The sequence below is a fragment of the Mercenaria mercenaria genome, chromosome 13 (assembly GCF_021730395.1).
Source record: "Mercenaria mercenaria strain notata chromosome 13, MADL_Memer_1, whole genome shotgun sequence".
In the NCBI taxonomy this organism is placed as follows: Eukaryota; Metazoa; Mollusca; class Bivalvia; order Venerida; family Veneridae; genus Mercenaria; species Mercenaria mercenaria.
Window position 1 is genome coordinate 3948457 of NC_069373.1, and position 72089 is coordinate 4020545.

Here is a 72089-nt window from a genome sequence, read left to right on the forward strand (position 1 = left end):
ATGCCCATATTGACGTAAAGTTTTGTAAGAAGGGAAAAGAGAAAAAAGGGAAGAAAAGGGAGGAAAGAAAGAGAGGAAAAAAAAGGGGGGGGGGAAAAGAGGGGAGGGGATACAATCCAGGAGGGGAAAGGGGGGAAAGAAGGGAGGGGGGAGGAAGAAAGGGACTAGCACTAAACAATGCGTTCAGGAATCAATCAGTGGTTACCAAGTACCCGAATCTATACTAAACTCTAGCGCTGGACCACTGGTGCCACCTAAGTCATGATGCTGTACTGCCCCCCGATGTTTACACAAACTGAGTTTCAGACTTCGGGCAACAGTGTTCCAGGCTAGAAGTTTAAGTTGAGGTACTTGTAACCACATGATCTGTAACGCATTTGTTCTAGTATCGTCAATTCTGCTCACACCTCCAAGGATAAACATACAGCCATCCTGTAATGGAACAAGAGGGCCATGGTGACCCTAGACCGCTCACCTGATTTATGCTGCTCACTTGAACAGTTTTGGTAGATGGTTATGAAAGGAAATGTTGTGAAATTATTTTGAAGTAATTAATGCAAGCATATTTCAGAAGTTTCCACTAAATAAACACAGGCAGGTGGGGGAATGATGATAAAGGATAATAAAAGACAATATCAAAAAGCTTCCACTACATACATAATTATAGGAAAGAGTGACCACACTCCCTGCTGGCCATGTTCTTTGATGAAACAGAATAATTTGTACAATCTTCATAAAGGGTCACCAAAGAAACATTTGTCAAGTGTTTTTTTTAAATAAGGCCTGTTGTTTCTGACAAGATTTTTAAAGATATAAGAAAAAAAGAACACACACCCTAGCTTCCATGATTTTTGACAAATTGAAATATTTTGAACAATCTTGGCAGGGGGTCACACAGTAAGACCATCAAAATCTGTCCTGCAGTTTCATACAAGAGGATTTTTGAAGTTGCATCTATATACATAATAGTAAAAATTGAATGATCCCCCTGATGGCAACGTTTTTGACGAATTAGAATAATTTGAATAATCTTGGTAGAGTGTAACAAAAAGAAAATATGTGTGAAATTATTTCAATATTGGACTGGCTGTTTATCTGAAAATCCATTTGAAGATTTTTCTATTTTAAGCTATGGCATCCATTACTGTGAAATCATTAATATTTGTTGGGGACTAATGTTTGTGATTGAGTCAATTCACTAAATTTATTACAAGGCAACAATTAAATTCCAATTCATTTTGTGTTCAGATGTTGCATCCACTAATTCCATATCCCCACAAATATCCTTTTTACCAAACCACGAAATTTTATTCCCACGAAATTAAATGATTTTACAGTATGTGCAATCAAGTTGAACGGTTTGAACACTTTTAGAAGAAAACTATTTAAGGAACATCTAGGCCAAGTTCCATCACAGGAGATGTTGTTCAAAGAAAAGTGTGGACTGCTTGATGTTGGACGGTGAATGATCACAATAGCCCACCCCGAGCACTTTGTGCTCAGGTGAGCTAAAACAAGGGTTAACAATTAAAATGGTACAATGTCTTTCTTTCCTGAAATTTGTGGTTGCATAGATTCACAAACTTAAACCCAAACAAACAGCAAAATGCTCATGAAAGTTGAAATCCACAGTTCACTTTCCCCACAAAATGGCAGTTCTTTTCAAAAACTGTCAAAGTCATGGCAACAAAATTAAATAATATCACACGACCCTATGAACCTTCAAAATAACTTGTTTAAAATTTTGTTAAAGAAAAATGAAATCCTCTAAAAATTTGTTAAAAGTTTTAAAGTTGACCTTGGTTTATAAACTTTATACCATTATGTGATTGAAAACCTATATACTTCGAAATATCGTCAATCTGCACTGAACATGAGGTAAACTGTTATCTAATTTTAGTGCATTTTCGACATATCTGATTTTCCAGCTATGTTTTACTTTCACCCCTGACTGGGAGTTTTGCAAATGTCCATTTAATGGGGCAAAATGGAATGAAATAAACAGGCTGCGTTGGCCAGGTGAACTTTCAATTGAGGGCAAATAAAAAATGGTTTTTGTCAGGAAGGAAACTGAATATTAAAGGAAGGTGACCGTAAGGTAAGTTTGGACTGAATGTATTTTTGTTAAGTACAAAACATTTATAAATGTCTTGAAAAGAGTAAACCACCTGAGATGCTCTTGAAATAACAACCAACAAGGAGTTGCATTTTCAAAATGCAAAATTATGCCCCTGCATGTATGACCAAAATGTTTTTTTTTTTAGGTTTTAAGTTTAAAGGTGAAAATCATATGAAGATCAAGATCCCCAATATATAGGTCAGTTTTGCCACAAGGTTTGTTGAGTGAAAATATGAACTAAATTAAGTCAGTCACGTGGGCTGTAGGACCAAAAATGTTATCAAGGTTTAAAGTTAGAAGGTGAAGGTCATATGAGGGTCAAGGTCAATTATATATAGGTCAGTTTGTAGGTCTTGCAAACAAAAATTGATGAATGTGATTATGAACTAAAGTGGGTAATTAATGTGGGCTGTAGGACGAAAAATGTTGTTTATTAAGGATTTAAGTTTGAAGGGGAAGGTCATACAAGGGTCAAGGTCACTTATAAGTAAGTCAGTTTGTAGGTCTTGCCACAAGGTTTGTTGTGATTATGAACTAAAATCATCAATGTGGGCTGGTGGCAATCTGGTATGGAGGGATGACTGGGCGCACATGAAAATATATTCGATATGAGAATTTGAAAGATTTCAGTACAGCCTTTACTTCTGTTATGTTTCTGTATCAGATACAGTGAAAAATACTACACCCAAATATGGTAAAAGTTCTGTTATAAATTCTATTCATACTGACCATAGCATACAAAAATAATAACAAACGCAGCGATGTAATGTCTGGAAACATAACTGAAGACTATACTGTTCATTATTTAGTAGAAAAAAAGCATGCATTATTAAGGGTAGTATTCAAAAATTGTACAAACAATTCAATGTACAACAATTTATCAAATATGATATAAATCTCCCAAAGGAAGGATAGAAAACCAGTAATAGGAGAAATTCAATGTGAACATTTATTATTTTGCAGTAAATTTTTTAAACAGAGCTAAGAAAAATATTAATAAATATACAAAATTAAGATTCACCCTATTGAAAAACATAAAAAAAATTTGTTTTATATACAAATGTATATTATTTACAAGATAAAAACAGTGCACTCAAGAGAGGTCATCTGCTGGTGATGACCAACCTCCCTATCAACTTTCATGATCCTAGGCCAAAGCGTTCTTGAGTTATCATCTGGAAACAGGTTGGTCTACATATACCCCTCCTTCTTCAAAGGGGGGCATAATAAGAGTTGTTTACAACACACATATGCCCCCATGATGGTTTGTCCTATTTTCAGTCCCCTGATCACTATGACCTTGACCTTTCACCTACTAATAACCTAAACAATAGGGGTCATCAACTTAAAAAAAAACAAATTATGCTATCAAGTTTGAAGATACTTGGTCAAGTTGTTCCCAAGTTATTGATCAGAAAATGTTTTCAAGGTTCAGACCACTGTGACCTTTGACCTATTGACCATAAAAATATTAGTGGTCATCTACTTCATAAACCCAATTATGCCACAAAGTTTGAAGGCCCTAGGTCAAGTAGTTCTCCAGTTCTTTTGTGGAAACCTCTTGAAGGTTCAGGCTCCTATGACCTTTACCTTTGACTTACTGACCCCAAAGGGGTCAACCATGCTATCAAGTTTGATAGTTCTTGATGAAGTGAAGTTATCATGCAGAAATAGCTTTCAATATTTGACCATTGATTTACTCACCCAAAAAACAAGAGGAAATGTACTTCATAAGTCCAATAATGCTACCGAGTTTGAAGGTTCTTGGTCAAATGGTTTTCAAGTTTTTGAGTGGAAACTGTTTTCAAAGTTCAGAACCCTGTGACCTCCTTGACCTTTCCCTTGTTACCCCGAAAAACAAAATGGGTTTTCTACTTCATAAGCCCGATCATGCTATCAAGTTCGAAGCCTCTGGATCAAACGGTCCTCAAGCTATTGGGTGTGTGTATGTGTGTGTGTTGGGCGGGGGGGACCAATTTTTAGGGTTCAGACCCCTGTGACCTTGACTTTTGACCCTATCAACTACATGGGCCATTTACATCAAAGACCTAATCAAGCTACCAAGTTTAAAGATTCTGAGCCAAGTAGTTCTCTAGTTATTGGGCAGAAACTGTTTTCAAGGTTCAGGCCACTGTGACCTTGACCTTTGCTCTACTAACATCAAAGACTATAAGGGTCATCTACCTCATAACCCAATCATGCTACCAAGTTTGAATGTTCCTGTCAAGTGCCTTTCAACGTATTGGGTGGAAACTGTTTTCAGGGTTCAGACCCCTGCCTGTCGAGAATGTCCAGGCATTTCCATGGAAAAGTACATGGAATTATTCCATAGAGTATTGGAACAGATTTCCATGGAAAATTTGAAAGGTTTTGTCGGTTAATGTTTCTGGAAATATATGTATAGATCTAGATTAGTTGTTACAGTGCGATTTCCACCCCCCCCAACCCACCCCTCCAACTAAATAGGCCCTGCCACCATTCCCCCATCACTGAATAAAAACAATGGTAAATCATTTCAGACAAATTAACAACTTACATTTGTTACTGCTGCAGAATGAAAATAGACTGGTTTAGGAAAAGGCACTTCTAAAGCTGTCCACTGGTATGTGGGAAGGTGAAATCTCCAAATATCTCCCTGAATACCATCTGGTGCTAATCCTCCAGCTACATATACATCTAACAAACAGAAAAGATGCAATGAAACCTTTACTTAAATGCCATTGAGTCATATTTCAATTACACCAGCAGTTAAAGCTTAATCTGGATGGCCTTTAATCATAGGCATGTATCTCAACATTAAGCATATGAGCTTACACATTTTATACAATGATATGACAGAAAATAGATAAATTTACAATTCTGAGATGTTTCATTATAAGCTCCGTTATAGGAATTTTTTAGGTTAAAATTGTCACAAAAATGTGTAGGATTCTGGTTTTAGTGGGGTTTCCGGTTAACAAGGGAGTTTGGTTAAGACGCGTTTCTACTTTAAAAGGTCTTGTTTAGAGAAGCTTTAACTTTACGAGGTGGTCTTGTTAAAAGGTGTTTTCACTTTATAAGAGGATCTGGCTTAGAGGTGTTTCCAGTTTACAAAAGGATCTGGTTTAGAGGGATTTTCACTTTACAAGGGGGATTTACACTTTACAAGAGGGTCTCATTAAGAGGGATTTCCACTTTATAAGGGCGTCTGGTTTAGAAGGGTTTCAACTTTACAAGGTCTTGTTTTAGAGAGGTTTCCATCTTACAAAGGGAGTTGCCACTTACAGGAATTTTTTAGGCTAAAATGTCATCAAAATGTGTGAGGGGATCTGGTGTAGCAGGGTTTCCGGTTAACAAGGGTCCAGTCTGGTTAAGAGGGGTTTCCACTTTAAAAGGTCTTGTTTAGAGAGGTTTTAACTTTACAAGAGGATCTGACTTAGAGGTGTTTCCACTTACAAGGGGATCTGTTTAGAGGGATTTCCACTTTGAGCTGTTCATTAAAACAAAAGTTATCTAAAGGCTTTTTCTATATTTTACTGTCACACCCAAAAATCCTACCATCAGAAGAATCATTTAAGGTAATTCTATTTTAACTTAGTGACACTAAAATGGCCCAGTGCACCAATTGAAACCAATTTGCATAAAACCTTATGAATCCTACAAACTAAAGAGGACGCTTAATGTTTGTTCGACAAGTCTTATGAAGATCCATTGAGGCATTCATAAGAAAGGTTTTTTATTTTTAGCCCTAGCAGCCCCATCAATGGGCTGACTGTCCTGATTTGAACAAATTTGGTAGAGGACATTATAATGATGCTACAATCCATGTTTGATAAAGACCCATCCAACAATTCCTGAGAAGTCATTTAAAGGTATTTATAATGTTAGCTCTATTGGCCCCTAAAAGGGCCAAGTGCCCCCATTTGTATAAAATACAATGATGCTACAGATCAAGTTTGATGAAGATCCATCTAGCAGTTCATGAGAAGAAGTTGTTTAAAGTTATTTCTAATTTTAGCTCAGGCAGCCCTTAAAAGGGGCCAAATGCCCCCATTTGAATAAAATTTGGAGAGAACCTTATAAGGATGCTACAGATCAAGTTTGATAAAGATCCATCAAGCGGTTCATGAGTAGAAGTTCTTTACAAGGCTTTTCTATTTTAAACTCTGGTGGCCCATTTGAATAAATATGACAGAGGGCCATGCCAGGATGCTACTGACCAAGTAGTTTCAAAGGAGAAGATTTTTAAGTAAAAATGTTGATGCAGGATACTGGACAATCCACCTATATCGTAATAATAGCTCACCCAGAACTAAGTTCAGTTGAGCTAAAAAAAATTGTTCATACAATTTATTTATTTATGTAATATTTCTTGATATGAATTCCCCTTAAATACTCAAAATCTCTCAAATACTCCCTATAATGGATTAGATTTACGAAAATTTCGAAAACCTTGAGTGTCTCGGAGACTTTTAGTTTTACCATTCTGGTACATTAAAAGCTAAATTTATAACAGATTTATTTTTACCATCTTTCAATTTCACACAACTATGACATCGTCTACTTCCTGGATATTCTGTAAATAACAAGAGGACCCATGATGGTCCTGAACTCGCTCACCTGTCCCACACATGACCCAGTTTTTGAACTGAGTATACGGGTCTTTTTTTTCTATTATTTGACTAGTGACCTAGTTTTTGAGCTATGTGACCCGTTTTGAATCTGACCTGATATCATCAAATGAACATCAGACCAACTTTCATACAGATCCATGAAAATATGGCCTCTATAGAGGTCACAAGGTTTTTTTCATTATTGGACCTACTGACCTAGTTATTGATGGCACTGACCCCGTTTCAACTTGCCCTAGATTCATCATATGACCATTCTGACCAATTTTCATGAAGATCCACTCAAAGTATGGCATCTATAGAGGTCACAAGCTGTCTATTTTTAGACCTAATGACCTAGTTTTGACCGCAGCTGACCCAGTTTTTCGAATTGATCTAGATATCATCAAGATGAACATGCATACCAACTTCCTACAGACCCCACGAAAAATAATGGCCTCTAGAGAGGTCACAATGTTTTTTCATTATTTTTGACCTACTGACCTAGTTGTGGATGTCACGTGAACCCGTTTCGAACCTGACCTAACACATCAAGATGAACATTCTGACCAATTTTCATGCAACCATTCAAATTGCCTCTAGAGAGGCACAGGTTTTTCTATATATTGACCTACTGACCTAGTTTTTGAGCACTTACCCATTTCGAACTTGACCTAGCTATCATCAAGATGACATTCTGACCATTTTCCAATGAAGAGCATGTGAACAATATGGCCCTAGCGAGGTCACAAGGTTTTTCTATTTTTAGACCTACTGACCTAGTTTGACCGCACGTGACCCCTTTTCGAATCTACCTAATATCAGCAAGATGGAACATTCTGACCAACTTTCATAAAGATCCCATGAAAATATGGCTTCTAGAGGCACAAGGTTTTTTATTATTGCCACTGACCTAGTTTTATGACTGGCACGTGACCCAGTTTAAACTGACCTAGATATCTCAAGGTGAACATTCTGACCATTTTCATGAAGACCATTCAAAAGTATGACCTCTACAGAGGTCACAAGGTTGTTCTATGTGTTAGACCTAATGACCTATTTTTTGCCCGCACGACCCCAGTTTCGAACTTGACTAGATATCCTCAAGATGATATTCAGACCAACTTTCATATACAGATCCATGAAAATATGGCCTCTTAGAGAGGTCCCAAGGTTGTTCTATTATTGACCTATTCTGACCTAGTTTTTGAAGGCACGTGACCAAAGTTTTCGAACCTGACCTAGATTATCATCAATCATGAACCATTCTGACCAATTTTCATGAAGATCTGTTGAAAATATGGCCTCTAGAGCGGACACAAGGTTTTTTTCTATTTTTAGACCTACTGACCTAGTTGTTGACGCATGTGACCCAGTTTTCGAACTTGTGCCTAGATATCAGCAATATGAACATTCTACCAATTTTCATAAATATCCCATGAAAACAATTGACCCTCTAGAGAGGTCACAGCAAAAGTTTACGCATGGACGCACGGACGGACGAGGACGACGGACGCTGCACGATCACAAAAGCTCACACTGTCACTTTGTGACATGTGAGCTAAAAAAATATATATTTTCTCATTTGAACTATAATTGACAAATGGATACAACTCATGTCACATCTCATAGTTTTGAAATCATGTACAGAAATAGTAATAAAGACAGATGTTGCTTGCCAAAGAAGGCAATTATCAGAAAGGCAAATCTATAAAATGTAGAATATTTGTTCCTGGATAAACAATGCAGCAGTTTAAAAACGCAAATGCAGTACAAGTAAAATGTAAATAACTTAAAAAAGATCTAAAGTTACATGCGGATGTCAGCTTGGGCTGAGTGACCCTCAGGCAACGAAGTTGAAAAAAGTGAAGTTGAACGTGAATACACAATCAGACATATAATGTGCTAAATACATTTACCAGTTGAGACCCGAGGACAGTTAAACAGTCCAACCTGTGCTAAACACCAACTGAGACCGGAGGACAGTTAAACAGTCCAACCTATGCTAAACACCAACTGAGACCGGAGTACAGTTAAACTGTCCAATCTGTGCTAAACACCAACTGAGATCCGGGGAGACAGTTTAACAGTCCAACCTGTGCTAAATACCAACTCAGACCCGAGGTCAGTTAAACAGTCCAACCTGTTCTAAACACCAACTGAGATTCAAGGGCAGTTAAATAGTCCAACCTGTGCTAAATACAGACTGAGACCCAAGGACAGTTAAACAGTCCAACCTGTGCTAAACACTGACTGAGACCACAGGACACTGAAACAAAGACAAACCTGTGCTAAATACAGACTGAGACCAAAGGACACTGATACAAAGTCAAACCTGTGCTAAATACAGACTGAGACCCAAGGACAGTTAAACAGTCCAACCTGTGCTAAATACAAACTGAGTCCCAAGGACAGTTAAACAGTCCAACCTTTGCTAAAATCTGTACTGCACCAAGGACCCTGATAAAGTCAAACCTGTGCTACTACAGACTGAGACCAAAGGGACCTGATCAAAGTCAACCTGAGCTAAATACCAACTGAGATTAGAGGACAGTTAAACTGTCCAACCTGTGCTAATTACCAACTGAGACCCGAGGACAGTTAAACAGTCCAATCTGTGCTAAACACCAACTAAGATCCGAGGAGACAGTTTAACAGTCCAACCTGTGCTAAATACCAAATCAGACCCGAGGACATTAAACAGTCAACCTGTTCTAAACCCACTGAGATTCAAGGGCAGTTAACAGTCAACCTGTGCTAAACACTGACTGAACTATGACACTGTACAAAGTCAACCTGTACTAACTCAGACTGAGACCCAAGGACACTGATACAAAGTCCACGTGCTAATACAGACTGAGACCAAAGGACACTGATACAAAGTCAAACCTGTGCTAAATACAGACTGAGACCCATGACACTGATACAAAGTCAAACCTGTGCTAATTACTGACTGAGACCCATGGACACTGATACAAAGACAAACCTGTGCTAATTACTGACTGAGACCCATGACACTGATACAAAGTCAAACCTGTGCTAAATACAGACTGAGACCAAAGGACACTGATACAAAGTCAAACCTGTGCTAAATACAGACTGAGACCAAAGGACACTGATACAAAATCAAACCTGTGCAAATACAGACTGAGACCAAGACACTGATACAAAGTCCACCTGTGTCTCAATACAGACTGAGACCCTGGACACGATCCAAAGACAAACCTGTTCTAAATACAGACTGATACCAAGAACACTTGATACAAAGACCAACCTGTGCTAAATACGCTGAGATCCACTAGGACACTGATACAAAGACAAACCTGTGCTAAACACTGACTGAGACCGTAGGACACTGATACAAAGTCAAACCTGTGCTAAATACAGACTGAGACCAAAGGACACTGATACAAAGTCAAACCTGTGCTAAATGCAGACTGAGACCCAAGGACACTGATACAAAGCCAAACCTGTGGTAAATACAGACTGAGACCCAAGGACAGTTAAACAGTCCAACCTGTGCTAAATACAGACTGAGACCCAAGGACATTGATACAAAGACGAACCTGTGCTAAATACAGACTGAGACCAAAGGAACACTGATACAAAGTCAAACCTGTGCTAAATGCAGACTGAGACCCGAGAACACTGATACAAAGACAAACCTGTGCTAAACACTGACTGAGACAATAGGACACTGAAACAAAGACAAATCTGTGCTAAATACAGACTGAGACCAAAGGACACTGACACAAAGTCAAACCTGTGCTAAATACAGACTGAGACCAAAGGACACTGATACAAAGTCAAAACTGTGCTAAATACAGACTGAGACCCAAGGACACTGGTACAAAGCCAAACCTGTGCTAAATACAGACTGAGACCCAAGGACACTGATACAAAGCCAAATCTGTGCTAAATACAGACTGAGACCATAGGACACTGGTACAAAGTCAAACCTGTGCTAAATACAGACTGAGACCCAAGGACACTGACACAAAGTCAAACCTGTGCTAAATACAGACTGAGACCCAAGGACAGTTAAACAGTCCAACCTGTGCTAAATACAGACTGAGACCCAAGGACACTGATACAAAGACAAACCTGTGCTAAATACAGACTGAGACCAAAGGACACTGGTACAAAGTCAAACCTTTGCTAAATACAGACTGAGACCCAAGGACAGTTATACAGTCCGACCTGTGCTAAATATAGACTGAGACCAAAGGACACTGATACAAAGTCAAACCTGTTGTCTATGCTCGGAGTACATACTGAACCAAATGACAGTTAACAGTCCAATCTGTGCTTATACAGACTGATACCCAAGGACCGTTTAAACGTCCAACCTGTGCTAAATCAGACGAGAAACAAGAGGACATCGTACAAAGTCAAACCTGTGGCTAAATGCGAGACTGAGACCTGAGAACACTGTTATACAGTAAAACCTGTGCCAAATGCCAACTGAGACCCGTGGACACTGTTGAACCGTAAGAACTGTGCCAAATACCAACTGAAACCTGAGGACACTGTCATAGTGAAACCTGTGCTTAATACTAAATGAGACCAAAGGGCACTGTTATACAGTCAAAACTGTGCTAAATACTGACCGAGACCAAAGGGCACTGTTATACAGTCAAAACTGTACTGAATACTGACGGGGACCAAAGGGCACTGTTATACAATCAAAGCTGTGCTGAATACACACCGGGACCAAAGGGCACTGTTATACAGTCAAAGCTGTGCTAAATACTGACCGAGACCAAAGGGCACTGTTATACAGTCAAAGCTGTGCTAAATACTGACCGGGACCAAAGAGCACTGTTATACTGTCAAAGCTGTGCTAAAACCTGACAGAGACCAAAGGGCACTGTTAACAGTCAAACCTTTGATTATATCACTAATGTCTCATTTTAAAAATGCCAGAATCCATCTTTTGTGATCGACAGATAGACAGATAGATAAATAAATGTGCACTTAAACAGACTAAATACAATTATGTTCATATTTCTATACTGCCTTCTACTGATGTATTATATTCAGGTAGAGACTTACCCTAAGCCCTCTTTACACAAGGGAAACAATCAGTTTATAAAGTGAAATTGTTTAGTGGACACTGTTTGTTAATCATAATCCTGTCCAGTTATACCAGTGCAATTGAAAAGTATCTATCTATGTTAATGCTATGCATGATAAGACAGTCATGCATCGAACCGTCCTGAAAATTGATTTCTTTGATTTTCTCATATTTCTAGATGTTTCCCTACTTTGACGCATATATATGGATGTAAGAGATTGTTCTCTTTCCGCATGACCCGTTTCACATTTTTACCTTGTAAATTCTGTGGTTTTTGTCACTCAAATACATCGTCTGTTTGTGACTAATTTCACCACAGAAAATGTCACACTGTCCCCGGGCATTACTTATTTGATCTTTACCCAGTTTTCCATTCAGATTGTTTAATCCGTATGGCAATTATGTCATAAATATTCTGCGTTTTCCCTGCGTAGGGGTAAAATTGGCATAGTTTGCATGGGTACTAGATCAATAGCCACCTAAGCCTACAGTAAAGTCAAGCGGAGTTTGTCTCCATTTTTTCCAAATATTTTACTCCGAGATCATTTTTTTCAGCTCAAATAACTCTTTTTTCTGAAATGATATCTAATTTAAATAGTTTTTCAGTCTACATACTTTTGGTGGCAGTTAGCTACATCTTATCTAAATAGATAGTTCCTACTTGAAGTTTGTATTTTTAGTTACACTGCCTAATTCATGAAAAAATCTCACATAATTCTAAAGTAAACAGATTTTTTTTGACAAAGCAACAAAACAAAAAGGTGTGCATATTCTCAAATACAGCCAGACTGGAGGACAAATCTATAGTTCCCCTGGTTTTTAACTGTCAGGGCAATAAAATCTGCATTATTCATAAGTATCTGTAATGTAAAATTGGCTTAACATCTAAACAAGAGGCCCAGATGGCCTAGGTCGCTCACCTAAGAACACACCATAACGGTCAACATGTTTGCCCTAGTGATTTCATGGAAACAATATCTGACCGAATTTTCATAAGATTGGACCAAAACATGGTCTCTTGAGATAAAACACGCATTTTTCTAGATATGACCTAGTTTTTGACCCTAGATGACCCATGTTTCAAACTCGACCTAGATTTTTATCAAGGCAATCATTCTGACGCAAAATTCTGAAGATCAATTTGAAAATACAGCCTCTATCCATACACAAGTTTTTTCTTTGATTTGACCAAGTGACCTAGTTTTTGACCTCATGTGACCCATATTCAAATTCGACCTAGATTTCATGAAGGCAATCATCCTGACCAATTCATAAAAATCAATTGAAAAACAGTCTCTATCGCATAGCACAAGATATGTCTTAATTTGACTTATGACCTGTTTTTTTGACCTCAGATTAACCCATATTCAAACTTGACCTAGATTTCATCAAGGCAATCACTCTGACCAATTTCATAGATCCATTAAAACTACAACCTCTATTCATACACAATGTTTTTCTTCGATCTGACCTAGTGAACCTAGTTTTTGACCCCCAGATGACCCATTTCGAACTCGGGCCTAATTTTATCAAGGTAATCATCTGGCTAATTTCATGAAGATCAGTTGAAAAATTACAGCCTCTATCGCATACACAAGGTTTTTTCCCTGATTTGACCTAGTGAACCTATTTTTTGATCCCAGATGACCCATTTTCGAACTCGGCCTAGATTCATCATGTATCTTCGACGCAAAATTCATGAAGTCAATTGAACAATACAGCCTCTTCGTTACACAAGGTTTTCTTTTGATTTGACCTAGAGACTGTTTTTGAGCCAAGGGACCCCATTTTCGAACTCGGCCTAGACTTCATCAGGCAACATTCTGCCAATATTCATGAATCATTGAAAAATACGCCTCTATCGCATACACAAGGTTTTTCTTTGATTTGCCTAGTTTTTGACCCAAGATGGACCCATTATCAACTCGGCCTAGATTTCATCAAGGTTATCATTCTGACCAATATTCATGAAGATCAGTTGAAAAATAAAGCTCTATCGCATACACAAGCTAAATGTGACGGACCAGGCAGAGACAGACGACAGACAGCCGCCGAAATTGAGCGATCAGAAAAACTCACTTAACTTTCTCATGTGAGCCAAAACCAAGAAAGTACTAACAGCTGAATACCTTCCATTGAAGCTTGCTGAAAATTTCTTTCACTTGGACCTGTCATCACATTTTCCCATGTCTGTTCATTTAGGTCAAATACATCTACCTAATATATGATTGTTTAATGAAGAAAACACAGTTTTATTCTGAATAACTAGAGATGATTTTGAGAAAAGCGCATGTCTCCCACAACTGCCACTATGAAAATGTTCTAGTTTCTCTAGATGGTATAGACGATTGGATCCAATTAGATTGTCTGGCTGAGTGGGATCCATCAGTAATCAAGGGCCATAAATCAGAAGTGCCTGGGTGGATTTGGCAGTTAATCAAACCTTGGCTAAGTTCTTCTGGCCAAAAACAATTTTGTGTCCAGTTTGTGAAGATCGGAATTTATAACTCTTCGACTTAGGTGTGACAAGAGTACCAAGGCAATTTTTCGGTAATTCAAGGGCAGAACAACCAAATGCCTAGACCGATTTGACTAGTTATCGAAACTTGGCCAATGTCTCATGGTCGAACACATTTGTTAAGTTTGGTGAAGATCGGATGAGAATGTTTCGACTTAGAGTGCGGACAAGAGTAAAAGGCCGATTTTTGGTATTCAAGGGCCATAACTCCAATTAGCTTGACCGATTTGGCTAGTTATCGACTTGGCCGAGGTACATTAATGGTCAAACAATTTTTGTTCAGTTTTGGTGAAATCGAATGATAAATTTTCGACTTAGAGTGCGGACAAGCTTTGTACTAGCATGACTATTTCTTACCCTGGAAGACTTTAAAAACATTTAAAACCAATCTCATTAGATTCTGCCGAGGTATATTCATTTACATGAAATAAAGGGAGGTAATTTGTCATATATTCAGTCAAAAGTTATCTACCCTGATTGTCCGAGACAATCTGATGGCATAAATGACATTTCAAATCAGAACCTTCATTGGTTACTGAGATACATCCATTTTAATTTGAAATAAAGGGAGGTAATTTGACATAAAACCAGTCCATAGTTTTCTACCCTTATTGTTTCAGTCCAACTAATGACAATAATGAAATTTCAAATGAGTCCTATAAATACTTACCGAGATAAATCCATTTTTATTGAAATCAGGGGAGGTAATTAACAATATATTAGAAAAGTATTCATATTGATAAACATTCAATCAATAGTTATCTAACATGACTATTTCTTACCACGGAAGACATAAATAATATTTCAAACCAATCTCATTAGAAGCTGCTAGGTATATTCATTTACATAAAAAATAAAGGGAGGTAACTTGACAAGGTCAAAATAGCTAATTTTGGCCCTTTCAGGGGCCATAACTCTGGAACCCATTAAGGGATCTGGCCGGTTCAAGAATGAAACCAAGATCTTATGGTAATACAAGTTGTATGCAAGTCTGGTTAAAATCAAATCGTAAATGAAGCTGCTATTGTGCAGACAAGGTCAAAATAGCTAATTTTGGCCCTTTCAGGGGCCATAACTCTGGAACCAATAACAGAATCTGGCCAGTTCAAGACAGGAAACAAGATCTAATGGTGATACAAGTTGTGTGCAAGTTTGGTAAAAATTAAATCATAAATAAAGCTGATATTGTGCAGACAAGGTCAAAATAGCTAATTTTGGCCCTTCAGCGGCCATAACTCTGGAACCCATAATGGGATCTGGCCAGTTCCAGAAAGGAACTGAGATCTTATGGTGATACAAGTTGTGTGCAAGTTTGATTAAAATAAAATCATAAATGAAACTACTATTGTGCAGACAAGAAATTGTTGACGGACGGACGGATGCACGCACGCACGGACGGACTGAAGATGGACGAAGGGTGATCACAAAAGCTCACCTTGTCTCTATGTGACAGGTGAGCTAACAATAAAATTGAAAGTAATTTGATACATCTCCATTGTAACATCTTTAAACTATGGATACATACAAAAGTCCAAAACTCCTCCATGCATAATTTTGGCTTAAAATGATGCATTAGAAACACGGACATTTTTCATGCCAGCCGAAAAGCTTCCTCAACAAAAAGAATTTATCTCATAGCACCAAGATGAGAGATGCAGTAAGCAGTCTGTTTCTTTAAGCCCTTGGTTAATTATCACAGATATTACCTCCAATAGCAATACTTTGCACATGCATTCAATAAAAATTTGAATAAGCCAAGATATGCTGCCATGTGCTAGAAAATCCATTGTGTTAATGACAGATCTACAACTTTCCCAAATCAACTTCTGTGAGGTGACAGTTTTACCTCTTTTTGAGATGTGTATAAAAATTTCAAAGTTCTGGCATTGCCTATAACTGAATATATGAATTAACATTGAAATAACGTAATTTACACAATAAAATTTTTGATAATGTTACCTTGCTGAGTCTAAATGCCGAGTAGCCAGCTCCTGCCCCACCACCAAACATGAGTAACTTCTCTTTGTAATATATAACTTCATGGCGATACCTGCAAATTTATACAGTTTCATGGCGATACCTGCAAATTTATACAGTTTCATGGCGATACCTGCAAATTTATACAGTTTCAATGCTTTAGAACGAATGATACTCATAAAAAAATCATTAGATATTTCTTAAGTTTTACTGAAGTCTTTCTATCATAAACTTGGAATATTTCAAGAACAAAAAGAATAATATTTCAAAAAGATTGATTCTAGAGTTATTGCTCTTGTGTCAAATGATGTTGGTAATAAAGTCATACAAGTATTTTAAGTTTGAATCAAGTCCCCTAAAGTTTAAGTAACAAGAGCTGTCCGTAAGACAGCACTCTTGACTTTTCTCAGTGCTTGACTCTGAATTAGAGCTCTGACAGTAAAAACTTTATAAAACTTTAACCAAAAAATCTAAGTTAAAAAGACACATAACTCTGTCAAAATTCAAAACAGAGTTATAGGGTTTATTTCTCCTGGTGTAGACTTTGATAGTAAATAACTATTTTAAGTTTCAAGTCAATAGCTTTGATAGTAACATAGATATTTGACTTAAACAAAAACTTTTACCGAAAATTCTAAGTTAAAAGGGACATAACTCCATCAAAATTCAAATCAGAGTTATGTGGGTTAATTCTCCTGGTGTAGACTTTGATAGTAAATAACTGTTTTAAGTTTCAAGTCAATAGCTTTGATAGTAACAGAGATATTTGACTTTATCAAAAACTTTAACGAACGGAAATGCCGATGTCGACGCCAGGGCGAGTGCAATAGCTCTACTTTTTCTTCGAAAAGCCGAGCTAAAAAGGGAACCTAATCCATCAACAAGAGCTTCACAGAAGACAGCACGCTTGACTATTTCGATGCTGGATAGTGAAAATGGGCACATCTTAGGAAACTATCACTGGAGTATTTAATGACTCCAATGGTGGATGAACCTATTGCACGATAGTCTGTGTCAAAAATATTAACTAACTAGAAAATGCTTTTGTAAAAAAGCGCATGTCTCCCCCAATGCAAAGTCCTATAGGTAAGAAGTCAATTGGGGTCAGGAGCAAAAATCAAAGAGACACTGATGGTTGGCTGCAATAGGGATCATCTACTTGGCATGTCCAGTCATCCCGCTAAATTTCAACACTCTTGGCCTAGTGGTTCTCAAGTCACTGTTCAGGTTCCTGTGACCTTGACCTTTGATCAAGTGACCTCAAAATAAATAGGGGTCATCTACTCTGCATGTCCAATCATCCTATTAAGTTTCAACATTGTAGGTCAAGTGGTTCTCAAGTTATTTCCAAAAAATGATTTTACATGAACAGGCCACTGTGACCTTGACCTTTAACAGACTGACCACAAAATCAATAGGGGTCATCTACTCTGCATGTTCAATTCTATGAAGTTTCAACATTCTGGGTCAAGTGGTTCTCAAGTTATTGATCAGAACTGGTTATCAATGTTCAGGCCCCTGTGACCTTGACCTTTAACGGAGTGGCCCCAAAAACAATAGGGGTCATTTACTCTGCATGAACAATCATCCTATGAAGTTTCAACATTCTGGGTCGAGAGGTTCTCAAGTTATTGATTGGAAATGGTTTTCCATGTTCAGGCCCCTGTGGCCTTGACCTTTAACAGAGTGACCCTAAAATTGTTAGGGGTCATCTACTCTTCATAACCAATCATCCTATGAAGTTTCATCATTCTGGGTCAAGTGGTTCTCAAGTTACTGACCGGAAATGGTTTTCAATGTTCGGGCCCCTGTGACCTTGACCTTTCACAGAGTGACCCCAAAATCATTAGGGGTCATCTACTCTGCATGACCAATCAATCATATTAAGTTTCAACATTCTGGGTCAAGTGGTTATCAAGTTATTGACCGGAAATGTTTTCACATGAACATGGCCCACTGTGGACTCTTGACCTTTGAGTGGTTAGTTTGATCCCAACAGCCTACGACTTGAGGGTGACCAAATTATCTTCTTTATGACCAATCATCCTATGAAGTTTCAACATTCGGGGTCAAGTGGTTCTCTAGTTATTAATCGGAAATGGTTTTCAATGTTCAGGCCCCTGTGACCTTGACCTTTGACGGAGTGACCTCAAAATCAATACGGGTCATTTACTCTTCATGATCAATCATCCTATGAAGTTTCAACATTCTAGGTCAAGAGGTTCTCTAGTTATTGATCGGAAATGGTTTTCAATGTTCAGGCCCCTGTGACCTTGACCTTTGACGGAGTGACTCCAAAATCAATAGGGGTCATCTACTCTTCATGATCAATCATCCTATGAAGTTTCAACATTCTGGGTCAAGTGGTTCTCTAGTTATTGATCGGAAATGGTTTTCAATGTTCAGGCCCCTGTGACCTTGACCTTTGACGGAGTGACCCCAAAAACAATAGGGGTCATCTACTCCAGCAGCCCTACAAGTTTGAAGGTTCTAGGTCAAATCGTTCTCCAGTTATTGCTCGGAAATAAAGTGTGATGTACGGACGGACGGACAGGGCAAAAACAATATGTCTCCTGGGGGAGACATAATAAGAGAGATAAAGTGTATCAAAACAATAAATAAGTAATAGAAAGTGTAGGGGTTCACAAGAATAATTAGGTTATTTCGAAAATGCGTAGCCTTTAAGAAATAACCTCATTATTCAAGTGGCCCCTACACTTTCTGTTTTGTATCATGGTCCACCAATATGAACAAAGCTAATAAAAGTAGTATAGGGCATGTTTTGGGTGCACGAAAGCGCATGCGCTCTGAGGATTTTTCGGTAATTCAAGGGCCATAATTCCAAAGTGCCTGGGCCAATTTGGATAGTTATCGAACCTGACCTAGGTCTTATGGTCAGACACATTTTGTTCGAGTTTGGTGAAGAGTGGGTGAGAAATGTTCGACTTTAATAGAGTGCAGACAAGCTTTGTGACAGACACACACAGAGACAGGAGTAAATCAATATGTCTCCCACACCACTGTGTGGAGGGAGACATAATAACTGTGATAGGGTGAAAGTGCATCAAAACTTAAGCCTGAAATTCTAAGTAAAAGTGGGGGATAATTCATGATATATTGGTACTAGTTATGGACCTTGTGTTATATGATGTGGGAGATGACGTGGATAAACTACTTTCAGTTTGAAACAAATCCATACAGTAATAACTTTAATATAATAATTCAAAATTTTAACCTGAAACTAGAGATGCTTTTGAAAAAAGCGTATGTCTCCCACAACTGCCCCTATGAAAAATGTCTAGTTTCACTAGATGGATTACACGAGTGGACCCAATTAGATGGCTTGGACGTGTGGACTCAATCAGTAATTCAAGGGCCATAATTCTAAAGTGCCTCAGCGGATTTGGCTAGTTATCGAACTTGGCTGAGATCTTGTGGTCAAACACATTTTGTTCAAGTTTGGTGAAGATCGGATGAGAAATGTTCAACTAAGAGTGCGGACAAGCTTTGTGACAGACACACAGACAGACACACAGACTAGAGTAAATCAATATGTCTCCCACACCATTGTGTGGTGGGAGACATAATTCTAAGTAAAAAGGGGGATAATTCATGAAATATTGATGTGAAAGTTATGGCCCTTGTGCCAGATGTTGTTGGTGATGATGAGGAATAACTATTTTAAGTTTAAAGCAAATTCACCAAGTCATTACAGAGATAAGGAGAAAAAAGAGAAAGTGTAAAAAAAACTTTAAACAAGGTGGGGATGCGGAAAGACGCTGATGCCAACGCCAGGGAGAGTAGGATAGCTCTCCATATACTTTGTATAGTCGAGCTAAAAAATATTGCCAGGATTATGGACCTTCTGTCATATGATGTGGGTGATGATGTGGAATAACTATTCTAAGTTCTAGTAATTACAGAGATAAAGAGAAAGTGCATCAAAACTTTAACGATGGCATAGATGCAGAATGAAAAATGATATGGATGCCAGGTTGAGCAGGATAGCTCTCCATATACTTCATGTTGTTGAGCTAAAACTTTTATGTGACTTGATTTGTTACACTGATTTAAAGTCACACTGACACAGTTAAGGCCATTTGGCAACAGAACAGCTTTTAATGGAGGAAGATGCCAGGTGCCCCTCTTGGTATTATTTCAGGCAGCTGCACTTAAAAGAAAAAGTATGTTTCAGGGATCATCCTACAGGGCGATATCATTGCTGTAAAGTCGGCCACTTCGCCTAATTATCACCTCCGGGCAAAATCCAAATCGAAGAGTTTTGTAATCTGTTTACTTAAGGATAACATGGTGTAATAGTCATATTTCATATCTTGTAACTGGATGGTAATATTTGAATGAAATTTGGTCACTTTAAAGACATTCAAAATTAAAAACTTTTCACCGAGAGATTTTTAATTTTTTTTTTTTGGGGGGGGGGGGGAGAGATAATCGGTATTGAAGTTAACATTGATGCCTATGGGAAATATATAAGTTTTTGATTATAAGAATCTGAACTTGAGTTTTGAGAAAATTTTGCGGTAGAAAGCTGCATTATATGATTCTGATACAAATATCAAAAAGAAATCTAAAATTCCCTGTATGGAAAAGGAGAAAATCATTTTTTTCTAGTTTTCAGGGGAGATAACTCATGAACAAGCGCTGTCACTTATGGTGACAAATGCCCCCACAGCACCTTGACCTTTGACCTGGTGACCTTGACCTTTGACCTGGTGACCCCAAAGTCAGTAGGGGTGGTGTACTCAATAAGTACTATCAGCATGTGAAGTTTGAAGGTCCTGGGTGAAGTGGTTCGCGAGTAAAGTGCCTTCATGCAAATAAGACGTTTTAACAGTGTGCAGCACCTGGTTGAACCTTGGAACCTTTAACTGGTGACCCAAAGTCAGAGTAGGGGTGGTGTACTCAATAAGTACTATACAACGGGCATGTGGAAGTTTCGATGGTCCTTGAGGTGAACAGTGGGTTCAGCGATGTAAAGTGCCTTCATGCAAAAAGTTAACGTTGTGACGAACAAACGAACGAACTAACGGACGGACAGCTGGAAACTTATATGCCTCCCTTCGGGGGGCATAAAAACCAAAATTATCTGGGGAAGTAATATAAAGGAAATTTTTGAGAACTTCTGTCACTATATAACTTGTCAATATGCACCTTATTTCTATCATTTGACATTTTTAAAGCTTACATTATCAAGTTGTATGTACGCTTCTGGTGAAATTGAGGCCTATTACACCATGTTATCCTTAAAGTTGTAAAACTTGATGCATATACCCGATTAAATTACCAATAAATCCATGGTCAACCCCGCCTACTCGCCTGTCAAACTTCAACCAATCGTAGCGTTAATATCCCACTGTAAAAAGTGTAAAAAGCCGTTAAAATTAATGAGTGCATGATCTTATGTATCAATTGTATATTATTTCTTGATTTTATTCAAAATTACTTCAAAAATTATTTCAAACACGGCCAATTTCTGTAAATGAATTGCCCTGGCGCTGTGGATAAAAAACGATTCCGCGACGTCTGAACTGCCATACAAAATATTGTAAAAAGATCGCCAATACCTACAAGTTTTGTATTATTTTCGAAAAGATTAATAAATAAATCAATTAAATGTATAAGTATGAGAATTGAAATATGTATATATGCACGGCTTTTCGATCGTGCACCTGATAAATTTACGACTTTCGGATGTGTAAATTTCGGATAAAAATTTAAAGGCGACTTTTTCATAGCTCAGTTTGTACTTTATTTAGGAATTCATGATAATACTAATCAATATTCAATTTCCTTAAATAATTACTGTTTATAAGTTATAGCAAGACCCATAGAAAGTGGATATATTGGCGGGAAACTGAATGCTATGCGGAATCTTCTTACATTCCTCGATATCTCCCTAAATTCTGTGGAGGGAGAAATCACTTCTCCCTAAAATTTTGACCTAGGATGATCCCTGTGTTTTTTAATAACTTTAAACATTAAATGAAACCTCTGTACAAAAGCAATGTTCAGTGTTTCGACTTCAAACCATTGTACTGACCTTACATAGGTAGGTCTGCTTTTTATTCAAAAAGCATCCTGCATCTCAACACACAGCTGTAAATCAAATTTCACTGTCACAAATAGTAATTCTTACATAACTATATAAAACAATATCTTTGGATTGACGTTAAACACTTACATTTCATTATTGAAGTTACCATATTAAGATGACGTAAATATATCTGGCAAAGCATACCTTGGTTCTGGAAGATATTTTGATTTTGCAGGAATCTCCTCCCAAACAAGTGACCTGAGATCTAGTTTGTGTACATCACAATCATAAACATATCCACATGTTCCACCAACAATATATATACAACTTCCAACTTGTGTCATAGACTGAAACAGAAGATAAATGCAAATCAATAATACAGGAAACATGTTTCTTTTTTGTTTTAAACTTATTTGTCGTATTGATAATACTCAATGTTACATAATACTCCCTCATTTATATCCCTAGGGTTGTCACATTTTGCAATTTAAGCCTGAAAAATATCCGTCTGTTCATTTTCTTTACTATTATAAAATGTAAAACCAACTCCTAATTTTGACTAATTTTATTGATTTGAGCAATATCATAGTGCAAGTATTCACTTATAGTTAGAGTGCTTAGAGCTCAAAATTGGCCGAATCGTTCAGATAATTCTACAAGCAAACCGCTTTGCATGATTATAGTTTGACATATTGCCTTTAATATTTGATCGAGACCCCAACCTCAAAATCAATATGGCGGCCAAAATTCAAGATGGTCGCCGCATGGCTACCAAGCTTAATGACAATTGCATAAATTTTGTTAAAAGTGTGTTAAAATATGGTAAGTAAGGTTATTTCTTATTTCTTTATTGATCTGTATTGCAGACGTGTTCGACTATATACCCAAAATAAGTTTTTTGCCGGAAATATCAATTTTTGCATAAAATATGCACATTTATAATTGTAAAATGGGTGGAAAATTGTCATTGTTTTTTATGAACACATTGCATCTATTTTTTCCAGAAGATTAAGCACTAAAGTTGTTTAGAACTAAAGTATCAATGGTATTGACTAAAAGAGAACCCATGGGAAACCTTACTACTGAAAACAGCAAGTGTGGGATAGTGGCCATTCCACTCTTACCCTAGATTTGAACACTAGACCAAAGACATGTCGGTCAAGACTCCATCCTTTCACACTGCACTTCCTGACATTACAACATTTTTTGGTCAGAAACGCTTTTTCAATCTCATTATGGAGAAGTTTTGTGCCGAGTAATATTACAAGAGATAAGAAAAAGACCACTTGTTTGACTATTTTCATGCTGGATAGTTTAACTGGGCCTATCTTACAAAACTACAGCTATTACTTGAGTGTTTAATTGCCCCCGATGTAGATAATGACAATGGACAACAGTTTAAGTTTGGTTCAAGTCCAAGTAATCCGAGTAACAAGCATTAGATACAGTTAAGTATAAAAGGATATAGTTCATGAAATATTTTTGCCACAGAAATGTACCCCCTGAGTTATATGAGAGTGATATTGTGGAATAATATTTTATGTTTGGAAAAAAATACATAAAGTAAATATATCATATAAAAAAAAAGTGTCAAGACATTAACCAAGGTGAAGACATGTGAGCAGACTCTGACGCCAATATAAGTAAGACAGCCCTATACTTTGAATAGTCAAGCTAGAAATCCCTTAATGGGTATAAAATTAAGGACAAGACACAAGAGGCCATATAAACATATAACACCCAAGTTTGACCTTTAACCTGGATTTTCGGATCTAGGTCTTGAGTGATTATGAGAATACTAGTATTAGTGCCAGGTAATATTAAAATCCCTTGACAGCTGGCAGTTGTGGACTGGACAATAAACAGACCATGTATACATTTGACCTCCATGTGTGACACTGACCTATGGGGTGGGGGGGGGGGATGATGTTCTATGTCCCCTTTTGTTTTTTCAAATATGGTAGAGAGCAATTAATTTTAAGTACAAATATAGTTTCAAGGTGAGTGATGACTTCTCAATGGTTAGCTGTCTCAATTTGATCCTTGGGTTTGTGGGTTAGATTTCACTAAGGTCATCAATTTTTCTCAGGGACTCATAGTGTGAATATTCAGTCATGCTTCAGATGTTCCTACTCCAGACAACAAGACTTAGTTACAAGAGCTGTCAGTGGACAGCGCACTCAACTATTCTCAGTGCTTGATAGTATAATATAAGCAATGAGTAAAACTTTAACATTACAATAAGCATATTCTAAGTTGAAAAGGGGCCATAATTCAGTCAAAATGCTTGATAGAGTTGCCTCCTCCTTTTTTATAGACTGGGGTCATGATGGTAAACAAGTAGGCAAAATATGAAAGCAATATCTCAATGGACTTTGAAAATATTTGGGTTTGTACGCAAACTTTAACATTTATTCTAAGTCGAAGAGGGGCCATACTTCAGTCAAAATGCTTGATAGAGTTGCTTCCTCCTTTTTACAGACTGGGGTCATGATGGTAAACAAGTATGCAAAATATGGAAGCAATACCTCAATGGACTTTGAAAATATTTGGGGTAGTACGCAAACTTTAACATTTATTATAAGTCGAAAAGGGGCCATAATTCAGTCAAAATGCTTGATAGAGTTGCCTCCTCCATTTTACAGACTGGGGTCATGATGGTTAACATGTATGCAAAATATGAAATTGAAAACAATATCTCAATGGACTTTGAAAATATTTGGGATGGTACGCAAACTTTAACATTTGTATGACGCTCATGCTCACGCCGGGGCGAGTAGGATAGCTCCCCTATACTTCGAATAGTCGAGCTAAAAACGAAGATCTATTAAATTAAACAGATCTTAAGCTCTCAGAAGAAAACAGATTGTACAACAAGAAAAAAGAGAGAAAATTTCAAGATATCAGAAAGTTATTTCTACATTTCTTAGGAAGTAATAAAAATTAGTTTTTACTAATGTTTCCATTTAAAATTGAAAAGCGTTTGTAACAGGGTACTGGAGGTAAACTGTCTTAATTCTAAATGTTTATATTTAATGGTCATTAAGTACGAATTCCTCCTTGGTGTATTGGTCAAGAAGGTCAGAAAATTTTTGTTGCTGAGGCAGCCTTAGGTTTCATTCCCAACTTTTTTCTCTCTTTTTTTTTGATTTTGCATTTTTAAGATAGTTTAAAAACAACAAGAGCTGTCAGTGGACAGCGCGCTTGACTATTCTCAGTGCTTGATAGTATAATATAAGCAATGAGTAAAACTTTAACATTACAATAAGCATATTCTAACTTGAAAAGGGGCCATAATTCAGTCAAAATGCTTGACAGAGTTGCCTCCTCCTTTTTACAGACTGGGGTCATGATGGTAAACAAGTATGCAAAATATGAAAGCAATATCTCAATGGACTTTGAAAATATTTGGGGTGGTATGCAAACTTTAACATTTATTCTAAGTCGAAAAGGGGCCATAATTCAGTCAAAATGCTTGATAGAGTTGCCTCCTCCTTTTTACTGACTGGGGTCATGATGGTAAACAATTATGCAAAATATCAAAGCAATATCTCAATGGACTTTGAAAATATTTGGGGTGGTACGCAAACTTCAACATTTGTGTGACGTTCACGCTCAGGCGGACGCCGGGGCGAGTAGGATAGCTCCCCTATTCTTCGAATAGTCGAGCTAAAAACACAATCATGTAAATGTTCATATTTAATATGACCAAGCTTCAATTTTAAAGAAAGATAATTTTTTCACCAAAATCCTAGTCCAGTGCCTTTAATAACTTTCTGGGTGTTTAAAAACTTGGTCGGGACAATATTATATGATTTCAATAGCCAGTTCATTATTCCTATGTACAAACCAATCTCAGAAAATCATTTTAATAGTACAGTAGATTGGGAGATATTAATTTATTTTTGCTAATACGAGGAGCATTTGAAAAGTAGTGGCAATAGTGGCGGGCTATCCATAATTCAGTCATTTTCCAAGAAATTACTATGTGAGACCTTCAAAGTTCTCTCCACCTGACTGTGCACACTTTTCCTGGCGCAAAAGCTAATCAGAAAATGCATTTTCGAAGTGTTCTTTAGGTATACTGTTAATACACTGGTATAGAGCGCTTCAACTGCGCTGCGCGTTTCAAAGTTGCGCTCCTTAAGCATTATTTAATGTATGGATTCAACCAAAAGAGGAGAGATTATTCCTGAACTACGGCTGAACGATGGACTCGGGCATTGTCATGTAGCAGCTTGATGTCATGCGCCCCTGTCCTTGGGTGCTTTGCTGTGTAGTGGTGGAGAATAGCAGATAGGACATTTTCTTTGTAAAACGTACCAGTAACACTACTGTGTTTAGGGACAGGGTCTCGAGCCACAATTTCATCGGTGTCAAAGAACAGGGCATACATAACCCACCTGACGCTTCTGCTCTGCCGAGCATTAATGGGCCTCTTGTTATTTTCACCTACCCAAATTTTATTACTTTCTTTATTGTCAGGCTCAAAAAAGTACAGCCATGTCTCATCACCTGTAACAATTTCTTTGATACACCTAGGTTTCTTGATTTTATATTTGACGAGCAGGGCGGAAGCTTAATCTATCCTCTCCCTCTTTGCTCAGGGGTCAATAAAATCGGTATCCAGCGTGCACAAACCGTACGCAAGTTTAGCCTTTCTTTAAAAATCAGAAAACCCGCTGACGAATTAAGGCCTGACATTTCCCCTATCTGCTCCACTGTGCATCTTGCATCTTTCTTGATTATTACTTTCACAGCATCAATGTCTTCGTCAGACACAGCAGTCAGAGGGCGCCCAGGACAGGCCTCATCTTTGCTGCTTCTCCCCTCTTTAAAGAGAGATACTCATTGACCAATAGTACGGTATGGCAGCGCAATGTCCCCGTACACTTTGTCCAATTCGGCTTTAATTTCTGATGCGCCAATGCCAAGCAGTCAGCGTATCTTAAAATATGCCCTCTGCTCTTCGCGAAACTTTGCAGCTAGATTCAGCCATTTTTCTGCCTGTATGATTATAATACAATGTATTTCAACTGCTGATTGAATGTGCTTAATATAGCATGTGATTTTAGTGCCATTTTCAGTCAGTTGGACAGAAAAATTAATACTCTTTCCATTGATATGCCACACTTGTGGGTGCACAGGCAAATAATGAAAATACTGGACTGTTGCCACTACTTTTCAAATGCTCCTCGTATTTGCGGTCAGAGGAACTCACTAATTCAAAACTTGCGTGACTATTAAACAACATTGTCTATCAGAGTATAAACAACTGCAACATACAAATTCTTATCAATGTATGTAAGTCTATAGTCTACCAAACTGCGATATAAAAGTTATGTGAAAATTATCAAATTTACAGTAATAAATGTTATTGAAAAACCATATACTTACATGTCCATATTTAGCTCTTGGAATATTTCTGTTTTCTGCATCTTCTGTCTTTGGTTTTAAAAGTATCTTCCATTCTAAAGTGTCAAGGTCAAGATCATACACACAGTTTGTATTGGCATTCCCAAAAGGGACACCAGTCCCACCAAAATGTAGCAAATGGTTCTGTAATTTTATAACTGAAAATACAAAAAAAAAAAAAATACTGAAAATTGAAAAGAAACATATTTTGTACTGTGAAATTAATTAAATTCATGGGAGTACATTTTGTCATTTCTTTCAAGACATCTAGAAAAATTAATTTGAATCTTAGTTTTATTTGTTCGGATTAAATTTCTTTGGAATGAGACAACAACATTTATTTTTCTCCAAGAAATAACAACGATTTTACAATACTATGTTACAAGACTTTTACTCTAGTATTATCACTTGCAGTTAACTCTGGATATGCATTGGGTAATTTTCAGGCTGACATTACAGATGAATGTCTGTGTCATTATGACACTTATGAAAACTTTAGCCAAAATGTTTACATGTGTTTCCCCATGTTATCCAGTATGACTGTCATTTACTTCTTTTCTTCATTTTTCTTTTTTTAAGACTAGAAATGGTACGCATTTACACTACTTTATTACATCTTTTGCAATTATTTTTCAGCAAAGCATTTATAACTATACTGGTACTCAGATGATAAACCCTGACAGATGATAAAGTCGACCACCTTGGAAATATTCGATTGCAATCGGTTATTTATAAAGTTGAACACACCATCTAATAGTTTCCACTTATAAACACCAACTGGTGTAAACAAAAACAAAATTGGTAAATATTCTGTATAAATAAATGACTTACATAAATTTGTATAAAAAATATTTATCCAAAATTACTGGGGAAGAGGGTGTTTTTTGCGCATGCTCACTGTCGAAACATGAAGGCCTGACATTTGGTAACTTTTCGTTACTTGATCAGGAATGACTGCTGCAGCTTTTTGGGGAAAGTTTCAATATAATAATACCAAGAAAATTTTGTAAATGACAAAGTGTTCGAATTTATCATCAGTCAACGTTCATACAGTCCCCTTTTTACATACCCCTTTCAGGGCCTCACTGCGTGTGAGTTTGTTTACTAAATGTAAATTTTAATCATGTAAAGTTTTCAGCAAAGGTTAAGCTTTATTTTGATACCGACCGTTGATTACAATTTGCAGAAATAAAAAAGTTACAGGTAAAAAACCTCATTTTCTGTTCAGGTTTATCATCAGTACCAGTACAACTTGACCTGTTTCTCTTAGAAAAAACATTAACATGTTAACCTTTTATTAAACTGTTATAATTATTAAATGACAAAGTTATTTAAAACATTATCTTTAACAAAGTCAACGATCATGACTGGTCTGGCTGAGTGAAACCACAAAATGCTAAATAAAAATCATGTCATGTTTTATGACTCATAGTCAAATACTTTTAAAAATGCAGACAACACAAACTTTTATGCCCTTTATGCATTTTTTGACTAATTTAAGGGCCATAACTCTGGTCTGGCTCAGTGAAATCTCAAACAAAACCCTAGGGCATAGCTTCACCTGCTAAATAATATTCCTATAGCATAAACTTTAGACCCTTTTTATTCATATTTTGACTAAGTCAAATAACCTTGGTCTGGCTGTGTGAAATCCCAATTAAAACACAAGATGTATAACTTCACATACTGAATGACAATCATGTAAAGTTTTATGACTTTTGGTCAAATATTTTTTGAGATATGCACAACACATATTCAGATGGACTGAACAGGGCAACTCTAAGTGCTCCCCAACTTTGGGGAGGCACAAAAAGTGGCTGCTCAACTAATGAAGCAGGTGTCATTTAAGGCAGTTCTTTAATAAAGGAAATCTGTAGGGGTAATTCAAAGTGATCTAAAACAAACGGTGAATGATTAAGAAAGATGACAAGATGGACTTAAACAACATCAGTACAGACCTTTCTCAGGAGATGACTCAAGGTGATCCATGTTATCCTCACAGTAGAACTACATTCAGTATATAGGTAAGATAATTCCTTCACTTACTATTATGTGATGCCAGTTCTGATGGTACTTCTCCATGCGTATTTAGTAATTTCCATTCTCCTGTCCAAATTTTATATCTCCACAGCTGTAAATTACACAAGTCATAGTATAATCTATGCTTATGAATCAGCAAATAACTGGAAACAAAAGCAGATTTTTTTTTCTCCTTTTTACTCTTAAATCATTTTCTAACTAGAGCTGCTTTTGAGAAAAGCCAATGTCTCCCACAACTGCCTTATCAGACTTTCAGAGCTTTGATTATCAAAAACAAGTTTCATGGGCCATAATTCCAAAGTCCTTGGGCCAATTTGGCTAGTTATAGAACCTGGCCGAGGACTTATTAGCAAACACATTTTGTTCAAGTTTGGTGAAGATCGGATGAGAAATGTTAGACTAAGAGTGCGGACAATATTTGTGACAGACAGACACACAGACAGACTGACAGACAGGAGAAAATCAATATGTCTCACACTCCACTGTGTGTTGGGCAACATAATTATATTAACAATCCTTGCACTAAACAAATTTGTCTCTATACATCAAAAAACAAAGCCCCATAACTCTGCAAGGGTCAATAATGATGACTTGTGTGAAGTTTCATTAAACTGTGTCTATGTGTTCAGGAGATTTAAAGGCACACACAAGATCACATATGCAGACTCTATGTATATATAGTATACTAACAAAAAAATCAAAGTCCCATAACTCTGCAGAATATTTTTCTGACACCATGCACAACTAGGGTCACTATTCATCACTTGTGTGAAGTTTCCTTGTGTGCAAGGGTGCAGGAGATTAGGCGTGCACAAGCTTGCATAATATTATGCCGACTCTGTATTATATATTGTATAGTAATAAAAAACAAAGTCCCATAACTTTGCAATTTTTTTTCTAAAAGAATCTTACATGCACAACTAGGGTTATTACTGATCGCTTGTGTGAAAATTGATTAAATTGTGTCAAGGGAATGAGGAGATTTGGTGCGCCCAAGATTGCGTCTACAGACAGACGGACAACCTGAAACCAGTATAACCCCTTACAACTTCATTGTGCGGGGGGTACAATAAGGGTTTAGGTTAGAATTTAGAAGAGGGGTATGATGGATATCGGTACTAAGAAACATTATAAATAAAAGTAAGAAGCGTGCATCTTTAACCATTACTAAATGCAATATTTGATCCCAGTGTCCCTGACCTTCGAGGTACTTGATCCTAAACTACTAGATGTCAACCCCTTACCAACATTTCCAATTATGTGAAGTGTAAATTATAATTATAACAGGGGCAGTAGTGAAGAAGATATATAGAAATTGATAAGCTTGCAATAAAACTTGTACAAGCACTATTACAAAATTTGACCCCAGTGACCCCGATCTTTAGGATACCGGACCCTAAAATATCATATGTCTGCCCCTTACCTAGACCAATCCATATGTGAAGTCTGATCATGATACAGGCAGTTGTTAAGAAGATATAGCAAAACTGAGAAGCTTGCAATTTTTTAAACCAAATGCATGCTGATGGTGATGCCAGGGTGAGTATAATAGCCCTTTGTGTTCTTTGAATAAGACCTAAAAAAAAATTTCTTTGTTTCTGGTAACATGCTCAAAAAAATTAGGGTAGGTAGGTCGGAATTTTTTTTTCTATTAAGGGAGAATTTTCGTGAATTATTTTTGTGTCAAAAAATGAATACAAATAAGGGGATAATGCCTTTAGAGCATCAGTAAGTTGATTTCTAACATCACTAGCCATGTTTAAAGCATAAAAAGTGCAGTTTTGCAACTTTGTTAAAAAACAGAACAAATTATTTTCCAAGGCCATAAAAACATTTAGGGTCGGGCCAAAAATTTAGGGTAGGTCTGGATACCGGAAACAAACAATTTTTTTTTACGCCTAATCATTCAAGCTAAAACTGTTGATGGTGGATGGGGAGGTATCTGGGAGGAGAAAAAACAACGATGGTCACTTTATAGTAATTCATTTCTGCACATTTTTGGGCCAGATCCCTTGAAAGCTGTCCGTGGAGATATCTGGACAAGCTTTCATTAGAATTTTGAAAATTTAACGGGTCAAATACCTAAACTAGGCCAGGTACATGTCTGTCCTTGCTATAAATGCACAAATTCACTTGATTGCAAAAGGTTTTTGGGGAGCATAATAACTGAGAACTATTTAAGTTACCATTTCATCTACATGTTCATAACTTCATATGCTGAGCAAGGTCAAATGTTTTTGAAGAAATGGGCAACACAAATTTTGTCAGAAGGACAGTCTACAGCAATTCCAAATGTCCCTCTCCCTTGAAAGTTGGGGCACAAAAACAACAACAACAAGATATAAACCTCTTTGAGCAAAGGATAGGCTGTATTTTCAGTGTTTTCTTCTTCCCAGAATTCAGGGTTATATCCTCCCCAGCAGTACAAGTACTTGTCGTCAACAGCAACCCTATGACCACTTCGTGGCACAAATTCTGAAGAAAATGCAAAATTTATGTCATTTATATACTTTTGAAATTCTATGTAAATAGCATTTGAGTTAATAGGGAATATTTCTTACAAGCTGTCCCCAATGTCACACTTTTACCCATTGAGGATGTTCTTAGTTCTTGTCCAGCTTTCAAGTGAAGTCTTTAGTATCTTCATTTTAAAATGTTGCCGGTCCTGTCTATACATTGTAGACAATGCATCAATTATAGACTTCCAACACATCAAAAAGTTCACATTTGTCAAAAGTATCTGATGACTCAGTGAGGATGGGTGTTTAAGTCAGGCAAAGTAGTGCGACTATCAGGCAAAGTCCCTGGAAGCTCTTGAACAGTCGCTTTAATATATGGGTTGATAAATGTCACTGGATCCATAACAACAGCAGCTGTCTAATGGCAGCATTCCCATCTATTTGAAACCTTTCCATCTAATACTCACACTTGGCCTACATTAAATAAGTCAACTAATGATGATAAACAAGTGTGCAAGTTTTCAAAGCTGTAGCTCTTATAGTTTTTGAGAAAAGGCTGACCTGAACAAAAATTTTAATATGTGATTTAATGCTGACTGTTGTTTAGTCGGTAAAGACTTGCTCTATTCTATCAATCAAACGTGTCATTCTATTATTGTCTTCAGTAAAGCATTTATCGCACATATAATCCAACAATCATTACATTTGTCTTAAAATGATACGCCATACTTTATTAATATTTCCCCAGACAACAAAAAATGCAAATGTAAAAGTTACATACGTGCAAAATACCTACATCGTTTTTTTTTCTGCAGATGCCCATATGGTTTACGTTTGACGGAGGTCATAGCTTGTATTTTCGCTCAACGCTGGGGCCCCCTCCATGATCTCCAGGTACCAAAGAAACGGGATAAGACCAATAATAGTGAGAAAAATGGTGAGAAAAAGAGAAAGATTTCAGTACCAATACCCTGTGTGCAAGGTTTGTCTGAGAGACTGCAAAAGGTTTACCAAAAGCATGGAGTGCAGTCTTACCACAAACCATATAATACCTTGAAATCCCAGCTAGTACATCCAAAAGATCCTACCCCACCAGAAAAGAAATGTGGTGTTTATTAATATACAAAATTAAGTGTGAAGGTTGTGATTCTGATTACATAGGAGAAACAGCGAGAATTCTGGGAACACGGGTGAAGGAACATGAATGTGACACGTAGTAGATTGACTTCAGTGGGAGAACATTGTAAGGCTATTGGGCACAGAGTCTCATGGGACAATATCCAAGTCATAGGCAGACTACTAAGACAATACGACTTGGCGCAGGATCAGGGAAGCCCTGGAGATCATGGAGGGGGCCCCGTCGTTGAACGAAAATACTGGCTATGACCTCCCTCCGGTGTATAGGAAGGTCCTGTCACGTGATAATCTATCGTCACGTGACATCAGTCCACCCTGATGAAGGTTCCAAGATGGAACCGAAAGCTAGGCTAGCTCAAAACAAAGTCTCAGATAGGTAACTATCATCACTTATCTACGAATGGCTGAGACAGGAATCAACCTACATTCCAAGGGACCAGGTGTCATGCTCTAGCGATCGAGTTATCGATGCTCTACCCAGCCATAGTAATTTTACACAGAAAATTGAAGCAAATCGGCCAGGACCACATGAATTGCTTGAGCGAGCCCATGTGCTTGAGTCATTAATGATCGAGCGAGCGGTGTTTCACTGTATATAAGTTTTACATATTCAGTGCTCCAGCTAGCTATTTACAGCAGGGCGCATCGCCCGTTCCGAAATTCGTTCCGCCCTGTTGCCCCGCCAGGCACCCTGCCCGTTTTACAACCATTCATTTCTTTTTTTAGCCAAACTTCCCTTTTTTGCCTCAATGATTATAATACACTGCTTTATTGCCCCCTTTTTATCGAGTGATACACGCCGGGGGGCATTGATATAATTAGCAAACAATTACCTGCTGTAATCGTGCCCGAGGCAGACCATGATATTTTAGACTGCTCCACTAGCTTTAAAATCACTGAACCTTAGTATTAAAACAGTTTGCAAACCAGTCTGAAATCATTATCATTTTCGCGCCACCTGTCAAAGTGTACTTTCGTTTTCGGTAATATAGTCGTAAATATCCCTTTATACACAACTGAAACTAAAGTCCAGACAACAGAAATTTAAATCTAATTAATAAAAATCGATCACAATCAAATTTAAATAGGAAAATATTTTGATTTTATCGTTTTACAAGTTTTTGAAATCGAAAGTAGGTTGTCGTCTGCTTTGTGAAATTGTCGATTTTTCATGATGATTTCTTTGAAATTAGTTTACTAAGATGTAATGACAGGGTACACTTTAATGTAAAATACTGTAAAATGCTGTTAAACTGTCTTTGCATCATAATAATTTTTCAAAAATATTGTTTAAACTGGACATTAGAAGACTTTTAGAAAAAAAGTGTAACCATACCCGGACATAAAATTTTGGATACCCGGAATACGTTCTATTACAAGTGCTAAACTTGCTTTTAGACTGTTGTAAGTTAAAAACTTTGCCTGATTTCAATTATTTAAGTGAAAGTTTAAACTTTATTTTCTGTATATATGTTGCACGTATAAATTTATAAATATCAAGTACATGGAGAAGATGTGTACTGAAATTGTAACAAGTAAAATAGGCCTAAACACATAGATATTGTTATGCAGTCTGCAATTACAAAGAAATGTTACAAGCTGATAATTAGTGCCAAGTAAAATACAAACAGCAGAATTTTTAGTTAATAAATAGGTGTATTAGAGATGACAGACATAGCCTATTAAAAGACAAAGTATGCCTTATACCATGCCTAAATTATGCCAAATTCCATGCCTTAAGTATGTTAAAATGCACTGAATGCACGGACCAGTTATATTTTTTTCCCGGGTGAGCACGGTCCCAGACCGACCCCGACCCCAGAAGTGCCCTTTTCAGTGCCAGCACCCTGCCCTTTTTTAATCCTAGCTGGAGCACTGATATTATAGTTCCAAAGTAGTATTATCTATCTATCTTCCAGTACTGTTGATGTAGGGTGGGGTGGGGGAGGCAAAAAAGACTGATCATTCAAGTCTATCCATATCTTCCAAGAAAAATTTGGATGTTCTTGCCAAAAAACATACATATGACCCAAGTTTACCAATGCATTAAAATGCCTTTTCAAGCAGGCTTTTCTCTTTATTTGAACTAATCAGTTCTTCTTATATGCTTCCCCATTCCTTTCTCCTACCTATTTCTAGAAAGTAATAGAAACCTTTCATTAACTAGAATGTGTCTGTAGGACACGTGGTGTGCCCCCACTGGTACATTTGTCACAAATAAGGGGAAATAATTCAAATGTTTGCAGTCTTAATGGGGTATAACCTAAAAAAAAAATTATGAAAATGATTCATTATACTATACCATATACTTTTTGAGCTATGAGCATCACAAACAAAAAATCCACTATTTTGGCTATTTCAAGGGCCATAACTCTGTAATAAACGCTAAAATTCTCAAGAAGAATGCCAAGTGTGCAAGGTAACATTATGATAAAGACTCAAGCAAGGTTTCATGAATTTACATTAAATACTTTCTGAGTGAGGCACATAATTAGGTGAAAATGTGCATTTTTTTTACTATTTCAGGGGCCATAACTCTGGAAATAGGGGGCGGACCCAGATGAAAAATAATAGGTGCGCAAGTTCATATCATGATAAAGAAGCATGCAAGGTTTCATAAATTTATATCAAATACTTTTTGAGCTAGGCATGTCACAAGGTGAAAATGTGCTTTTTTGACTATTTCAGGGGCCATAACTCTAGAAATAGGGCACGGACCCAGATTAATAATAGGAGATGCACAAGTTCCTATCATGATTAAGACTCATGCAAGGTTTCATAAATCTATATCAAATACTTTTTGAGCTAGGCGTGTCACAAGGTGAAAATGTGCATTTTTGACTATTTCAGGGGCCTAAACTCTAAAAATAGGGGGTGGAGTCAGACGAAAAATAGAAGGTGTGTAAGTTCATATCATGATAAAGACTGGATTGATCATGCAAGGTTTCATCAATTTATATCAAGTACTTTTTGAGGTAGGCATGTCACAAGGTGAAAATGTGCACTTTTGACTATTTCAGGGGCCATTACTCTAGAAATAGGGGACGGACCCAGATGAAAAATAGGTGCGCAAGTTCATATCATGATTAAGACTCATGCATGGTTTCATGAATCTATATCAAATACTTTCTGAGCTAGGCGTGTCACGAGGTGAAAATGTGCATTTTTGACTATTTCAGGGGCCATAACTCTAAAAATAAGGGGCGGAGCCAGACGAAAAATTGAAGGTGTGCAAGTTCATATCATGATAAAGACTCATGCAAGGTTTCATAAATTTATATCAAATACTTTTGAGCTAGGCACATCACGAACTTCGGACTAACGCACGGACCGAAGGACAGACAAGAGCAAATCTATATGCCCCCACTACTCATGGGGGGGCACAAAAAGTCATGCAAAGTATTAATAATTAGAATTAACTATCCTAGAGTACACAGTTACGACACACCTATGAATGCTCACAGCCATTAAAATATTTCATAAAATTTATTGAAATTTTACACTTGTTTTCTTATATTTCATGCATCTTTCATCATTCTGATATTTTTATAAGATTAACTTTCTGTCAATGTTTTCTAAAACAGCTTCTTGACATATGCAGGTAAACAAATATGGCCGAAACAAGAGTACAATCATGGAAAACGAACTTGACTGCTTTGTTTATTTTCACTCCTCATGTAACCACTACATCGAAAACTGTGAACAACAGCTCAGCCAAGCTGGGGAATATATGCCCGAAGGGTTACATCAGAGGATGGCAGCAAAATTTAAAGAACTTGACTGTTGAAGTCCAAAGGACAGGAAAAACACAGGGAAGAAACTCAAAAAAAAAAAATTCTAAGTCCACAAAAAATCCTTACCAGGTACAGGTATATCAAAATACACCTAAAAATTGGAGGTACCATCCATGTTGTTCCACAGAAAAGTGGTCTCAGTTTTTCCCTACGGCCAGTAATAAAAAAGTTTCAAAATATTCAAAGTCTACAAAAAAATCCTTATCAGGTACAGGTATTAAAAATAGACCTAAAAATTGGAAGTACCATCCATGTTGTACCACAGAAAAGTGGTCTCGGTTTTTCCCTACAGCCAATAATAAAAAAGTTTCAAAATAAGCTATTTATAGTAACATAAAAGGGAAGTAATTAAAAAAAAATATTGTAAGTACAAAAAAGAGATCTGCCAAATAAAAACAAGAGCACTGCAATGCAGAGCAATATACACAAAGCAAAGTCATATATGACCTTTGACCCTTAAGCATGACCTTGACCTTGAAGCGAGTCATCCGGAACATGCACTCTGCACATCATCTCAGTGTGGTGAACATTTCTGCCAAGTTTCTTTGAAATCCTTCCAGCAGTTCAAGAGTTACAGAGCGGACACAAAACAAACTGATATGACTTTCTACCCCTAAGTGTGACCTTGACCTTGAAGCGAGTCATCCGGAACATGCGCTCTGCATGTCGTCTTGGTGTGGTGAACATTTGTGTCAAGTTTCTTTGAAATCCTTCAAGGGGTTCAAGAGTTACAGAGCGGACACGAAACAAACTGATATGACCTTTGAGTCCTAAGTTTGACCTTGACCTTGAAGCGAGACATCCAAAACATGCGCTCTGCACATCGTCTCGGTGTGGTGAGTTACAGAGCAGACACGAAATTGCTAATGGACAGATGGACACCAGCGTCATAACATAATACGTCCCTTCGGGCGTATAAAAAAGGGACCTGCCAAATAAAAACAACAGCACTGCAATGCAGAGCAATAAACACAAAGCAAAGTCATATATGACCTTTGACCCCTAAGTGTGACCTTGACCTTGAAGCGAGTCGTCCAGAACATGCGCTCTGCACGTCGTCTTGGTGTGGTGAACATTTTGTGTCAAGTTTCTTTGAAATCCTTCAAGGGGTTCAAGAGTTACAGAGCAGACACGAAACAAACTGATATGACCTTTAACCCCTAAGTGTGACCTTGACCTTGAAGTGAGTTATCCAAACCTCTGCACGTCGTCTTGGTATGGTGAACACTTGTGTCAAGTTTCTTTGAAATCCTTCAAGGGATTCAAGAGTTACAGAGCGGACACGAAATTGCTAACGGACAGACGGACGGACACCGGGGATATAACATAATACATCCCTTCGGGTGTATAAAAAGCAGGTTGTTAAAGCTTTCCTCAACTACTTAAGTAGAGTTATTTTGGTAAATTTCAACGTATATTTGACATATAGAGAATGAAAAGTTGTTACGGAAATATATATATTCGTAAACAAAAATAAAAATTCAATTATCTTTAATCCTTATTCATTTAACCCAGATCGAATTTCTTTCGAATTTAATGAGTTTTGCAGTATAATTGCTTAATTTATACTGTGTGTGTCAATAATAAACTGAAATATAAATGTTTTTGGTATTGTTAATTGTGTTAAATCTAAGAGATGTTTTTGTCATGCGCTTCAAAACGTCAATTATTTACTTAACAAGTACACCTTGCTTAACTGTGGATTTCTAATCACAATCATGACCTTGTTGCTTGAATGTGTCATGACCTGATAAAAGTAGAACAGCCGGAAGCCGGGAACCAGCCGCAGAATTATACAAAAATAATTGGACTAGATTGCAAAATTTATGTGCTTATGCTTGAAAAAGTCGAAAAAATGGTATTAAGAGAAACACATGTATTTTTAACATTCTTATGCAAATGCAACAAACTTAAGCTTGCAATCAGCATCGGGCTTTATTTTTTAGCATGATTGACAGGTGCGGGCTGCACACTAACAAATTCAAATGCAATGACGTAACCAGGCCTCGACCTTAGCGGTGGACCGTTGGACCGACGCAACCAAAATATCGGCAGGTCCACTAACTATCAAAAGTTGGGTAGACCGACGGTCAACCAATTTTCAGCCACGGTCTGCAAATAAAATAAAACCCTTAAAAGTAAACAAATAGGGGGCAAAATCGTACCCATATCGGCGAATTCACAAAACTAAAGTTGATTTTGCCTTAAGTACGGCATTCTACCGTTATAAGCATTGGCAAGTTAAAAGTCAGGACAGCACGAATGGACTACTCCACCGATCGGGCGAGTGGTTTTTACGTGGTATTTACCAAATTGAGAAATTACATCAGGCAAAATTACCTGGATTGACTGGAATTTACCCGCAAATCGTAAAAATATCAAAACGTCATGCTGGTAATTTTCCATTCCACAAGCACGTGCGACCTATCGTTATGTCTAATTTACATCGCGGTTACTTTTGACACAAAAAACGCGCGTAGTGCATTCATTTTTTAATATAATCGCTTTAAATTTTCAACACGGCTTGAGAACTAACACAGTTTGAATTCTATAACAATTTTAATAAGATATCGACAGGAATGTAGGCAAAATTCTTTAAAAACGATCAAATTTTCATATAATGTTTTGTAAAATTTCAAACAGCGCGATCTTGATTATTTATTTCTTTCTTAAAGTAAATAAACGGTACATACTATGGTAATAAAATTCAGACTTTTGACCAGAAAGTACAAAAAACACAATTAAAAAATCTTAAATAACGAAAAAGCGGCAGCAGTTTAAATACATGGAGTAAAACGATTTTTGGCAAACAGATTTCTGTTAGCGCGGCAGAATAGGTTACGTGACCTAATGAACGTAAATAGAAATGTGGTTTTAAAATAATACAGTATGATGTCGTTGCGGTTTTTAGTAAGTTTTAAATGATTCTTTGTACATGTATTTTTTGACAAAACACTTTGTTAGATATTCTTCTCAAACAATAATGTAAATTTCTTGAGGGCAAATAGGTCACAGAGGTAGGACATCCACTATCATTGTCACGGTTTGACACATTTACATGTCAGTTTATTCGGGATATTGCACATTCGCTTTTAAAAAATTAAAGAAAAAACTTTTTTACTGATTTCTTCTCAACAATTAAAGGAATCGAGAAAGTACGATCAGACAGTGATGTGTCACATGGCGCGAAAACATGACGTAATGTTATGACAATCTCGGGGAAACTATACCGCTTTGATCTCCGCTTCAGATGCCACGAATAACCGACACACTTCTTTTAGCTCTTTGACAGGGTGTTAATTGAAGATGAAAACAAGGCCAATTACTTAGTTTATCATTAGAATAATTACCGATAATTAATTGTTGATGTTTTCTTTTTTCACTTTCAACACGGGTCGGGAGGATGATGATTATTGTGTCCATATTTTGGGACACTTTTCAAAATAATTATTTTTCGGGATAACAGATTGCTACAGTCTTCCATTTTTAATTATTTTAGAAATAAGGCCTGTTGCTTTGAGTCATATGAAGTTATGACGTCTACAGCATCACAATTTATGTGATAGAATTGGAGGTCCACTAAAGTCTGAGCAGGTCTACTAGATTTTAGCAGTTGGTGGACCTGCTGGCAACTGCTGAAAAAAGTTAAGGTCGAGGCCTGGTGTACTAACAGAAATTCCCGATATTTGAATACTAGGTCAAAACAAATATGGCGTCAAAACACACACAAAATAATGTACATGACGGTACATATACAAGTTAAAATCATTAATGAACGACTAAGGATATATCTATTGACAAATTACAAAGATTGACAAAGATATAACTGACAATTTTTTTACAATCTTTAGCAAAAGCTTTATTAAACGGTTAAATATATATATGTGCCAAACTTTCAATGTCACAAAGGTATCACAGATTTTTACCCATACCTGTCTTCTGTAGTGTAGTTTAGTGTTGACTTGAGCCAGAAGATTTCGGTAAAAGTAACCAGCCACGAGCAGTGTTACATTCTTTACTTTATAAGATGGCAGACAACAGATAGGAATGGAAAATTTTGCAAAGTGAAAATAACTTAAATAACAGCTTTTTGCTTGATAATTTTATAAGGAGATCTATAATAAGTAAAATGTATTCAGCATTGAAATGTCAATTAAATTTTTGTTTTTCCGGTTGATGAAAAGAAACAGTTAAAATAAAGATTTCTAGAATTGTGTAGGGTTTTGTGTATCTATAGATCAGTAGTTACTGATAACTACTGATTATTGTGACAACTACAGATTTGTAGATAACACAACGATTTGTAACCCGACAAATATCCGACCGTCAAATTATTTTTGTTTACACATAACATAGATCGCTATAATTAACATTTACTTAAACAATTATTTTACCTTTATTTGTAACATTCTTTGGTTCTTTAAGCTCGACATGTAGTGGGCAAAGAGGTTGAAACATTTTTGATTAAAAAAACGGAACGTTGTTTATATTTGTTGTTGTTGTTGTTGATATATTTGGTCTGGGTCAGCAGACGCATGGAAAAAATATAACGAACTTATTTTACGAAACGAAACGGTTTAAGGAAATACCGAATCCTTGAATATGGGAGAAATATTCTTTCTTTTCTTCTTTTATAATAATGATGGCCTAAAATGTACTCCTTTAATTTTTCTCATGATAATTTTTAATCCAATATTAATTGTCACAGGAAAAAAGTTTCAGTTTCAGTTTATTTCAATACAAGGCCCCCAAGGGCAATTGCATGGCACAATAACAATTTCTACAAAACAGTCCCAATTAAGACAGTTCAAACATATTTTAAATAATAATTCTATCTGAGCGTGACTAGACATGTGTAAATATTTCCTTTGCGAAATTTTCAATTTTTCTCTTCGCACTGGTATTGTCCCTCAGGATTGAAAAAAGCAACAATAGTCCTTGTCTATAAGAAAGGCCAAAAGTCAAAGCCCAGCAATTACACTGACCTGTATTGCTTCCAAACTCATGGAACATATAATAGTCTCCAGCTTGATGAACTACTTTGATAGCAATAACATTCTTAGTCCCATCCAACATGGATTTAGGTCAAAACGCAGCTGTGAGACACAACTAGTCAACTTTACACAAGAAGTATTTGATAGCTTATAAAAAGTTCAACAAACAGACGTGATAGTCATGGATTTTTCAAAAGCCTTCGACAAACTTAGACCACCATAAACTTATCCATAAAGTTCACAGATATGGTGTTAATTCAGAAACTGTCAATTGGATTAGGTCATTTCTACACAACCGCTCTCAAAGAGTAGCGGTTGATGGTCACATATCTGAGGAACTCCCAGTACTATCAGGTGTCCCACAGGGCTCGGTTATTGGTCCTTGTCTCTTCTTAACATACATTTATGATCTTCCTGAATCCATCAAGAGTAAGGTCCGCCTATTTGCTGATGATACTATAGTTTACTTAACAGTCAGCACACAGACCGACGCACAGACCCTACAAAATGATCTTTACAAACTAGAAGACTGGGAACGAGACTGGGTTATGGAGTTTAATCGTGACAAGTGTGAGGTCCTTCGAATTACTAGGAAAAAACAACCATTAATATTCCCTTATACCTTGCACAACACAACACAATACTCAAAGCAGCTGACTCGGCAAAATACCTTGGGGTTACCATTTTAGAAGATTTAAACTGGTTACAGCATATAGATAACATCACATCCAAAGCAAACAATTCACTTAGGTTTATTAAACGTATCATCAAAACAACAAACAAAAAGGTTAAGGAGGATGCCTACACAACTTACGTTAGACCCCAGGTGGAATAGTGTTCAATTGTTTGGCACCCCTGGCAGAAACATCTTGCCAATAAGGTAGAAAGTGTAAAGAGAGCTGCGGTCAGGTACGTCTGTAACAATTATGACTTCACGAGCAGTGTTACTTAGATGTTAGAAGAACTACATGAGAAAACATTATACCAAAGAAGGGTCTATAAATCAGTAATATTCCTCTACAAAATACAACACCAGTTAGTTTTTGTCGATCATGATCACCTGACCCACACTAGAAACCTGAATTTCCTCATACCCCAGTCTCGAACACAGTACCATCTCAACTCTTTCTTTCTTTCCTAGAGCTATCCGCTACTGGAATACTCTCCCAGGTCACATCCAAGCTAGTCCCAGCCTCAGTATCTTTGCAGAGAGGCTGGCGACGGTCAATCTCTAGTGCATTATCTCCATTTTAATTTTAACTTTGCACTCTCCTTTTATCTTATTATCTTTTAACCAATGCACTAAACTATCTTATTTCCCTGACTAGCACCTCCCAGTCATAATCCCTGTTGATTGTTGGGGAGTAACAAGTAGATGTAGATAAGTGACTGTACTGGTTGGGGCCAGATTCCGGACAGGACCAGTTTCCGGACACATGTAATATCCGCTTTATTTCGTTGGTATTTACGTAATTGATTCATTTAGATCATTTAGATGTTTGTTCTTCATGTCTACAACAAACCGCTATATTACAAGGCCGTATAATGTTAGGTTTTATGATGATACCTTACCTGTGCTTACAAAACAACTTTCTGTCTTAACGGGGCATGAAGATAGCATTGCGCATGCGCAGTAGTTTACACTTGCGAAGATATCAAGTGGGGAAGAAACATTTAAACTACGTATTGATTATCTGCTGATAACATTTGCTACTTTTAATTTCACGGGAATAGTTACATAAAATGCAGGGCTGTCGATTTTTACACTAATTTTATTCTATATCTATTTGAATTATCAAGAATTCGTATTGGACGAAAATCGAGTTTTTTTTATAGTCAACCTCTGTTTGCTTTCGTATCTGGTATTGAACGCCGGGTTATGTTTCATGTGCATTTTGAAGAGATAAATGATAAAGAAATGTGTAAAAATAGTTTAATTACTACTTTCGATATCAAAACAACAGCAAAACATCATCAAAATATTTGTCCAGCTACTGGTTTACCTAACGGGGAAAATAACTTCTTTTAGTGACCCCATTTAAGGCAACATGGAATCAATATTTTACGTTACAACGCGATTTTGATTAGAACATCAGACGCGAAGGAGCTGCAGTTTATACAGTGTGGGCTTCATTTATGTCAAATATTATTTTATGGAATAATTTAGCCGAAATATGAAAAGGTGTCCGGAAACTGGTTCCTGACCAATAAAGTTACATTATGTCGGTGGAAGGCGGTAATATCAATTTACCTTTTGCATAACATTTTAACATAAAATGCAAGTTTTAACAAAACAGTTCTATCAGAGCTTTGAAACAGTTTTTGAAAAGATACAATATTGCGTATTCTAAGATCTCTTTGGATGTATTTTTCTTTCAGAAATAAAGTGTACACAATCAAAAATAAAATGAAACTCAAATATTTAATATTGAGAGTGACACCAGTGAAACAAGAGCCATGTCAGACATGGCTAATCCCCCCACCGGGCAGCTGTATTTGCAAATGGAATGTTAATTTTGTGGTTGTTTAGTAATCGTTGTAAGTCTTTTGTTTTTTAAAGTCCACAAAAAAACTCCTTACTAGGTAGAGATACCTTATATATAATAAAATTAATAAAATACACCTAAAACTGGAGAGTAACATCTATGCTGTACCACAGAAAAGTGGTCTTGTTTTTTCCCTAGGGTCAATTATAAAAATGTTACAATATAAGTTATTTATAGTAACAACTAAGGGAAGTTAATCTTTAAAAAAAAAAAAAAAAAAAAAAAAAAAAAAATTGCAAGTCCACACAAAAATCTTTATCAGGAAGAGACTGGTCAAAATACACCTCAAAATTGGATTTAGCATGTTTGTTGTACTACAGAAAAGTGGTCTCGATTTTTCCCTACGACTAGTAATGAAAAAGTTACAATAAAAGCTATTTAAAGTAACAACAAAGGGAAGTAATTCTAAAGAAGGGAACTGCGCATGACACTTCGTCTCATGATGGTGTATAATTGTGCCAAGTTACATCAAAATCCCTCTATGCATGAAGAAGAAATGCTTCGGACAAAGTCATTCTTGTATCTGACCTTTGGCCTCTAAGTGTGACCTTGACCTTAGGCCTAGTGACCTGGATCTTGCGCATGACACTCCGTCTCGTGGTGGTGAACATTTGTGCCAAGTTATATCAAAATCCCTCAAAGCATGAAGAAGAAATGCTCCGGACAAGGTTTTTATTCTTGTATCCTTTGACCTCTAAGTGTGACCTTGATCTTAGACCTAGGGATCTGATTCCTGCGTATGACACTCAGCCTCGTGGTGGTAAACATTTGTGCCAAGACATATCAAAATCCCTCCATGCATGAAGAAGATATGCTCCGGACAAATTTTTTTAAGAAAATAAGATAAAGGGGAATAACTCAAAAAATAGGCAAGGTAGAGTTATTGTTCTTGCACACTGCACTTCCTCCTAATGTGTTCTATCAGTGTATGAAGTTTGAAGAAAATCCCTCCAGTACTTTTGGGGTTATGCTCCGGACAAAATGTTTTAAGAAAATATGATAAAGGGGAATAACTCAAAAAATAGGCAAGGTAGAGTTATTGTTCTTGCACACTGCACTTCCTCCCAATGTGTTCTATCAGTGTATGAAGTTTGAAGAAAATCCCTCCAGTACTTTTGGAGTTATGCTCCGGACAAAATTTTTTAAGAAAATAAGATAAAGGGGAATAACTCAAAAAATAGGCAAGGTAGAGTTATTGTTCTTGCACACTGCACTTCCTCCTAATGTGTTCTATCAGTGTATGAAGTTTGAAGAAAATCCCTCAAGTACTTTTGGAGTTATGGTCCGGACAAAGATCGTTGCGGACGCACGGACGGACGGACGGACAGACGGACGCACGGACGGAGAGCATTTCTAATATCCCCTTCACCTTTGGTGGGGGGATAAAAAAAAACACAACTGGAAATGAGTTTTGAATGAATGTATTCCAATCAGTGGTTAAAATGTCAATACAATACTTACATAAATCGCTTGTTCGACTTCCTAATATACCATACGAACAACTTTTAATTAAGTTAAGTCATACATGTAAAAATAAACCTGATGAGGTCATTTATTTACAGAACGCAAACTCAGACCACTTTACACTACAAGTTTTGATATTCGAGAAAATATGTTTGTTTAATCAAGTTAATTGAGGACAGTTTATTAACCCTAAACCTCTATTGTCATGTCTGTGGAAAGTAACATACTTGATATCTGTATGTTTTGGTTCAAGACCACTTTTTTTCTCATGATATTAAAACCAGTAGTATAATTCTTGATTCGGAAAAATGTTATTTCACGAGAAATGCATAACATTACGTTTATTTCGATCAGTTAAAACCGAAACAGAATGCTGTTGTGTGCCTTCGAAGAGTCATGATTCCAAGTCCCCTCCCCCCCCCCCCCCCCCCCGCTTTTTTACATATTTGTTTTACGACACAAAAACCGTAATCAGATGTGAAACGAGAAGATCACATCATCAGTATTATGCAATATCAGGCAAGTACACCCACGAAGAAAAAAACAAACATACCTGTTGTGATAATCTATTTTTAGAACGTCTTTTATTGTAAATGACGTCGTTACTGGGTAACGTCGTCAACGTCATTGTTTGTTTACTGCGTTCTACAATGGTTGATTAAAATTAGAAATATGAATTATTGTTAGTAATTCATGGACATAACATTGGCGACGAGGAAAAAGTGAATGTAGCAGTCGACTTACATTTGAAGTTTGTTTATACGGAGAATTATGGCGGAGAACAGCCGGATTTTGAAGATTTCTCCTTTTATCGGTGGCGAAGACCACAGGATGTCCAATGAAATATGGACGGAATGGATAGACGAGCTTGAACTTGAATTACGGTTCCTTGAAATAACGGATCCTCAGAAGAAGAAAGATGCATTGTTGCTATATGGAGGTAAGGAGATAAGAAAATTGGAAAAGAATTTGACTGATCCGGAAACCGGTGATAGATACGAGAAGTTGATGTCAAAATTAAGTGAACATTTTGCACCGAAGAAGAATATATATTATAACAGATATATATTTCTGAAGATGAGACCAGAACCTGGTGAATCAACGGGTTCATATGCTGCAAGGTTGCGAGAAAAAACTGTAGGATGCGACTTTCATAACGACAATGAAAGGATTCTTGAACATCTAATACAGACATCGGAGAATGAAGAGTTGATCCGAAAGGTGATATATAAGAAATTAGACTTGCCGCAGACTTTGGCAGCAATGCAGTTGATTGAAGACACATCACGGCAGGTAAAGGAAATGAGCCAAGGAGGTGAGATAGCCAAAATCAATAGACGAAGCGACACCAGCGGGTTAAAGAGACATTCTGGGAATTATCAAGCGAATGAAAAATGCAGATATTGCGACAGAAAGCACCCCAAGAAGAAGGAATTGTGCCCGGCTTGGGGAAAGACCTGTTCCTAGTGTAAGAAACAGAACCATTTTGCTGTGGTTTGTATTTCGGGAAGACCTCCTAGGAGACAAGGTAAGGATGAATTCCGTGATTCGAGACGAAGTGTCAGACACACAGGGGATGAATATGTGTCAGATGATTCAGATGATGAATATCCGAGATCAGAATTCATTGAAGATTCTGTTAAACACCTCAGGATCGGTAAGATGAAGGTCAATAAGATTAGTGACTATTAGAAAACTATTCCCATTGTTGTGAATGACATAATTGTGCGAATGGAACCAGACAGTGGAGCTGATGCAAATGTTATGGGCGAGTATCAATACAAAACTCTTAGGCGTAAGATAGAGGGTAATATTGACTTGAAGCGAAGCAACACGAAACTGAGCACATTACAAAACGAATTACCTATTGCTGGTGAGTTCAGTGCTACACTTCTGAATGCTACTAGAGGGACAGAATCGTCTATCATTGTCGTGAAGGGTAAGATAAATTCTCCACCACTTATCAGCAGGAAAACGCTTGTAGAACTTGGTATGCTTGAAATTAGGGCTGACGGTTCATTGAAAGAAGAGAATGAGTTGGGTCTTGGAAGAACATTTGCAATGAATGTAGTTCATGATTCAACGAGACATGAAATTGCAGAAATACTGTAGACTTATGATGAAATATTTCAAGGCATTGGGAAGGTATTTGACAAGAGGAAAAATGAAGATTTTCTGATCAAGTTCCCTATGAAAGCGGATGCTGTTCCAATTGCACAGAAACCCCGTCCAGTACCTTACTATCTACAAGAACCATTACGTAAATGGTTAGATGAGTGTATCAAAGAGGATATATATGGAAGTCCAACCAGGTGAACCTATCACTTTGTGTTCGCCGTTAGTGGTTCAACCAAAACCACGTTATGCAGGTATGGACAAAGAGAACCTTGAACCTCATATGATCAGGGCAAGTGTTTTTTTGCGTATTCCGAACAAATATATGGAGAGAAATAGGATATTGCAGGCGCCAATTGTAGAAGATTTCACTTGCAAATTCCATTCATGCAAGTATTTTTCGAAGATGGATTTGCGACAAGGCTATCACCAGCTGATCTTACACCCAGACTCTAGATCTATTGCGACTTTCAGCACACCCTGGGGTAATATGAGACCAAAACGACTTGTATTTGGTGCCAAAGCTTCTCAGGATCTTTTCGATGCATGAATCAAAGAGATGATATACTGACTGGAGGTACGACATTAAAGGAACACAACAAGACCTTGCAAACAGTTCTGCAACGTGCAAAAGACTTTGGTATTACTTTGAACAAAGAGAAATGTCAATTCGGTGTGCAAGAATTAGAATTCTATGGATACAGATTCACAAATGAAGAATTGAAGCCAATTGCAGATAAAGTGAAAGCTGTGAAGGATTGCAAAGCTCCAGGATCAAAAGAAGAGGTCCGTAGTTTCTTAGGTATGATAGGATATTTATCCAAGTTTATTCCTCGATATGCAGTCTTAACAGCACCTTTGAGAAGATTGACAGGTAAAGATATTCCTTTCTCATGGGGTCCAGAAGAGCAAGCTGCGTTTCAGAAACTGAAAGATAGCATCACTGATAAGAACACAATGGCATTTTTCGATCCAAGAAGACCGATCATTGTTCGGGCAGAAGCAAGTTTTCACGAAGGACTCTCAGCTGGATTGTTCCAGAAAACTAGCAAGGGATTGCAACCCGTTCATTACATAAGCAGGTCTATGACAACTGCAGAGAAGAGATACAGCCAAACAGAAAAAGATGCACTGGCTGTCAAGTGGGCGAAGACAAGATTTTCAATGTATTTGCTTGGTGCGCCGAAGTTCACAATTATGACGTCACACAAACCCCTGATTCCCATGTTCAACAGATCTTGTGTGAAACTCCCTCCACGGATAGAAAAGTGGATCATGGAGATGCAAGATGTAGATTATGAATTGATATACGTTCCGGGAAAAGATGAGGCAGACCCAATGGATTATCTTTCAAGACATCCTCTGGAAGAGACAGAATCAGATAATACAGAAAATATCATTAAAATGATTGTTTTCAACGAACATGGCGTAGTCACTGATAGCATAAAGCAAGCTACATCTGAAGATGAGATACTGCGGAAGATCAAAGATATCATGAGAAGAAACCACTGGGAAGATTACAAAGATCGACCAGAGATTAAACCATACTACTTGGTTCGGCACGAGTTATATCGAGCGAATGGTCTAATCTTACGGAACAGGCAAGTAGTGATTCCAAAGAAGCTTCAGAGATCAACGATAAAAGCTGCTCACAGTATGGGTCATTTCGGGATGACGAGAACCAAACAGATGTTAAGAGAAAAATATTGGTTTCCGAGACTGAACTGTTTGGTTGAAGACATAATATCGAGATGTTTCCAGTGTCAGATTTCCACTGAAGAAAAGAAACAAGAACCAGTGAAACCTACAGAGATACCAGAAATAGCGTGGCACACCTTATCAGTTGACTTTGGTGGGCCATATCCAGATGAACATTATAATTTGGTTGCTATAAACAAGCGAACCAGATTTCCAGTTGTTGAAGAGACCAAGTCAACATCATTCAAGACGACATCCGGACAGCTTCAGAAGATATTTGCTACATACGGTATTCCTGAAAGAATCGAGACAGATAATGGACCGCCATTTAACTCCCTAGATTTTCGAAAACTTGCTGATGAATATGGATTTCATCACCATAGAGTTACCCCAGAACACCCCAGAGCAAATGGAGAGGCAGAAAGATTCATGAAAGTCTTGAATAAGACAGAAAAGATTGCTCACAGTGAAGGTACATCCACCAACGTGGCAGTTCAAAATATGCTTAAGGGGTACAGGTCGACTCCGCATCCTGCTACAGGATATACACCAATTGAGGCATTAATGAGGCGAAATGTGCGTACGAAACTAGACTATCCGGGATTTCAACAAACCAACATCAGTAAAATGGAGAGAGAAATAACCAACAAAGACAAAATATACAAGAAGAAATGGGAGGACCAGCATAGACACCCGAAAACTGTCGAGAGTAGTTTCAAGGTCGGGGATGAAGTGCTTCTCAAGAAGATGAAGGTGAATAAATTGTCAACAGCTTATGAACAAGAACATTATACAATCATCGACATTCATGGATCCAGCATTTTGGCCAAGCGGAAATCAGATGGTCGTACAGTTTACAGAGATGCATCGAAATTCAAAAGGTATCTTGTAAATGATGACCAATGGAGAGAACGCTTATTGCGTATACCGGAAAGAAACCAAATTCAACGAGATCCACAGGAGAACAATAACCAAATTGAAGAAACCCAAAACAGTGCTGTTGAAAACCAAGTTACTGGTGATGACACTGGAAGACAAGTTACCAGTGAGACTACTGATGAACATGAACTGAATAGAAGAGTTCAGCCCAAACGTACTCTACGATTACCATCAAGATTCAAAGACTATGTTTTAGACTTCAAGAAACGAAATTAAAACTCTTTAAAATCAATTTATCCTTTCACATTGGCTTATCTACGGTATATTTTTGATTACTTAATTATATAATATGAATCTTTTATAACTTGGGAGAAATGTGATAAACTATTTTTAGAACGTCTTTTATTGTAAATGTCGTCGTTACTGGGTAACATCGTCAACGTCATTGTTTGTTTACTGCGTTCTACAATGGTTGATTAAAATTAGAAATATGAATTATTGTTAGTAATTCATGGACATAACACCTGTAGGTTCAGAAAAATACGGCAGCCAAATTTTTATCACTTGCCTACTAACCAAAAAAGCCTCAGCAATTAACTGACCATACAATTTTCATTTCAGTTCTTATTAGGTCTCCCACCACACAGTGGTGTGTGAGACATATTGATTTACTCCAGTCTGTGTGTCTGTCTGTGTGTCTGTCTGTCCGTCTGTCTGTCACAAAGCTTGTCCGCACTCTAAGTCGAACATTTCTCATCCGATCTTCACCAAACTTGAACAAAATGTGTTTGACCATAAAACCTCGGCCAAGTCCGATAACTAGACAAATCGGCCAAGACGTTTCGGAATTATGGCCCTTAATCATAATTACCAACAGTTACCGGTGCAGCATTCTAAACCGGTTACTCCACTCCACTACCGCCGATACAGTATTGTAGACCGTTGCAGCAATGTATACCAGTTACCACTACCGACACAGCATTGTAGACCGGTTACTCCATGTGAATACCAATAGGCCACAAACAGTATACAAAGACAGCCTTACTATTCAGATGATTAGGCAGTTATGTGAGACATGCGCTTTTCTCAAAAGCACCTCTAGTTTACAACTTATTCTCAGTTATTAGACTTTTTTCGCAAATGATTGGATAATTAAATAATTATTCCATGGGTGTTTTGGAGACGACATTAAAAGCTGCTGACCTGACGGCTTAATGGCCTCTTGCAGCATTCTTTGAGAAATAGTTTTGACTTTTCCCAATATACCTATATAAAGTAGAAAATAAGAAATAAAACCCAACATATGTATATGACAAACGTGGCAATATACACGTGAAACATATGCGAGAAATAATTATCTGAAAGTTGATTTCTCGCATTTTTCCTTTGATCTTGGATTGTTTTGGATAGACGCTGTTAGTCCTCCACGATTTCTTAAATAATATCTTGTGAAACCGTCATAAAAAGTTATCCACATAATTTTGGAGATATTTAGAGGCTGAGTTTGCGTTTATCTTCATTTTCAGTTGAAGTCCCTTTTGAATTACTTCACTGTTCATGCACTTTTGTAGAGATTGTTCATGAAGGCGACTTTTCATCTGCTTTAATATCAGGTTTTGTAGGTTGTTGCGTAGATCCTCCATAATGGATGCAAAATCTTGCACGAACACCAACAATATCTTAATGAAGTATTCCCCATTTGAAACCTTACCTATACTTACAATTTTGCTTGCTATTTTGTATATGTAAGTGTTTTGTTATAAGAAAACAGGTGGTTCACACATAAGGAAAGACATTTATTCTTAAAATTAAAGTAGCTTGCTAATCTGGTCTGATATAAAATGAAGCTACATTCATTTGTTCATCTGCATGCAACGGAACTATTCACTAACATATAGACTGACCACAGTCCTTACATTTGCCAATTATGTTAAAAACTATGAATAATTTCTATGAAAATACAGCTAAATATTCAGCGGATAGTGATTAACAGAATGAAAATTCATTGACTGAAAATAAAAATATAAAAGAGATAAACTAATTATCAGATAAGTAGCTGGTTTAACTTATATCACAAGATCGATATAATTATAGCAGAGCAATGCGGCGCTGCGAAGCGGCGCCGACAGCGTCGCATTACGGTTAGACGTGTGAAAATGAAAACAGATATAGATCTAGTGTATACTAGTTATCGAGTTGAAAAATTCGTGGTATTTATTGGAATCGGTGCTGTTCGGTTTTCTTACAGTAGACTATGCGCATAGTAATAAAGGGGTCAGTAGACGCTTGCTGTTTACGGATTATAAAAGCGTCATGCTTACTACTATGAACATTAAATAACCATATAATTGGATGTTCTTTGATAAAAAATTAGCGCCGAGTAGAAAAAAAGCTGTAACACATGAATTTCAATATGAAACGATTTCATCCCGCTGCCGTAACTTATTTTTTATTTATAAACATAATTATCGAGTATGACGTCACATATTCAAATTGGTGCAAAGATAGCGTGTGCCTTGCACACGAGAGGTCGGGAGTTCGATACCTATCAGCAATGGACTTTTTTTAGCTCACTTGAGCAATGATCAGGTGAGTTATTGTGGGCGTCTGTCTGTCGTCTGTCTGTCAACATTTAGCTTGGGTATGCGATAGAGGCTGTATATTTCAACTGATCTTCATGAACTTTTGTCAGAATTATTGCCTTGATAAAATCTAAAATAGGTTCGAAAATGGGTCACCTGAGGTCGAAAATTAGGTCTCTAGGTCAGATCAAAGAAAAACATTGTGTATGCAATAGAGACTGCATTTTACACCGGATCTTCATGAAATTTAATCAGAATATTTGTCTGGATGAAATCTATGTCAAGTTTAAATATGGATCATCTGGGTTCAAAAACTAGGTCACCCGGTCAAATCAAAGGGAAACATTGTGTGCGCAATAGGGGCTGCATTTTACACTGGATATTCATAAAATTTAGTCAGAATGGTTACCTTGATGAAATCTAGGCCAAGTTTGAATATAGGTAATCAGGGGTCAAAAACTAGGTCGCTAGGCCAAATCAAAGAAAAACATTGTGTGTGCAACAGGGACTGCATTTTTACACTGGGTCTTCATGAAATTTCATCACAATGTTTGTCTTGATGAAATCTAGAACAAGTTCGAATATTGATCATCTTGAGTTAAAAACTAGGTCACTGTCAAATCAAAGAAAAATAGGGGCTGTATTTTTCAATTTATCTTCATGAAATTTGGTCAGAATGATTGCCTTGATAAAATCTAGGTCAAGTTTGAATATGGGACATCTGAGGTCAAAAACCAGGTCACTAGGTCAAATCAAAGAAAAACGTTGTGTTTGCAATAGGGACTGCATATTACACCGGATAGTCATGAAATTCGATCAGAATATTTGTCTGGATGAAATGTAGGTCATATTCAAATATGGGTTAACCTGAGTCAAAAACTAGGTCACCCGGTCAAATCAAAGAAAAACCTTGTGTACGCAATAGGGGCTGCATTGTACACTGGATATTCATAAAATTTAGTCAGAATGGTTACCTTGATGAAATCTAGTTTGAACATGGGTCACCTGGAGTCAAAAACTAGGTCGCTAGGTCAAAGGAAAACATTGTGTATGAAATATGAAATAGTTACTGCATTTTACACTGGATATTCATGAAATATGATTAGAATGTTTGTATTGATGAAATCTGGGCCGAGATTTAAAAAGGGTCATCTGGGGTCAAAAACTAGGTCACCCAGTAAAATAAAAAAAACCTTTGTGAATGCAATAGGGGCTACATTTTAAGCAGGATGTTCCTGAAATTTGATCAAAATGTTTGCTTTGATGAAATCTAGATCAAGTTTAAATATGGGTCATGTTGTATCGAAATCAAGGTCACCTGGTCTAATCAAAGAATACCCGTGTATATGCAATAGGGGCAGCATTTTTCACTGGATCTTCATGAAATTTGATCATAATGTTTGTTTAGATGAAATCTAGGTCAAGTTTAAATAGGGGTCATCTAGGGTAAAAAAACTAGGTCACCCAGTAAAATCAACGAAAAACTTTTCGAATGCAACAGGGGCTACATTTTAAGCAGGATGTTCATGAAATTTGATGAAAAAATTTTTGCTTTGGTGAAATTTATGTCAATTTTAAATATAGGTCATGTTGGAGCAAAAACTAGGTCACCTGGTCAAACCAAATTTGGTAGCCCCACTTTATCTACTGTGAAATCATTCATATTCGTGGGGGACTAATTTTCGTGGATTTCGTGGTTGAGTCAATCCACGAAATTTAATCCCAACGAACAAGTAAAATTTTCCTTCATTTTATGTCCAAAAGTGAAATCCACGAATTCAGATGCCCACGAAATTGCCGTTTTGACCAAAACCACGAAATTTCCTTCCCGCGGAATTTAATGATTTTACAGTATTTATTTATTAACTTTTGAATTCGTCCTTTTAAATATTTATATTTCCTTGGTGTACTGCCACGGCTATAATATACTCATGGTATGTATGGGATGGATTCCTTTAAATATGGGACAACCAAAAGAAAGTTTGCAGACTATAATAATCAATTTAATGTCTCTTTCTTGTACCAAGATAATAATGATACAGATATTTAACATGGACAGTTGTATATAATGGTGTATCAGTATCCTGGAAATGTATAAGTTCTAGTTGAAATACAAAATGCACAAAATATATGAGCAGCTTAAAATGCAACAGACATTAGTGCAGTGATTGGTTGTTAGTGATCACGTGAATACGTTTTATATAGGTTCATTTATAGGACTCATATTGGAGAATCATTGATTTATTTCCCTTGGACTGAAAAAGAAAGTTTTGGAACTATGGAACGCCATACGTGCCATAAGTCTGACAACACACAAGTAAAAACAACGGAGTATTATCGGCAGATCATTTAATTTCACTCTATGACACAAAGAATAACATTGTGTATGCAATAGGGGCTGCATTGTATAGTGGATCTTCAAAGGGTCATCTGGGGTCAAGAACTAGGTAACCCAGTAAAATCAACGAAACACTTTTCGAATGCAACAGGGGCTACATTTTAGGAAGGATGTTTATGAAATTTGATAAAAATGTTTGTTTTGATGAAATTTAGGTCAAGTTCAAATATGGGTCATGTTGGATCAAAAACTAGCTCACTAGGTTAAATTAAAGAATAACCTTGAGTATGCAAAAGGGGCTGCATTTTCAGTGGATCTTCATGAAATTTAATCAGAATATTTTTCTTAATGTAAGCTAGGTCGAGTTCAGATATGGGTCATGTTGGGTCAAAAACTAGGTCACCTGGTCAAATCAAAGAAATACATTGCCTATGCAAAAGGGATCGCATTTAAAGCAGGATATTCATTAAATTTGATCAAGCTGTTTTTAGGTGAGCGACCTAGGACCATTTTGTCCTCTTGTTTACTTAGAAAATTCGAGTTTCTTTGTTAAAATTTTTGTTTAGGTCACCTTCTTTAGCTGACCTGAGCCGAAGGCTCTTGGTGAGCGATAAGGATTGATGAATGTCTTGATGGACAAAATTTGCTATATTTCACTTCGTTTACACTCTAGCATCTTCATTTCTGCATCAATCCTAGTTATATTTATATTAGAACATGTATGACCTCAAGATCTTGGATAAGATCGATTATGAGCAAAATCGGATAGGTAGGTCCATAGTTATGTACCATTGACTGACAAAATTTGCTTTATATTTCACCTTGTTTACACTCTAGCATATTCATTTCTTTACCAATCCAAATCATATTTACAAAGACAACGTGTATAACCTCAAGGTCTTGGATGAGTTCAATTATGAGCAAAATCGGGCTGTTAGGACCAGAGTTATGTGCCCTTGCTTTACAAAAATTACTAAATTTTACGTTGTTTACACTCTAGCACCTTCATTTCCTCACGATTCCAAAACATATTTACAAAGTGTATGTACTGCCATAAGATCTTGGATGTGTTCAATTTTGAACAAAATCAGACAAGTAGGATCAGAGTTATGGGCCCTTGATTTTGCAAAAATCCCTATATTTTATTTTGTTTTCACTGTAACACCTTCATTCCTTCAGCAATCCAAATCATATCTATACAGAGAGTGTATGAGCATAAGGTTTCAGATGAGTTCGATTATGAATGCAATCTGACCATTATTACAAGAGTTACTCGCCCTTGATTTTACAGAAATTGCTATATTTTCCCTTGTTTACACTCAAGCAACTTCATTTCCTCACCAATCCAAATAATATTTACACAGAATGTGTATGATTAAAAGATCACCGACGAGTTCTAAAAGCTAAATCAGTTAAGTAGGACCAGAGTTATGTGCCGTTGATTTACAAAAAAATGCTATATTTAACATTGTTTTACATTTTCTGTGTATTTGATTGATTTTAAAGTTCAAGTATATGCTTCAGGTGGTCTCAGATTATCAAGGTAGATAACTCTGGACTGATTTTACTTAAAAAAACCTTTGTCTTTAATTAAAATGAACATATTTTGGTAACTACTTGCATGGTTGGTTCCAAGTTTCATTTATGTGATTAAGTGGACGCAGAAAATCATGATAGACAACTCTGGAGTGAATGTTTTGACAAATTACCTCCCTTTATTTTAATTTAAATGTATCACAAGAAAATCTTGTTAATATTCTAGAGACCACAATTTAAGTTCCAAACTCATGCGAATTGGTCAGAATGTTTGTTTTGATGAAATCTAGGCAAAGATTGAAAATGGGTCATCTTGAGTCAAAAACTAGGTCACCCGGTCAAATCAAAGAAACATGGTGTATGTGCAATAGGGGCTGCATTTTTATTTGATATTTGTGAAATTTGATCAGAATGATTTTCATGACGAAATCTAGGTCATGTTCGAATCTGGGTCATCTGGGGTAAAAAACTAGGTCACCTGGTTTAATCAAAGAAAAACCTTGTGTAGGCAATAAGGGCTGCATTTTTTATTTGATGTGCATGAAACTTGGTCAAAATGTATGGTATCGTGTAGTCTTGGATGGTTCCGAATTTAGGTTACATTGGGTCAAAAACTAGTTCACTATATCAAATCAAAGGAAAAACATTTTTACACTCTAGATGCCACGTTTTTTTTTTTGCTCCAATCTTCCCGAAACTTTATCAGAATGTTTGCTTTCATGAAATCTTTGATGAGTTCAAATCTAGATTATGTAGGGTCACAAACTAGGTCATTAGGTCAAACAAAACGCTTGACATCTAAGAGGCCACATTTTTGGTCCAATCTTAATGAAAATTGGTCAGAATATTTGTCTCTTTGAAATCACTAGGTCAAACATGTTAACACTGTTATGGTTTGTTACTCAGGTGAGCGACCTAGGGCCATCTTGGCCCTCTTGTTTTCCCACTAGTTCTATTTTTTATTGTATTTTTCATGAATTTTTGAAATATTGTAACAAAAAATCATTCATGTGAAATTTTAACAAATGTTTTGTTTTGATGTCAGGTTCCAATATAATACTGCCAGTATGTACGGTAGATATAACTTTTAATATAAGTTTGGGGTCCAAATTAACAGGCATTGAATTTTAGAAAAACAAACATTGCTCTTCTCCCCTTTCACCGATATCCACGCTCTTAAAAACCACTGACCAGAGTTTTACACTTGGAAAAAACTGTTGGCTATAAAAATGAGAAAAACAACAACAACATTTAAATGGAGCTAAAAGATTAACCTTATAAAGCACTAGATTTTTAGCAGATAAGTAAATTAAACAGAGGTTTTTGAGAATTTCGTCGAACAGTCTTTTTCTCTGAGTAAAATTGTAATCAGTAATTTGTAAAAATAGTTTGTCGTTTGAATTTAAAACAGTGTACATGTAAATGGATGTTTGTCATTCTCCCATACCAGACGTCTACGATAGCAGATTATTTTTTGGCAGAAATTTAGTCCCATTCTTCCTTCGAAAAAGAACGTTATTTCACAATAATGACATTAAAAAGAATTACAATAGTCATTGTCCATGATCCCAGGATTACGTAAATTCTGATTTCTATAAACGTTGGAACTGAAACATAAAATATTTACATTAGGTCTTCATTTCCGAACATTAACCCGAAAAGAGACACAATTTCTTTAATTAGGCTATAGGCCTGATGAGATTCTATTGGGTTAAAAGAATTCACAGGACAAGCTTTTAAATTTGAAGCATTTATTATTAGTGATTGGTTTAGAACTATTATAATTCATGTAGTATGTTTCAATATGAATAACAGAAATTATTCAAATACGTTTTTCTCTTCATCTTGGTGCAGATGTATATCTATACTGTACTTTCTTTGGTTTAGCATATTTGTCAAGTGTTCACATGTCGATTTTGATTTTAATACAGTCTAAGACATACCAAGCTTATACATCATCTATTGCATTCAGAAATTATGAATTTTATAATAAAACATAAACTTCCTAAAACAGATCCATAATTCAAGATATTTGCAACCATTGCAATAACAACACTTCTTTAATTTTTATGGGGCACTGGTGATTTTTCAAGGGAGATCTGCCTTTTTAGGTAGCACCTAATTCCATATTATCTTGCAATATGAATAATAGAAATTATTCAAATACGTTATTCTCCTCATCTTGGTGCAGATGTATATCTATACCGCGTACTTTCTTTTGTTTAGAATATTTGTCAAGTATTCACATGTCGAGATTTAATTTTAATGCAGTCTAAGACATAACAAACGTATACATCATGTACTGCATTCAGAAATTATGAATTATCATTAACACAGTTAACTGTAATAATAGAACATAAACTTCCTAAATCAGATCCATAATTCGAGATATTTGTAGCCATTGCAATAACAACTCTTCTTTAATTTTTATGGGGCACTTGTGATTTTTCACAAGTTTTAAAGCAATAGCTTTGATAGTTTAGTAGAAAAGGTGACCTAAACACAAAACTTAATTAAGGTCTTGGACCCGTAATAGAGTATCTCCCTTTTGAAGAGTATTCAATTCCTACTATAATCCTACTTTGACTTCAATTTTCAGGGGGGGGGGGGGGGGGGGGGTAGGTTCAAACCCCACTGGGACCAAATTTTTTTTTCCTTTTTTTCTAGTAAGTTTTTACTTCTTTCAAGACTAATTATGGATGCATTGTACAAAAGTGGAAAATTTTCATTTTATAATCGATTTTTTGCTGTTCAATGTGAATTTACCTCTGAATCAGGAGGGGTAGAGTTACACATCCTTAAAAATACTGAGTTACGTGCGGTAAAAGTTTTCTATTTTGCCTTCATTCTTTAGATTACATATTGTGGAAGAAATGCAGGTAGGTTTTACTATTGCCCCAAGGTTATTTTTGAATGAAGTAAGCAAAATTCAAAACAGACCCACAGGATTCGACCTTAATTTTTCAATGTTGGAGTTAGAATTCTGTCTCATTAAATCTGTTTACTTGCGGCACCCTAGAAAAAACAGATTTTTACAGTTTTATTTTGTGTTTTATAATTGTTTAACCATAGTTTCATGTTTCTTTTATCAAAATTAATGCTGTAATGAATTCTCTGCAAACGTTTTAGATAGTGGCCATCACATTGAATTTTGTCTCTTCTTGAGTGTGTGGAAATACCATAAATTATACAAAATTTACAAAAAACGGCACGGTAAAAGTTGTTTAAAATTTGCAACACAGTGTGAAACATGGTCAACTTTAAGAATATACCAAGCAAATGCCATTTTTTAAACATTACTATTAGGGGTCCAATACCTTAACCAGGCAACGCCAGCGCCAACACCAACGCCAACGGCGACGCAGTTCAAGTGATGACAATAACTCATCATTTATTTTTTCAAAAAATCAGATGAGCTTAAAACTAGTCAAGGATAAACATTTCATAATCAGTTAAAATTGAATGCATTTTTGTCGTTATTCATTAATCACCCTGCCATATGCCATGCCTGTACGTGTGTTGAAGGGCCACTAAAATTATTATTTTATATACAGGTGTACATATTTAAACTGTCTTTATAAAATTATAATGTTACAAAAAAAGAGAAAAAAAGATGTAGAATGATAGTTCAGAATGTAGATTCATGGCATTCAAATTCCATGACGAATGTATGCACTCGTCACTCACTTCCAAATGGCACGCCTCTAGATTTCTTGTAGTAAAACGGAAGTTAAATTCAACCTGTTTTAAACGTTTTATGCAATATTTATGAATTATTTGTGTAGCCTGTAAAACAGAAAATTGCAGAAACATTAGACGTGCAACTGATATATGTGTTGAAGCAACAGGAGGAAGTTAGTTTTATTCCATTATTATGCTCTTAGAATTTCAAACCAGATATTAAATAATAATCAAATAATAGATATTTCTAATAGAATGCATTTTTAAATTTGTTTAAAATAAAATTTCTGGTGTTCACTGGAGGCAAGCCTATTTAAATGTGGTCACAACTGTATGCATTTTAAAAAAACAATGAATAATAGACAAGAGTTATTTGTATCTGAAGGAAAAAAGATTGTGGGGGTTGGGGAGGGGGGAGGGGTCGACATATCAATCTTACTTTAATGCCCGAAGTTTCGCAGGCTTATTTATTTATCTATTTTTAAACTAAGCATAGCCACAAATTAGCATCCACGAGTGAACACCAGATGCAATATTTTCACGAATGGCGTAGCTACGAGTGAAAATGTAAGGTATGGTGTCCACGAGTGAAATATATTTTGATCTTATATTTAAAACAAAGTTTCTTGTTATTTCATGTTTTGACTAAATTTATTCAATTTATAACTTCTATCCAGTGAATAAATATTTGATATTTTTCACTGTGAAATTACCAGATTTATTTCACTCTAATACTTCGATAATTCACCGAAAAACATGTAATAGAAGGGAATTAAAGCAGTAGCTTTTTATAAATATCTTGTATGACTTATTTCCCTTGAACTTACGAAGAAAATAATAATATAAAAATTGTGATGCCGTTACTAAGCACCAAATTTGTCCGCCACAAACAGGTGATAGTAGTCTGGATAAAAACAGTATATTTCATTTTTTCCCCAAATAAATTATTCTGACGCCTGTTTGTAACGTTGATGTATTACTTTTATAAGAAATCAAACAAAGACGATCATAGTCAGTTCATAAAGAACATAAATTGAAGAAGTGGTTCAAGCACAGATTTATCTTACAAAAATACTGATCAATTAATTTCAAACATAATAATGTATGTTGCATTCATCAAGCAGATTTACAAAATTCATCGCATAGGTTAGAAATAGAGTTAAACCAGTATGAATAGAAAATGTTGTATTTGTAACATGTTTGATGATGAATTTCGTTTTATTAAATTGAATTTTTCTTGTACAGCGAGTAACTAAGACAATGTATACCGTTCAGACAGAAGTTATAATGTATGCAGAACTTTACTAAGAAAATGTGGCCGACTAACAATTGAGTAAATACTTATCCATCATTACACACAAAACCTACCAATATATACAACAAGTACGGAAGTTGCTGCAAGATGCAGCAAAACGAAACTCCGAGCCAAGCAAAGCATACAATGATAGAACAGGAGATGATATAACGATACTGTTGTCTACTGTTGTCGACCCTAGGCAAACAGACATTCTGATGGGGTTTGATGAATGTTGGAGAAAAAACATTGCATATAGTGTGAGCAGGATTTTTTATTGTTGTATTTAGTGACCTAATTATTGACTGATCATGACCAATATGCGAAATCGACCCCTAAGTTTCGGTATATGGAATGAAATGTATTGCATACACAAGGTTACGTAGTTGTTCATCCGAAATGACTGAGTTTCAAACTTAGCTGAGGTATTATCAAGACCATTATTCCCATAAATGTCTAATCAGGAATGTGGGCTCTATATGATACGTTCAAGTTAAATGATTCGGAAGGACTAAGATGTACAATGAATGAAACAAAACAAACATCATCTTATCCCACCTAGGGGCATATGGAACTCACAGTTTAAAAAGAACAAGAAACACATAACCCAAGTTTTATATGTTGACAATCATGTTGGTGTATTTACTTAGAGGGTATTGTTGTTGTTGTTGTTTTCTTCACCTCCTCCGGAATTTCGGTTGGAATAAAATGCCTATACCCCCTATCATATGGAATAAACGTGGCAAATAACAATGCCTACAATATAATAAATCAATATTTAAAATAAGATAAAAAAATATAATTATTACGCATGACAAAGGTAACCTTCTTTCTGGCGCATTCATCAAACTGCAAACGAAAAGGAATTTTCTACGTGATGTCTGACAAAAATTGCATTCTTTTCTGCTCTTTGATTTCTTTCCTGTTTCTTTTTTCTAGTAAAACTTATTTTTCTCGTTTGTGTTGTATGCCAGTTTTAGGGCCATATCAGACATTAAATATAAACATTTGAAATTTTGCAAATCGAAAGGAAAAAATCATCATTTACGACAATCACAGCACTGCACTCATCACAAATACTCCGCGCATGATGGACAGTGATTTACAAAAATAACCAATCCTATGATGGCATATTTCTGCCAATCACACATCCACTTATTTAAGTAGACAGTTTTCTCTAAAATGTCACATATCCAGTTATCTGGCAAGTGGCAAAATTGCGTGTTATCCAGATAATGATGTTAACAGGACAAAACTGCCTGTTAGTGCCTACTTCTGCCATCCACATATTCATATACATAAGTGGTTATTGTGAAAGTTTTCATGATATCCAGCTAATATACGTACCCAAATTGGCGATTAACGGTTAGACTTTTCGTCCCTCATACGGAATTGTCACGGTATAGAATATTGAAACGGGGAGAAAATGTATAGACGGGCGGGTAGCTCAGTCGGTAGAGCATTGGAACGGTATTCCGAGGCCCCTGGTTTGAGTCCCGGTCTGGCTGCACAATTTTCTCATCCTATGACATTTGGCGTCCAACGTGGGGCCTTGGCGGCATTACACTGGTTAGTCTCCGACGCCTGTAATTGCTTGATTTATAAAGTACCCGCTGAAATTCGAGGACGAATTTCAAAATGGTGGGGAAATATGTCACGGTATAATACTTGAATATTGAAACGGGGTGAAAATGAGTAGGCGGTCGGGTAGCTCAGTCCGTAATTTATAGGAACGGTATTCGGAGGCCCCGGGTTCGAGTCTCGGCCTGGCTTCACATTTTTCTCACCCTGTGACAGAATGAATGAGTGCATATCCACCTCATCTCCTACCACCACCCCTAATGGTTTGTGCCTGTAGATAGGATTTGGAATGATAAATTTGCATAATTGTTATGCCCGTTATTGTATTTTCATTTATTCCGTAATGATAGGGGACGATTACGGAATATTGCCAATCATAACAGCTAACTGACAAAAATCAAGATACCTAGTTAATGTAAGTTTCACCAAATCCTTAACAACATTTTTCATGAATTATTTCTAAATTTTGTGTAAGTTACAAATCTATCTGTATGTCTCCAGGTATATGATAGTAAAAAAACAAGGAAGAATGTCCAACAGGGAAAGCCACGTTAAAAAAACGCAGCCTCCCCAAAGACACACACGAACAACTCTTACACACCATACACAAACATGAACACAAAAGGACAAAACAAACAAATACAGGAACACAGTGGGGCACCGCCTTGGAACGGTCAGTGGCAAAACCACCACTGGGGAGCTTAAACCGGTTTATGGTGCACCTAACCTCACTCTTACCCCCACCATGTTCCAAAGTCACAAGACAGTGTAAATAAAAGTAATCCCCGCCAGGTGAAACCCTAACATGCGTAAAGGCAACAGAAGGTACGTAATGTAAAACACAAAGATGCCCTTGTAGATATAATATAAAAATGCAATCCTTAAGAACCTAAAACGCATGTACTCAATGCCTTTGCAGACGACAGAGCAACAAGGGAAACACCCTTAAGGTCCCGACGGAACAGGCCAGAAGACGGAAATCAAAATAGCTCAGTCCTGGTGGGATTTAAGAACTACTAAGTACATTTTGAAGCTGAATTTGTCTTCAGTCGTTTAAAGTTAAGTTTACATGTATTAAAATAGAAAACCATTATATTAACAGTGCATAAATAATCTCAATAGTTCCATTTCTTGGTAACTCTTTTCCAGTTAGATAAAGTTTCAGTCTGGTTTCATTTCATAAAATCGAAATAACGACAGCATATTTCTGAGAAAATGAAATGTATGGTGTCATTTCAAATTGAAAAATATATTCATTTCGAACTGAATCAAACCACAAACAGACAACATTTAATATCTTAAAGACCAAGTAACCTAAATAACTGTATTCTAATAATATATATATATATATATATATATATATATATATATATATATATATATATATATATATATATATATATATATATATATATATATAACATCTTTAGGCCTTTTCTGAGTTGCTGTATTTTCTCAACTTTATTTTCCTCTCTAATCAGCGAATCTACTTCCAGTATGTTCCGACGTGTTTAACCTTTAGCCTGCTATATTTCGAAAATGAACTGGTCTGTCATTCAAATTATTATTGGAAGGGATGTTCACTGAAAACTTACTGCAGTGCCGACCATGATCAGCCTGCACGGACGTGCCTGAACTGGTCTCTTGCCGACAGCAGGCTACAGGATAAAAACACAACCGACGTGACAATTTTACGTTGTAAAAATAAAGTGTGATGAGTAACGCTCACAGAAACACGGTAGAACAGGCTTATTTTTCCTTTTTTAGCACACATTTAACTGCATGTTTTCAACGTACATACTTTTTACGACTTTCATGTAAATCTGATTGTCATTTCCACGACTACAAACTGTGAAATCATTTAATTTCGCATGCACGGTCACTATATTTTTTTGACCAAAAGACTATTTCATGGTGATATAAATTCGTGGATTTCATTTTAAACATGAAATGAATAGAACAATACTTCCTTACTGGATCAAAATTTTATGTATTGACTCAACCACGAAATCCACGACAAAGTCTCCTACGAATATTAATGAGTTCATAGTGTACATCTGTTCTTTTCAGATAGTATATGATACTGGGTATATTTTCTTCGCTCACTCAAAAATAATGACATGTATAATCATGGCACCATCTAAAAATCAAAACACTGCTGTGATAAGATTCTGATATAGATGTTTTATCACCATATACATAAAACATCGTCTAAAATGGGAATTGTCTAATTAAATAATCAGTTATATCTTTTGCGACGGATGAGGTGAATTGGTAAGGCGCAGCTAATTCGTTTTTAGAAAGACTATTAGCATATGAGGTATAAAAGCATACATATTTTTAGAAAATGATTATTAAGATCTGCTCCGCAGCTTTCTACCTTCAAAGGTTGTCCAGCTCATGACAATAGAGTTCGTTTTGTCTTTATTAATACGGGGTCTTAAAATGGAAAATGCGAAACAAATTAATGTATTTAACGTTAATACTCACATATTTATGTCCTGGCTTTGAAATAAATTTACGGAAGAGAATCTGTATAGCTCAAACCTATATTTGAACAGTTTCCCACAGAGTTAATTAAAAGAAACAATGGGAATCATTGTTTCTTATCGTAAAGAATCCTTCCAGTAATGAAAGAAAACCTATCAAAATAAAACATCATTTATTTGTTGATCAGTACTACATATAAAGATATATTAAAAAGATTATTTCTTTGTCTTATTCTGCAGAAATTGATAGTGGGATTGTAATTTTATACTTGTACGGATTTGCATAGGTGTATGACTTCATTCTTTAGTATAATAAGCCTCAGGTGCGTCTGGTTCAAAACATATCAATTTTCAGACACTTTAAGCATTGCATTTTTGAATATGTACTTGTAAAACTCAAATCGGAAGGCTTAAACGTGTCATGAGCAAGTTAATCTAGCATTTCTTAGCACAGGCATAACATTATTATATAGGAGCTCACTACATGTGAGCGTAGACGTACTGGAATCGCAACCGCTCGAACACCCTGATCTGACAAACGAAAGGTTTCAGTAGAAAAAAAAAAACAATAACTCAAAAATAACATTTACAAACACTCCAAATTAACAATAGTTCATTAATCAACAGACAATGTAAGTGTTTCTTATGCTTTTTGCTCTGGACAATATACATTATCTAGGTCAGATGATGCTCTTGGCAATGTGAAATTTATCTTTTTTGAAAAAAAAGAATAATCAAATGGACAAAAAGCCGATTCATGATTTTTTTTATCCAAAATGGTGCGGAGATGACCTAAATCTTTAAATTCACTAAGCCATTATATGAGCCGTGTCATGGGAAAACCAACATAGTGGCTTTGCGACCAGCATGGATCCAGACCAGCCTGCGCATCCGCGCAGTCTGGTCAGACTCCATGCTGTTCGCTTTTAAAGCCTATTGGAATTGGAGAAACTGTTAGCGAACAGCATGGATCCTGACCAGACTGCGCGGATGCGCAGGCTGGTCTGGATCCATGCTGGTCGCAAACCCACTATGTTGGTTTTCCCATGGCACGGCTATTATTATTCTGCTAATAATTTTTGGTGCTCATATGAGTGATATTTTTTGACAATTTTACAAAAGGCGATGAACTAAGAATGCCAAACATTCACGTGCTCGAGGAATTCGTTGACGTCACAGTATAAAAGTAATCGGAATGGCATCCGTGTTTTGCTTTGAACATACATAATATTTAACCAAGATGAGTCTTTAATTCATATTTGAACGAAATTTTATAGATTACTGTCAAATATAATAATATAATAATATTCTATGTTTTATGTCAACGTGGCAAAAAGACAAAATTTGCAGTTCCGCGAAGTTGATAACGCTTATCCCTTATTTACATAATAAAATTGTAATAAAGTGTATTAATTATTGGCACTTTTAATCCATATGATAAAAATGTCTCAAATTTTAGTATAACATTGCGATTGGTTAACAATGAAAATATTGAAACGTTGTCTCCAATATACAATTATTTTAAATGACGGAGTAGACCAACAGCTGCCGAGCAATCTCGACAGTCAGTTTACCTGGCCAATTGATAGTCTTTGAAAAGGCCATTTTTCCCAGGTGTTTGTCATTCGATAAAAACATCAGCCTTACTTGTGTTTTAAGAAATCGCGAGACGAAGCTGGTTATATATTTTTATATTTCTAGAAAAATGCAGATTTATATTTATACCCGTTTTGCACCCGCGGGTAGAACATTTCACAAGCCAAGGTCGCGGGTCACACAGTCCGCGAGTTACAAAGTTTTCAAGTTAAACTAGTCTTCACTAGCCACACCATTCGCAGCAAATAATACAGAAAATAGAACGATTGTGAATATTACTACATCAATATTTAAGGTATAAGCTAAACGGAAGTAGTTACAGCCATTTGTTGTACATTCCAGCTTCAGACATAGGAGTGAAACATTGACCTTAATTCAATATGAGAGCAAAACTGTGTGCATGCAGTGGTAAAAAAACATTTTCATCTGGCTTCCCGTCTCCGTTTCTCCCGTTCGTCTGCCGCAGTAGCTGCCATACTGTTAACTAATAATCTTAAAGGCGAATAATGTCACATGGTTCCTAGTGAGTAATTAACATAGGAACATCATTAATCCGCAACAAAAAGTTGCACATTAGGTTCCATAATGGAAGCTAACAGAATGTAATAAGAAAATTACTAATTTTAAATGCAGTAACGACTGTTACCGACTAATTTCTGCAGCAACAATAAACATGTTTCCATTACACTTACCTTGTTCTTTTTATTTAAATGCTTTGTAATGTTGGTTGTTAATTGTCTATATTTGATTGTTATGTTAAGCTATTAATGGGTTTGGTCATTGTTCAATGTGGAATATGTAAAATTTACTAATTTTCAAGTGAACCAATATTTGACAGAACGAAAATTTGTTCTGCGGCGTTCATATCCGACGATCACTAACTTCATAACGAAGTACATCGGGTCAGAGTATAGCGCCACTTGACAGATAGGAATACCTGAAAGTCACAAAAGGCATCAAAATCTGATCCTTTGGAAGCAAAGAATGCAACCAAGAAGAATAATAGAAGACTCGGTTTGATTGAGTCTGTTCATGAGAGGTAAAGATGAAAAGCATACATTGATCTAATCAACCTTGATATATTTGAATTATATTCTTATGAACTATTTGAAACAAAATACAAATGTAAGGCCATCAGCTGTAAATCATGTAGCCTTTTTGATCACTTGTAATATAAAAAGTAAAAACATAAGTTACTTAAAAACCCATATTTGCAGATCTGACTAAGCTGTTTTAACTATTGTCTTCTGGCCTGTTGGGTCATAAATTGTTTTTTTTTTTTTTTTTTTTTTTTTTTTTGTCTTATGCAAAGGTATTGAGTACATTTTTGGTTCTTTAGGTTTGCATTTTATATATCTTTAGCGAGTTTCTGTCTTTTTCTCATATCATGGCTTCTGTAGTCATCATCAGTGCACGTGTTTGATGTTCGCCCGAAGATATAATTTTTATTTTTCGCTGGCCTACGACTTTGGAACATGGTGGCGGATAGAGGGGCGCTTGTTCGTTTCATCCGCGTTGTGTGTGTGCTTTGCCTTTTTTTATATTGTGCTTGCGTGCGCGTGCGTGTGTTGGTCGAATGCGCGTACATGCATGAACCGCTGTGGATTGGATTTTGAGGATACTGCATTCTTGGAACGTGGCTTTTCCTATGTGATACTTAGTCTTGTTTTTTGTACTGAATGTAATGACATGTATTTTCGTATTGTTAAAAGTTTATACGAGAGGAATTAAGAATTTTTTAGGCTAACGCTCTTTCGTAGAAACTATGACAGGTATAATATTTTTCATGGACTCAACGGATATTTGAATTGCCATGTATATAGAACATTTCAATACAATTGGTTTTGTTATAACTGAATTAGAAGCGTACAATTACGTAATACAAGCAGATTCCGCAAGGATTTAAAACTGTTTCTTTCCCATCTACAGACACTGTTTATAGGTGCGAAGTGGTATATAATATGAAATAATACAGTGTCCAAGGTCAGCGTCCTCTCATAATACTGCTGCTGCAGCACCAATTGTTACTGTAGCAAAAGACTCGAGATATAAAGATTCCCCGAAAAACTCTATCAGTAGGCAATCCATCGAGAAGTGTTCATGAAATCCTGACTAAAGACTTGAAACTATCGAAAGTATGTGCAAGGCTTTTGACCAAGGTGCAATGTTGTAAAAAAAACTGTGAAATCTACAAAATGCAGAAGGAAGAAAGTTTTATGAATGTCTCACATGAGAGGCGTCATGGGTATATCATTTTGTATCTCAAAGGCAGATAAACAAGAAACAGTGGCTTAGGAATGGACAAGAATGACCAATTATCGTAACCCCCCCCCCAAAAAAAAAACCCTCGTTGCAAATGAACTGTTATGCAAATATCAAGTGCAACCAGCAGATTTATTTCTGGAAGGTTTAACAAGTTTGACAAGGTTCTAAAATCGGTAGAAAACATTATGTACATTATGTTAAAGGTAGCCCACGAACCGGTTAACGGTCTTATTCATGACAATGCATCTGCACGTCAGAGTTATATTGTATAGCAGTATTTACAGGACCAGCAGGTCAAGAAGTTGCCGCACCCTACATATCCCCCCCCCCCCCCCCCCCTGACCTAAGTCCCTGTGATTTTTTCTCTTTCCTTTGCTGAAAAAAAATGCTTGCTGGGCGTTGCTTCAATTCCAGAAGTGTCCATGCGATCGTGTAAATCAGCGTTTCTTAAGCACATTTGACCACATTGGCCTTTCGCTCATCGGTTAACATGTGTGACACCCATCGGGCATAAACCTTTCTTAAGCCCAGATGTTTGCTGAGAATCTCATGAGTTTACACCGTTGACATGCCAAGAAAAGACGCTATCTCGGACGTCGTGTACCTGGTGTCTTCATCAATCAGACGTCTTACAGCAGCAATGTTCTTTGACGTCACTGCTGTTGTGGACCTTCCGGACGAGCCCTGCTTTCAAAGACTGCCTAATTTTAAATTTTCGTACCCACTTGTAAACAATTTTCTCTGAGATTGCAGATTTCCCAAATGAAGTATGAATTCGCTGCAGGTATTTCGTAAGAACAACATACTTCAATGTATGTTCTGATTTCAATTGTTTTCGTTTTCGCTTTTCGTAGCTACATGTATATTGCTTAGCGTATATGACTACACCTGATAAAAAACTAAATATCACTGAAACATAAGATGTTTTGATAAAACCTTGCAGGATTATAAAGGAGTCGTTCATGTATGCATCATCCTTGTAAAACTCAGTTTCTTGCCTGCCAAACTCCTACGGAAGCTCGCGATTGTCTTTTTTAAGAACAGCCCTCGTAACTATGTCATTAAAGTTCAAAGGCCATAGCTTTCTATTGAAAATAAATAAAAGAATTTTACGGATGACATATGATCTGTTATCATGAAAAAGTAAAAATAATACTAAAACATCTGCGTCAAATACTCAGATATCTACATCTTCTTTTTAATATTTTTAGTGGAAGTTAGGGGGATTTTTGTTGTTTTTACAAAAGGTGAGGCAATAGAAGGTTCTCTCTTTTCAAAAATGACCTCGGTGAACAGATGAACAAGCAGCAGTAAGAATTGTATATTTCAGTAAAAGAACTCATGGAAAAACGCTTATAAGTCATGAATATCAAACATTATAGGATTAAAAAAAGGCTTATGCAATTCAAAATGTCTTTTACTGAGCAAAACAAATGCCAGGATTAAACATCATATTGTTTATTCTGCAACAGACAGAAATTTATTTCGAAGGAACGCTATCCCGTTTATTCAGATTGAATACAAAAGATAACAGGACATACACAAGTAGCACGTTAATGCAACAATGTGATAAGATTATCAAAAAAAACAAAAACAACAACAACTGAAATTCTTACATGTATCACAAGTTCAAAGTCTAAATAGTAAAAAAGTAACACCTATAAAAATGAGTGTTGAATAAAAACTAATGCCTTTAAAACGAGGATATGCAATATGGGATAGAATTGTACTGAAGAAATGCTGACAAATTTGAAAGTTACGGTGCTTTCCATAAAACCAGTCGAACAACTCTAGTTATAATGATAAATATCCAATTGAAGAACAAGAAATTGTATTGTATAAACATGGCTT

At 36.4% G+C, this 72089-nt stretch overlaps 3 protein-coding genes across 3 annotated transcripts; 2 read left to right on the plus strand and 1 right to left on the minus strand.

The window, feature by feature from the left end:
• Positions 1 to 201: 201 nt before the first annotated feature.
• On the minus strand, positions 202 to 41706 carry LOC123530032 (kelch domain-containing protein 10-like). The gene is made up of 10 exons (XM_045310715.2): positions 41575 to 41706; positions 32138 to 32265; positions 29797 to 29881; positions 27733 to 27908; positions 22540 to 22682; positions 16263 to 16353; positions 13915 to 14002; positions 6627 to 6674; positions 4656 to 4795; positions 202 to 432 (listed from the first exon to the last, which is right to left on the minus strand). The coding sequence occupies exons 1-10, from the start codon at positions 41636 to 41638 to the stop codon at positions 202 to 204; spliced, it is 1194 nt and encodes a 397-aa protein (XP_045166650.2). The 5' UTR covers positions 41639 to 41706.
• Positions 41707 to 46955: 5249 nt separating this feature from the next.
• On the plus strand, positions 46956 to 47651 carry LOC123530556 (uncharacterized). The gene has a single exon (XM_045311331.2). The coding sequence runs from the start codon at positions 46956 to 46958 to the stop codon at positions 47649 to 47651; it is 696 nt and encodes a 231-aa protein (XP_045167266.2).
• Positions 47652 to 48845: 1194 nt separating this feature from the next.
• On the plus strand, positions 48846 to 51152 carry LOC128547641 (uncharacterized protein K02A2.6-like). The gene has a single exon (XM_053520685.1). It carries the CDS (start codon positions 48846 to 48848, stop codon positions 51150 to 51152), a length of 2307 nt encoding a protein of 768 aa, XP_053376660.1.
• The last annotated feature ends 20937 nt before the right edge of the window (positions 51153 to 72089 follow it).

What these genes read in the sequence shown, in the direction of transcription:
- LOC123530032 (XM_045310715.2), bottom strand. Translation starts at nt 41,638, where the DNA reads ATGTTTCAACCTCTTTGCCCACTACATGTCGAGCTTAAAGAACCAAAG. An exon ending in AAAGAATGTTACAAATAAAG is followed by an intron (nt 32,266 to 41,574) that starts GTAAAATAATTG and finishes CATTTTCTTCAG; the next exon opens with AATTTGTGCCACGAAGTGGT. An exon ending in AGAACTGGCATCACATAATA is followed by an intron (nt 27,909 to 29,796) that starts GTAAGTGAAGGA and finishes TTGTATTTTCAG; the next exon opens with TTATAAAATTACAGAACCAT.
- LOC128547641 (XM_053520685.1), top strand. Translation starts at nt 48,846, where the DNA reads ATGAATCAAAGAGATGATATACTGACTGGAGGTACGACATTAAAGGAA.
- LOC123530556 (XM_045311331.2), top strand. Translation starts at nt 46,956, where the DNA reads ATGGCGGAGAACAGCCGGATTTTGAAGATTTCTCCTTTTATCGGTGGC.